General features: G+C 47.1%; 1 protein-coding gene across 1 annotated transcript; it reads right to left on the reverse strand.

The window, feature by feature from the left end:
- Positions 1 to 13,522: 13,522 nt before the first annotated feature.
- Positions 13,523 to 38,704, reverse strand: LOC135904342 (silk gland factor 1-like). The gene is made up of 2 exons (XM_065434978.1): positions 37,307 to 38,704; positions 13,523 to 17,054 (listed from the first exon to the last, which is right to left on the reverse strand). Exons 1-2 carry the CDS (start codon positions 38,393 to 38,395, stop codon positions 16,830 to 16,832), a joined length of 1,314 nt encoding a protein of 437 aa, XP_065291050.1. The 5' UTR covers positions 38,396 to 38,704; the 3' UTR covers positions 13,523 to 16,829.
- Between the last annotated feature and the right edge of the window lie 33,385 nt (positions 38,705 to 72,089).

Consider the following 72,089-nt stretch of genomic DNA (forward strand, 5'->3'; position numbering starts at 1 on the left):
TGTCGCTTGCTTTGTGTTCTGTCCGTTAACTGGCTGTATCCTAATGAAATCTATCTATTTATTTATTCAGAATCTTCACAGGCTCCAGTGGGACTACTACGTGAGGAGTGGGGGGAGATGTATACAATATATAGTCACAAGAAGAAGCATGATAGAACTAGACGGTAAGAAAACCTGTACAGACATAAGCGAGATATCAAAACATGGTGAAATTGTACAATAGTTAGCGAAGGCAATAACGTAGCACGCATTTAATAAAACCTGCGCAGACGCACGTAACAATGAAGTAATAATCAATAAAACAGTTGTTGCTTAACGAAGGTTCCAGACAAATAAAGTAAGCCGACTCCCGCGCGTGCTCACATGAGCACGCATGCACAACGTGTCTGTATGCATCGTTAAATAGTTGCTGGTCAACGTTTGTCCGGCTGTCTCGACTATTTTCCGGCTTCTGCTTACATTGTGCCAAGTAGGATCACTCAAGTTGCTATTTTATGTCTACTGCCGGACAAAGGCCTCTCCCGGCGATCTCCAGTGATCCTCTGTTATTATTTTTATACATTTGCAATTTTAAGTTAAGTTCTTAGTATGTTTGTTGAGTAATGCATAGTGTGTTTCTTTTACTTTAAGCGATTTTTAAAGGCTCTGATTAATTATATCTTTTCTTTCTGCATACTGTTATCTCGGTTGGTGCTTTTCTTTGTTTTTAGCTATGGTTTTGGGACACGGGCTCTTCAGTAGCCAAACTTCCCATACTCTCGAGTTAACAACAACAACAACAACACCTGTCTGTGTCAGCTGACTGCGCGCGTCTCACGCATGCCAATTGATTAATTTTATCTAATTTAGCCTATAGTTGAATTGTATATGGATGTCGTACATTATGTGTTGACTTTTTCTTATTTTCCACATTTTTTTTTTTTTTTGCGCATCGTCACTGACTGGCATGACACCGCTCGTTCGTTGTCGCCGGCATCGGCCACCCGACGGGTGACAAACAGGATCGAATGAAAGAAAGAAGAAACTTACAAGCCTAGTAAACCTAAACACCGATTTTCTCAAAGACAAATTCGAAACAAGAACTATCTTGCAGAGGCCTGTCATAAGAAGCCAAGCGTAAGGCAAAGAAAAATAAAAGAAAATGAATATATACAAAAAGAAAAAGAAGAGCTTCCATGGTAGGGGTGTTTTAATAATTAAATTTCTGAATCAAGAATATTCGAGAAAAGTGATCTTTGAGTATCGAATGAAATGCCGAATACTTCCTCATTTTTAGAAAACGCAAAGTACCAAATTTCTATGGAGTCTACATTGCTTACAAAAATGAAGCCTATTTATCAAAGGGAAAATCAGACATCCACCCGCTCGTAGCAATTGCTACAAAGGAAACCCACACGGGTTCCTCGAAAGAAAAGCCTCGCAGCTGAAGAAAAACCCTACGAGTTTCCGCAGAACTATTACATCATGAAGCCTATTTATATGTTTGATGACAGGAGCTCCTAAATAAGAAATGTCGTTCTCTCATCGCCACTTCTGTAGCATAATGATTCGGAACAGTGCTCACTCCTATCGACTTCTATCGTTCGAGATTCCGATAACTTATACTAGAACGGAAACGATTTTACCACTGGAATACAAAATCGAGTAGAAATCGAATAGCAAGCACTATTGAAGGTGCATTGGAAATTTCGAATGTTCTCACTCCCCTCCTTCAAAGGGAAGGAAGGGGTCAGCGTGGGAGGCCAGTCACTCGACGCGCCGAGAGGCGTGATGCAGGGCAATGCACAGCGAAGCGTAGCAGCGAGGCGATAAGAGCGAGCGAGTGACGGTAAAAGGAAAAGGCGATTGCGGAGGGAACGAAAGGAGAAAATGCCGCGCAGCTGATAAGGCCTCGATCCTGCACGGTGACAGCTGGCCTGTCGCGGTCAGTCAGACATCAACGCGAGAAGCACGCAGAGCGACGGCATTTAGCTGTCCAGATCAGCAGGATGTTCAGACCCTGGTGCAGGGGCCGGCTACCCTATAGCCGGAAGCTCTATGGTCGCACTAAAGGCGCTGTGATTCAACCAGGTTGCAGCTGTGCTGGCCGGCAATCATCGCACCTCTGTTCTTGCCATCATAATTCGCCATGCCTCTTTCGTTCCGTTCATCTCCAGTCCACAGTGTCAGGCTAGAGAGTGCATAAGCTCAAGCCGGCATCCCTGCCTTTCTACGAATAAAGTTTATCCTTTTTCCTAGTCGCAATCACACTTGTCGCAGCCGCTATTACAGGGCACAGCAGTGAAAGAAAGAACAATGAGTCAAATAATGTTTTTTTTTTTTTTTTAAGGGCCAAAACCGCCATCTGATTGAGGCACGCCGTTGTGAGGTACTCCGGATTAATTTTACCACCTGGGGTTCTTTATCATACACCCAATGCCCGGTACACGGGCGTTTTTGCATCTCGCTCTCATAGAAATGCGGCCGCCTACAGCAGTGGACAGCAACGCCCAAGCCGAAGAAAACCGAAGCCGGACGAGGAAGAAGGCGCGCTTGGAAAAAAAAAATATATTCTGATCCTACTCCTTTGGGAATCCATGCAAGCGAACTTTTCTGTTGTGCTGTTTGCTTTTATTGACGATAATTAGTGGTGATGAAGGCGGCGAATGTTTAATTTCTTCAGCGTTCAGTCCCATACGACAGTGGTGACTTGATTTTAAACGTTACCTTGCGTGCACCACTGCCGTTTATTTGCGTACCATACACAGAGCACACAGGGAGACATGTTTGCCTGAAGCATTGTTGTGCACCGCTGTTCATAACCCATAAGAGGGCTAAGCATTATCATTACCTCACATGGCACATCGCATCGTGGCAGAAGTGTTGGCGATATTATGGGTCTGGGCGTGCGAAAAGCACAATCTGATTATGAGGCACGCTTAGTGTTTGCCAGTGTGAGTGACTTTTGGGGAAAGTATGTAGAGATAAGTGCAGTGCCTTAGCTCACTCTCAGACGAGGGGACCTCAACAGCGCTACTCCGGATTCATTTTGACACCCTGGCGTTCTTTAACGTGCGCCCAAAGCAACGTGCATGAGCGTTTTTGTATTTCGCTCCCGTCGAAATGCGGCGGCTGCGGTGGGAATCGAACCCGCGACGTCCAGCAACGCTATAGCGGCAGCGCTACCGCGGCGGAAGCATATGTGTTGATTTAACGCGCGACCGCTTTTGTTGTGTCGCCTAGACCCTACGGTGTTTTAACTCGGCTTTGCGTCTGCACCAGTTGTCCACTTGACAAATTTGCATGGTGTTTAGTTTTTCAGAAATAGCAGAAGTGCACTGTACCTACCTTCAGTTTGCCCGCAACCGCTGTCGTGTCTTTAGTATATATAGCGACCGTTTCCTTACCTTCTCACGCCGCATTATTCCTGCCCCACCCTTCCTCACTGTATGGGGACTGCGAGGAAAGAGTGACAAGGTTCACTATAGTTTCGCGATTGCGCCTGTTCTACACATCCTCTGCTTCTTCTCCCTGCCCCATCTCAACAAATATACGTATCTACCTCACCTTAGGACTTGCACGATAGTTGAAGCAGTGTCCTTCAGTACTCTGCATGAAAAGTATTGAAGCACCCTGGTAGAAACGTAAGCGCTGCAGTTTCTGCAATGCTTTTGGTGTCACAGATAGTTACTGTTGTCACGAGGCTAATGTGACGACGCCCACGGAGCTCCAGAGGGCATTGTGCACATGCGACGCGATGGAAAGGTCCAAGCGTGTTTTTTGGGCCGCCCTCCCTCTCTGTTACGCTCCTTCCATGTATATCCACGCTCTGAACCACCCCCGTCGTGGCGTGCATCAGTGGAAAAGTCGAAGGAAGAAGGCAAAGAAAGCTTCGCTTAAAGAAAAAAGAAAATGAAGACATCGTTCGATTGTCAGGCGTGAAAGACGACTGCCGAGACTTACTACTACGGTGCTTTAGCAGGCTTTCTACTTGTGCCCCGCTGTTTATTTTCCGCGCATGGTTGGTCTTCTCCACCTCGCAGGGATTGCACGCGTTACGACGCGGCCATTGTTGTTCGCTCGGGTCGTTGCTATCGCAGCTAACCGACCGAGTGCATTTGCAAGCTTCGTATATGCTTTGTATTATATGCGCCCGCCTGTGCGATGTTACGAGAATGCACGCAAGCGTGAAGAGAGTGACGACGTCCTCAGCTCCGCCGTCTGCGCCGCTTTCGAGCGAGCCGAATCGAACGGCGAAAGACGCGCCACGGCGTATTCGTCCCAGTGCCTTATACGAGCTGCGTTTCTTGTATAGTGCTGCGACCTTCGTGACCCCTTCCCTCGTAAGGCGACGGCAAATAAAGGTCACTGCAGTTCGTTTTAGTTTCGGCCCATTTGCGCGGAAATCCTGGGCAGCGTGGTGAACGTCCTAAGCTCGGTTTCTCGCGGCGCTGCCGTCGATCCAACCCGCTTGCGGGAACAGTCCAAATCAGATGAAATTGGGGGCTTTGAGTCTCAGAAACCGCACCATTTGGTTAACAGGGTTGAAAACTGGAGCAGTTGGTACGTGATTGAAACGTAAAAGCCAGCGATAAACTTGGTTTTGCATAAACGGTTTTGCATTTCACATAATCTCAGAAGAATAGCAGCGAAATCGGGGGTGGACGTGGTTTTCTCTGCCCCTGAGCGTCTACAGAAGCTATGCAAATAGGTTAATAGAGAGATCACCAAAAGGCATGCATGTTCTACTCAACATTGCAAACAATTTGTAACCTGCACCCATTGCGTTGTCTATGCCATTCCACTTTCATGTAGAAGGACGTATGTTAGTCAAACCGGCAGATGCATCAATGAGGGATTAAAAGAGCATCGATATAACGCCACTAGGGTAATCTCGGGTCATTTGGGTATTCACTGCCGAAACTGCTCCTGCAAGCCCATGTTTGAAAGTACTTCCATTCTGTATATGGCTCATACCAGGATGACGAGGGAGATTGTGGAGGCCTACGAGAGTGCAAAATTAGAGGAAAAGTGCGTAAGCGAACCTTCGGTGTCGCTATCTGAAAAGGAGCTACGATTCCTCGGTTTATCTTTGTGACCATTGCAGAACATGTTTTCATTATGCCTTGCAAACGTCTACGGTTCATCGACATGCACCACTGAATGTTCTTTTTCGCTGTCACGTTTGTTTCCGCTCGCACGGTATATAGTTATCGATGCGTGCGAAAATAAAATCTGTTGTTGAAAGTGAAGCACTGTGTCTGTGTATCTGTTTCTTTCTACGTCCTCGTTCAGTCGCGCTTCTACACTCTACCAGCGATAAACACAACGAACACTAGCAAAAAGCCCAGACGGGACAAGAGTGGGTTATAAGGGGCGCCATATGTAGTTGGGGAATTTCGGACCAATTTCAACCAGCTGTGGTTGTTTACCATGAACATAAATGTAGATATACACGAGCGATTTCATTTTTTTTTAAATCTCGCCCCTGTAGGAATGCGGAAGGTGCGTCCGGGAGTCGAGCCCAACGCAACACAACGCCATAGCCACTGAGCCGCCGCGGTTGGATGCAAGAAACGTCAAACAAAACAGGTCTGCAACCCTTGGGCGTGTACTGCTTATATGTTTACGCATCCACTTTGCAGCATTTCGATGGACATTTGCCACGCTAACATCCGTTATACGATTTTGACCTCTGTCAGGAGCTACGCGATCCTTCGACATAGACGTGCGTGTACATCCTACCAGGAGAGCGTCAAAGCACGCGGATTTTTGCAATCTACCGGAATCGCAGAACGTCCTTCAATTACTATCTGTCTTTCTTTCTCTCTCCTCTTTCATTCTTTCTAACCCCCTTTTGCCCAAACCGGACAATGACATCTGTCCCCATTAATTAAGCTCATTAGGCTTCGTATATATACTCACTGTGCATCTTTAGTTTTTTTCATGCACTAGCGCAAGCATGGCATACGCACAACAAGCATGGCTTCATATTATGGAAGCCGATCCATGTGATGTCACTTTTATACCCAATTTAAACAATAAAGCTTTTTAAAAAATTGGTGGTCCCTTCATACGTAAAAAAAAAAGGGGGGGATATTGGTTGTTTATTCGTTCTCCGAGCTTGCTGTGCACGGAGGTTTATGACAGATGTATTAACTCGTGACGGACTAAACAATAATGAAAACGAACTTGTTATGCAGATTACATTCGTAATATGAATACTCTTTTCTTTCGAATTTCCCGTCATATATTTTCCACGTTGCAAGAAAGCGACGGCAGTAGAAGAAATGAGATTGTGAAAGCGGGAGGAGTTGGGGAGTACATTCTAAACAAAGGCTTCAGCACTTCGGGCTTATCTTGTCCTCAAACAACATTCGGCATCGATATTGCACGCCTTAATTTGCTCTTAATTAACGCTCGCGCCCTGTACTTGCCGAGGTGCCCCATTCAGGCCATTGTCAAATTTCGCCATACGGCCAAATTCGCCATCTTGTTCCGTATGATTGGTCCATAGAGTTGCTACGGCGTCTCTGATTGGCTCAAAATGCCAGCATTGCGTAACGTGACAACATGGAGAACTTTGACAGGGTCGCGTTCACGACGTCCCGAACGGCATGCGCCTGTGAACGTGAAGCAACATTCTAGACAGAAAAGCATCCAGCGAACCGTTTTAGAAAAAGGAAACGCAAGCAAGACGGGCAATGATTATTGCCGGTGGACGCGATAATCCACAAAGTTTGTTGACCTTACTAAAAGTGAGAAGTAGCCGCGTATTTCCTTCCCCCCACTTCTCTATCTCATATTTCTATTCCTTTTTTCCCGCGTCCGCCAGCGTATATATACGGAAGCCAACCAGACGCATTTCTGGTTATAATCCCTGCCTTCTCTCTTTCTTTCCTCCTCCTTCTAGGTGTCGATGAGTGGTATATACCCTCAGCCTCTTTTCTGCGTCACCCCCGCTTTTTCCCCTCCCAAAATATCTTCCCGCTACGAGCAAAACAGAGTGATTCATGAGTCACTGGGCTCTTGACTCACAATCGCACTCCCTATCGGGAAACGAAGGAGCTCAGTTATCTCGAGAGCGACACACGTGCAGGTTAAAATCTGCTATCGTGTCAAGATATCCGTACAATTAATTCTGAGAATTTAATAATCCCTTTTCACGGTGCTTTAGATAAATCGGAACTGCATATATAAAGCTTTCGCGAAATGGCGATGAGTCTTTGCTGGATCTTGGTGCCGGGCTCTGTGCTGCATACCGCGTCTCCGACTTCACTGTTCGGCTGGATTTCGCCTCACCTATAGGGCCTCCAACGCCGTAAGTACACCTCTCGCTTGTTACAAACTCGCGCGGTTCAAAACCAAGGCGTCGCAGTTTTTCTCTCGTCTTACGGTGACCAACGTGCGCGCCTGGCCAAACTCAAATGCGCCGTCTCGGGCGTGTTTCTAAACATAAGTTGGAAAGCATACATCGCGTGAGTTTCCGTGCATGGTGTCTTCTCAGCGTAAGTTTTGGGGGAAAATGCGCTTTTAAATCGCATGCTGTATGTAAGCTAAGGGAAAAAAGCTCTTTAAGGAACAACGAACCAGTAGTTTAAAAGAAACCAAGCAAATCCGCAGTACTCTTGCTGGGACAGCCTTTGTACCTTTGCGATATATTTGCGTGTTCGGCCTGTGATGACCCTGTGATGATTTTGTGATGGCCGTTGTGAACATCATTAGTGAACCTACACCACTGCGGCTGTGCACAAACTTGGGTCGCTCATTTCGGTTTTCACCAACGCATTTCACTATCACCCGAATTAACTCCAACTAGGAAAGCATCAACAACTATTGCTGCAGTATATATATATACTGAGACCTTTCTGGTGTCAACGAGTTGAGATGGCTTCATCGCATGGTTGTAAGGTAGCTGGTATGCGTCGATTCAAACGCGCAGAGGGAAAAGGATGCGTCCGTGTGGAGACCGTTAACGACACGAAGGAAATAATTAAAAAAACAAAGCTTCTCTTCTCGTAACTGAGCTTGAGACATTGTGCCGAAACAAAGTCTAAGGACTCGCACAGATGTTACGCATATGAGCTTCAAAACAAGACAGAGGTTCAGATTAACTTAATAGGTACTGACGCTGGCTGGTTGGTAACCAATAATCATTACCACAATGCTGCCCAGTAGAAGTGGAACTACATTTTCACTATGGGCCTGAATTAAGGCTACAAATGCGCGCTAATTATGGCCGTCGGGACCTTGGCTGCTCTCAATTCCTTGTGAATCTGCGATGACGTCAGAAATGCCCACCCCTATCGATCTGCAGTCTCCCCTTAGGCGGCCAGCGATGGATTAATTAAACCCTCATTTGATATCAGTGTACCATCGAACTCCATATTTCACAGGATGTAGTTTGATGTCACTGACGACAACCCTTTCTTTTTCTTAGCTAAGAGCATGCTTTGTAATTAAACAATACCCGCCACTACAGCTCAGTGGCTATATGACGTCGAGCTGCAAGCACGAGGTCGGGGGCTCGATTCCAGCTGCGGCGGCCGCATTACGGTGGGGGTACATTGCTAAAACGCTCATGTACCGTGTATTGGGGGTAGGTTGAAGAACCTCAGATGGTCAGAGCCAAACCGGAGTCCTCCACAACGGCATCCCTCATATAGTCGGTTGTGCAGCTTCAGGGGATTAAACCCCACAATTTAATTCAATTCCATGTGATCTTCATACAGTTGGGTGCTCGTTTGTTCAACGGTAACAGAAAGTGAACGTGACAGAGAACATACTCCAGCTAGACGAAGACTGTCACTACGTGCTAATCTGGCCGGCTATCATCAAACTTCCTATCTCTATTTCATCCTTTTTCTTCCATTTCATCCTTTTCCTATCTCTATCTCTCAGATGTACACGGGCGGTGAGTCATCGCATTGCAGCCAGTTGCTACGCCCTACAATATCCGCGACTTGGCCCAGCAATCGCGGTGATTTCAGACGCTCTAGCAAGTCCGGAAACGCGAAGATGCGTTGTCACATAGATTAGATTGTCCGCGTTTCGATTTGTGGCAATGGCACGTACACCCGGCACACTAGATTTTTAAAAAAATTAAGACTAAAAAAGAAAGACAGAGAGACGGATGAAACTTATAAATTAAGCAAAATAAACGTCAAAGGTAACCGAGCGAAAGAACCCATCAGCGCCTTATCTTACAGACATCCAAACACTACAGCTCATACAGAATCATGTACGTTGAGCAAGGGGCCGTTCAAATCTAATAGCGCTTTGATAAATCTTGTTGTTGGATGTAGTAGCAACGACGTTTAATTGAATTATATTATTTGCATTAAAGAGCACGGCGGCCGCATTTCGATGGGGGCGAAATGCGAAAACACCCGTGTACTTAGATTTAGGTGCACGTTAAAGAACCCCAGGTAGGTCGAAATTTCCGGGGTCCTCTACTACGGCGTGCCTCATAATCAGAAAGTGGTTTTGGCACGTAAAACCCCATAATTTAATTTAAAATTTTTTGAATTAAAGAGAGCCATCCAGCTAAGAAAAGCAGCAATGTCTTAAAACGAGGTAAGCTATTGGCCAGTTTACAACTGCATCGGCGGCTTTGGTTTGTCGAAGCAGTGGTACAGAGCACAAATACGCTAACAAGAAAAAAAAAAAGAGGAAGAGATAGAACAGAAGCATTCGTGGAAGTTATGGAACGAAATCACTACCACATCGAAAAAAACGGCGAAGCGCATCCGCAAGCTACCCAACCATTCCACTCCCTCAGAAGAAGGTATTGTTTATCACGCCAAGCTCCTGTTCCGTCTTTCTTTTTCTTTCTTTTGTTACTGTTGTTGTTGATCGGATGCACTACTTAATATATACTACTCTTCAAAGAATAATCGTTTGGTTGTTACACTCGCAGACAACTTTCTGTGGCACTGAATGGAAAGCTACGGGCGCGGTATGGCTGCACATGTGTTACCGCACCAAGTAGTCCGGCAGCGTTAAACAGTGCTTTTGGTTGCTCGGAACAAACGCTGAATAGACACAAGCTTCCACGTTAGTCGGTTTCACCTTTGCTCAGACGCGGAAGGGAAATTCCGCAAAATAAGTAAACTTTTACACTAATTGGTGTGTTATGTCTTATTTAACTGTTGCTGATAAGGTATTCACGTGTTCTCCTCGCCAGACTAAACTAACGTGGATTAAAACGCGAACTATTTTCAGAAGTGCTCTCACTTGTGCGCAATTTGCCTCTGTGGCTTTCCCTTCAGAGCCACAGAAAGTCGTCCACCAGTATAGTCTGTCCTCTACCCTACGTCATCTTCTTTATAGCACTGGTTCTGCTCAAGGCACGACATTCATCCCGTCACAGCCTCCGAAAAGCCTCGAGCGCGCGCTTACGACATCGTGCAGTGCCCAAAGAGAATTTTTTTTAAAAAAAGAAGAAAAGAAAGAAAACGTACGTACCCGCATTCGTTTCTCGGTGCTCGACGTTTCCCCTCCGGCAGATGAGTCCCCGAGTGGAACCGCTAATCCCGCTCTTCAACCCGTATTCACGGTGGCGTTCGCCGCACGTGTCTGAGTTATACTAGAAAAACTGACGCATCTTGCGATATTACTCTTAAGTCTAAAGTGCACTTGGGATTTACCCTCACCTCCCCCCCCCCCCTTGGGGGTGGGTGGGGGGTACGCTGCAGCAACTGTTTTCATTTCAAAGCGAATCATTCATAGCAAGCTCTCCCGGAATTCGTGGACCGTGGCTGCTGCTGCTGTATTGCCCAATCGCTCCCACAGATGGAACAGCAGTTGCAACACGAATTGGCTTATTTATATAGCCCTATCTGAACTACCCCTACAGATGTGCGGGCGGTCTGCTCTGTTCTCTGTAGAATTAGGCAATGAAACGATAAACGGTACCTATAAGTAACCCCCCTGCTACAACTAAACGTCTCCGAATACGTCGTTCCTTTATTAATCCGACGCTTTCTATGCTTTCGCTCGCGGGGTTTGGCGCTATAGTGTTGTAGAATAGTTTGGCACGTCAGATCATTAATAAGATCATTATATTATAATAATAATAATAATAATAATAATAATAATAATAATAATAATAATAATAATAATAATAAGATCATTAATAATAATAATCATTAAGCAAACAACGCCGATCTCGGAGGCAGTGCGCTATTGGAATGGGCCCCATAGCAACGTAGTTCGATCCCCTACGCAACGCAATCGGCGGTCGCGTGGTGGGGGCTTCCCCGTATTGCCGTCTTGCCGGAGCAGACACATAATCGCCAAGCTACAAAATGCGTTGCAGAATATAATAATCAGTTGCATGGAATTTAATTATTCGCTTCATGAAATCTTTCTTTGTTCTTGCGCACGAAGTCCCTGCCCCGTGAAAAACGAGCGTTAATATTAAAACTGGCGAAACCACCGATTACGGTTGGCTACATCAGCAATAGATACTAGAAGAAACTTGATCACCGTTCATTCAGCACGGTAAGGAAACTGCAGAAGTACAGAAGTGCAGGTCTGTTGGTGAAGCATTGTCCATCTGATATCTATGCGATAGCGGGCATGTCAACGACAATGACGGAAATTTACCACGCGAAAAAGAGAGATGAAAAGGTTCGATGGATACCTGCTCTGTTTATTATGCCTACTTGTTTGTCCTGCTTCTTGGAGTTATATTATCCTTGATAATGGATGTATTCAAGCTTCTAGCCTTCATATATAAGTTGACGTTATAGCGTTCAACACAGCGTAATCGAACAGCACAGCGACGAACGCCTATGTTAATTACTATTTATTTTTATTTTTGCTATTATGTGGAACGGAGTAGTGGACATCCGTATAACGTTACTAAATCAATGTATGTTCACCTCGATAAAAGGAAACCGGGAAAATTGATTACCGTTATTTCAACAAGGCAACGCCATCGCTGCTCTTTCTTGCCTGCAGATAGGTTTAGGTTGTACCGCACAACACACAGACCGTATGTCAGGTGGATCTACATCAACCAGCCAACGGCGCATGCGCGGCGCCGCTGTTCGTGCAATGCACGAAAATCAAAGAAACAGTGCCCGTGTCAGTACGGAGGGATTGAATATACGTCTTTATATACAAGCACACAAGTGTACACGTTCAAAACAGCGGTCTGCGGACTTTTGTATACAAACATATGCGCCGTAAATGCATCGGCCACACACACAAGCACGTACGCTTCCTTCACGCGGGCTCGTGAGTCCGTCAGATACGACGCAGCGATCCTCGGAGAATCTTCCGCACTCCTTCACACACGCACACGTACACACACTCTCTCGCGCGGTCCTTATTAATCTCCCGCGTAAAAGACGCAGCTGCGCCTGCGGTGACCACACAGAAACGCGCGCTTGACAACGCGCCATTCCGGCGAAACGTATTGTGCATTGTCTCTTCCACGAGTTCCTTTTCTCCGTTAAATATAAATTATATCTTCTATTTACAAGTCTATCACGTTCTTCACAGTTACACACGCACAGACACACGAAAGAAGCACAGGCGGGGCCGATTACGAGTTCGTTGCGCGACGAAAAAGTGTCCGCTGCACACGCACAACTGCGGCACGTCTCTCGCCAACTCGCGCACTCGGTTTCTGCCACACGCCGCTAGGGTGCGGCGCAGTACGCAAGCGTCTGTGACGTCGTCGGTTGGTCCTGGCGCTCCTGGCAACGTTCCAAGCAGCCGACGCGCTACGTCGCACCAGCACGAGAAAGCGATGCTGCGCTTTGGCGAGTCCGGTTCGGAGACGCTGAACGAGAACGAAATGCCGACTCGTAGGAAGGCTCCCATTAAATATGTATATCAGATGCGAAGAAGACCACGTGGATCGTGTCAATGATAAAATAGAGCAATGGTGCGCCCGCGCATGCGCGCCCTTGTGCAATACGTCACGCTCTCGCGCTCTCTCGCGCTCCGCGCGATATGTTGTGGTTGTCACGGTCTCGTGCGTAATGCATAGGCGGCGCATGGGATTCTCCAGATTTTTTTTTGTCTCCCACTCAGTCACTACGCAGGATAATGATTGTAAGGAGACAGACGTCATCGGTGACGTCATGGTTGAAACAAAACAGGATTAGTCAATTTATCTCTGACGTGATTCCCTGCTGACTTTTCGGTGGTCGGATATATTTTGGATTTCGTTGGATGGCGGAGTGGCCGTGTTCGTATATGCAAGAAGTGACGAATGGCAATCAGCGAAGTCACAGGAGAGGATAGCGGAGAGGAATCTTGATGAGTCGAAAGGAAAGCCTGATTACGATGGCTGCTTGCACGAGTCGGTACTGCACTGAGGAACCACATGAACGTTTGTACTTTGCGTCTGGCGCTGACTTCTTTTTTTCGTTCGCCACCTTCTAAGAGCTCCAACTGAACTTGCCGCCTTCAACCTCGAGAAAAATTGCGCTATGATATTGGGGCACCCGTCCTTTCTCCGTGATGACCCGGTTCGACACGGTACTCGATAGATGCCAAGCAAGCATCCAGTTTTTTTTGTGTGTGTGTGTGTATGTTTATTTTTTGTCTGGATTCCGTTGCGTAAGATGTAAAAGCATTGCGCATGAATAAATTCAACTTGAAACCTCCAAGTAATACCGAGAGCAGTGGTTGAAGGATTAATTCTTTTTCATCCATACAGTACTGAGAATTAATGTCTATTGGTAATGCTCTTGGTTCTCAATTTGGAGTTAATTTCAAAACTGACGATTTACACTCATCACCCGCAGTGGCCGTACTCTGGTACACCGAACTCGTGCCCAATGCCCCAGAGGACCATACCCATCTGATAAGGAACAACAAATGCACAAACTCGTTGTTGCATCACCTGCATCACCGAGGGCTGCATGCGTTTACTAGTTCTTTTCTTTAATCACGCACGCCTTGCGGCATATCTCCTGAATAATTAAATAAAGGGTTGCTTCCTTGCTTCTTGTAACTTTCAGAGTGATCAATACGATGATGATGTTAGCGCTCTCACACCAAGCTCGCGGCCGGTCACTCCAATGATACACAGATCCATCAAGTGGTCAGTCTGTCACATCCCACTGTGTTTCCCAACTCCGTGTGTTGGATTCGTCGGGCCAGCAAACCAGGGAGATAATAGCGTAGTGTATAATGGGAGTGTATTCACTCTTTCACGTCCACGGGTCTTCTTGGATGTTTTGCTTCCATTCTTATTTAACGTTTTCCTCAACCGCGAATCCTCCAAAGGCACGAACAAGAGCGACAGCAAGTATTCACAGCTTCCACTGCAGCAGCGTCTTGCAGGCATCATTACGTTCTTTTTCTTTGATAATATTTCTATACATGTAAACTGTTTCATTTTCTTATTATTATTTGGTGACGTCACCATCCGTGCCTGACTCAGAAGGTAAGCAGTCTTTTTTTTTTTCTCCCCCGAACTAAGCTGAGGAACTCGCAGAGTCTGTACAGCCACAGTTGTGATTTGTAGGGCTGTTCCCATAGCGTTTAGGCAAACGACTGAGTAAGAAAAATAGGAGTACGGACGAAATAAAAAAAATGTGTATATAAAAGAAGCACTTGTAAACTCCTCGTTCACGCAGAACGGGGCAGGTTCTTGGCGGTAACTATCTCGAAAAAACGAGCAATAAGCGCTTACCCTCTACTACACTTTCACTATTTTTATTCTCAGCATCAAAATTCCATCAATAGTAGATATTTCAAAGCACCGGAATCTGTTTCCTTCTTCCTTCTTTTTTCTTTGATACTTTTTTTTGTCGCTTTCAATTTTTTGATAGCTTTTTTGTATTTTTCTGTCTTTCTTTTTTCGTGTAAAATTTTTCACCGCCAATCACATGGGCAGTTTTGTGTATATGAATATGTGTATATGAACATTTAAATCAACATTCCTGTCATTCCCATTCTTATTAAATTATCTCTCTCCCGGGCAGTGATCAGGTTAAGCTAGCTCAGAATAACATAAATAGCTTGTTTTCGCGCGACCTGTACGTACCGTACCATGCAGTCGCTCGCCGCGACGGACGCACAGGGACTGGCCACTTAATTATCTTTAGTGTCTCTTTAAAGACAACTTACGAAGTTGCATCCCGCGACATAACGACAGACGTGGAAGTGCCCGCCGGTTCACGATGTCGCAGGAGCGGCTGCGAGAGCGGGCACTTCGTCAACATGCCCTCGTGCGAGACACGATCGCTCAGGGCCAGCCTAAACATTATCGTTTCCATGGTTACCCACGGCGTATGCCTATAGCCAGACTTTGTCGTTATATTGCATACGGTGAGCTGCACGTAGCAGTGCAAGGACAGAGGCGTTTAAAGCACGGGCGATGTCCGCTTGACGCGCCGGACAGATGGAAAGCCATCGGGCTTACGGGGTCCCTCTAATAACCTCCGATTTCGAATCGATTTCTTTCGCGTATCAAGATAACGAGGATTACTGCAGAGATACGGCGTCACCGGAGCGTGAAGTTTTTGCCGTAAATTCTGCCTTACTTCCACAGCGCAAAAAAATACAAATAAAGAACGAACGATTTTCCTGAAATCGTCAGGATACGAAGCGATGCCACACGGCGCCTTATGTCATTGAGCAACGTTGTCGGCAGAGCGAGCGACGCGAAGTCGTCAGCTTAAACTAACGAAGGCTATCCAAGGTCCCTGTTGGTTCTCCAACTATCAAGAAATTGAGCCTACGATGTCCCGTGCTGAGCACACTTATCAAACACTCCTTCCAATGCATCGCCAGCGCTTAAGCCCTCACGTCTCTCGAACATAGCTCAAGCGGGACAAGATCAGTTTCGCTGGAATAGGCAATCAATCAAAGCTGCACACAATTCACAGTCACAAAAAGAGACGTGCACTGCCAACAGACTCTGCGAGTATCAACAGCGACACATGCACGCGCCAGACACGCTTGCTTGCGTTTGAAGCAAGGCTGAGAATATTTGCTTCATTATTTTCTTCGCATCGCATGCTGGGTTGTCACGAGCCACCGTAAGCTGGAACTCTCCTCAACCACTCGGCTCGGCGGTCAGCCAAACGGCATTTCTCCTATCGTGACGTTGGCCATGAACGAAGCAGTCAGAGCACAGCACGAGCAAAAAGTGAACTCGATGACGTAATCATGACGATGGCGCCCCTCGTGCACCGATGGTGGGACCAAGGGTTGCCGAGGCGTCGCCTGAGAAGTTCACGCCAGCAACACGTTATCCACGTCGAGAACGAACGAGAAACCCTCCTGGAGGCGATGACTTTTCCACAAGGGGTCGAACTCCAATCTTACGCACGTTGGCATATCGTGCCAGATGTGCCCGTTTGCAAGAGTCGCAACCGTCGATCACCAGAAGCGCTTCGGTATTTTTCACTGCGATGCTCTGAGACTCCAGAAGCGTCGCGTTCCGTTCCAGAAGGAAGCAGTCGCATGTCAACCTTCAGCCGATGGTAAACGCAAGCTCGCGGCGACAACAGAGGAAGCAACGCGATGTCTTTCGTGGCTACGTGCGCGAGCCGACAGGAAGCGCTGCGGTCTCTGAACAGACGGCCCCGACCGCGTGCCTGGGGTTCTTCTCTGCGGATCTCCGGTTGTTCGTCGGGCCGACTTGTTTCTCAGCAGGCCATGGCGGCGTACGCGAGTGGTGGTCAGGACGGTTCATACTATCCCCGGGATGCGCCGGCCTTGAACAGCATGCGCCACGTCGCCGGTGTCCAACGATCCTGCGGGTGCCGAGTCTGCCGGGACCGTGGCGAGAAGGAGGAGCACGTCCCCCTCGCGGGAAACAAGAGCTACACGGCGTGCGGGAGTCCTCTTCAGAAGTCCCGCAGCTCCTCGTCTCAGAGGCTGGGCGTGGCCGACTGGTACATGGAGTAGAGCGACGGGTGGTAGTACCCCGCCGACGAGTCGTTGGGCAGAGCCGTGTGGCCCGCGAGCGGCGGCGAGAGGTTGTAGCCGCCGTACTGGGACATCTCGTACAGCTTCAGGTCGGCCTTGCTCTCGTTCGCCGCGATGATGCTGTTGATCGAGAACGGGTGGCTCGACGGGTTGTAGTGCGGGTCCACCTGCGCCACAGCAAAACACAGAGGAAAAGCGCTGATGATTTATTTATTTATTTATTTATTTATTTATTTATTTATTTATTTATTTATTTATTTATTTATTGATCGATACATTCATTCTTTCTTTCTTTCTGTTTAGAGAGAGCGTGATTGAAACGAAGTAGAGAAGCCAGGGAGGCCAACCAGAAGAGCGCATGGTTGGCTTCCCTACGCTGGGGGAAGGGAAAAGGGGAAGAAAGGAGCGGTGAGTGTGCGCACGTGCGTGGGCGTCACTACGTGGTCTAAGGCGCTCTCATACGCCACGTTTTAAAGAAAGCAGAAAGCTGCCTTCACTACCAAGGGCTGATGTTTGGTGAGGACAGTGTTCCTCTAGCGTCTGTACGGACAGTGGGCAATCATCTCGTCACCACAATGCATTGGACATCGACTGCATTTGCATATCAAATAGACGACAGGGGCACAACATGCGCTCTATGCTCTCCTCGCAGCAGCAGACATCACATGCAGCACTGTCAGCCAAGTGGGTCTAATAAACGAACTCGAAAGAGTACAAAGAAGGGTTGCACGGTTCGTTTTGCCCAAGTATTCCTCCGCCGACTCTGTAACAGAGATGTTAAAACTGCTTCAACTACCACGTACCTCTAACCCAGCGGCGCCTAGTGGCAACACTAAAATTCCTATTTTTGCTTTCCAAACACCATTTTAACATCGAATTTGCAGATTACTTAGCTCCCCCCAAAAAGCGAATTATCAGGATAGAGCATCACACAATGTTCGTTAAGCCGCAGCTACATATCGACGCATATGCATATTCATTTCTCCCTCGAACTATCAGAGACTAAAACGCCCTGCCTGTCATAATCCGTTATGCAGTGCACCTCAGCTGAAACCTTCCAAATATGCACAATAATGTCAATACGAAACTGAAAATTTGTTTGCTTCTATTCTTGCATATATATATATATATATATATATATATATATATATATATATATATATATATATATATATATATATATATATATATATATATATATATATATATATATATATATATATGTATATATATATATATTATATTACTTTCTTTAATCAACTAGTACATACACCGCACATCGTCTGTTTCATGAATTCGAGTGTTTTTAAAATTACATTATGGGGTTTTTACGCGCCAAAACCACCTTCTGATTATGAGGCACGCCGTAGTGGAGGACTCCCGAAATTTAGACCACCTGGGGTTCTTTAACATGCACCTAAATCTAAGTACACGGGTATTTTCACATTTCGCCCCCATCGAAATGCGGCCGCCGGGGCCGGGGTTCGATCCCGCGACCTCATGCTCAGCAGCCCAACACCATAGCCACTGAGCAACCACGTTGGTTTCGAGTGTTTTTCATTAATTAAAAGAGTGATTGGCAAAGTGTTATGTTACTATGAAAATAATTAGTTTATCTGTTTTGTATCAACATCATGTTATTGACGTAATATTGAAATGAATTTCCGGGGTGTTATACTGCGGTAGAAATTCTGTCTGTTTTCTATGACTGACACTTAATCGATGTAATTTGCTGTCGTAACACCCAGTTTGTACGTTTGACAGCTTATTATTGTTGTAACACCCAGTTTTGTATTTGTGATGCCTGAAATCCCACTCTGTAGCGACCTTACGGCCAACAGTATCGTAAATAAAATAAATTCCAATTGATGCTGAATGAGCTCTCGTGAAGGCAACTCCTAAGCACAACGGCCAGAGAAGAGATATGCCACGCGTCGGTGGTGCACTCCTAATTTCCCAGAGCAACACTGGGACAATGAGATGCACCGTATCGGAGTGCTCCAGGCGAATGGCCAGGAATGGAAGGACTTGCAAGACCAGTTCCCAAATCTGCCCCTGTGGCAGGGCACATTAAAAATGAGGTATTGAAAACTATTCGCGGCATTGCGTACTAAAGATCCACTGGAGCATTCTGGTGAAATTCCAGTAGCGTGCCACAACAAGCGTAGGTACCCATGACATCTGATTTTTTTTATTTAACACAGCGTTTAAGAGACTGACGGGAGGTGTCGTCCAATTTGCATTTGCAAATGTCCTGGGAACATTCGTGCTTTGTGGCACGCTACAGGAATCTCACCAGAATGTTCCAGTGGATTTCTAGTACGCAACACCGCGGGTCATTTTCGATGTCTATAACTGTGGTCTTGAGATGCAATTTCTTTTCTTTTCGTTTCTATTCAATCATGACCGCCGCCGAAAGAAAGCGCGGCGTACGCATGACAACCCGGGGTTCGTTAACGTGCAGCTAAATCCAAGAACGCAACAAATGAATGAGCAACATCGGGAGGCAACCTATACAACAATGAAATGCAGTAACGAACATGGCGCACTGGCCGCTTCGGGATAACAGATATACTGGAAACTTAGATATACTTGATTTACGAACCAAGCAAGGTGACCGCAGAATCTGAGGCTGGGAATGCTACAGGAAACGCGAGTACAGTCACAGAGAGGTGTGGCAAGTTGCACGTGATCGGCGTTGACCATACATTGCGCGACTCGATCCATGGCCTCCAAGATACCACTCGATTTCAGCGGCCTAGCTCGGTCACAGCCTTTCTTGCCCGTTTAGACTTCAACGACGCACCTTTTACTCAATGCTCCCCTTGGGGCCTGTAAGGTACTTTGAAATAAATAAATAAATAAATAAATTGTCCGCTTGGCTGAGCGTGCAACTTAAAACATGCAGGAAAGAAAAGGGCTAAAAAAATTCGGGGATAAGTCATCTACGATGGCGATACGAGTATGCGTAAGCCGAAACGCGTCATGCAAGAGGCGTGTACATGCAGCCGGGATCCTCTCTCGCGATTTGATCTGCACATGCTGCGCCACCTAGCGGCGCGGCTGCGAATTCCGCGCATTCCCAGTGACCCAAGCCGGTGTCAAAGAAGTTCATTGAAGAGGGGCGCATGCACAGTGGCCCCTAGTGCACCAGCATTAGCTTCGAGATCGACCCACATTTTCAGACTGCACTATCTTCGGGAACGGCCCATATTTTTTGTTTTCGTTAGATAGCCGGGAAGAAACTGGTCTGACAATGCCAAAAATGCTATTCGCATTAAACACCGCGACGTCAGGCAACTATAGGCTCGGCAATGGAACCTCATCTCGGACCACTCCACCGTCTTATCGGGCCCAATCTGCGCCTTGGCTCATAGGAAGTATAGGCGCTCCAAGGTTTTCCGGCCTTCCAAAAAGGCATTCACTGTTTCTCGTCACTTACTCTATTTTCCCCGTATACTCTTTGGCAGTAAGGTATGCGGCCGGCCTAGTTAGTGTTGATCCATGACGTTTAACAGCGCGAACTTGGGCAAAGGACGGCGAAAGAGACAGGCGTAGACAGTGCTTGTCTACGTCTGTCTTTTTCGCAGTCCTTTGTCTAAGTTCGCGCTGTTAAACGTCATACCCGTTGGTGACCGCTTGCCTATCACATGGTGAGGGCCTATTTCCCGTGAGCCTTTCCTTTATATTTCTCGTGGTTAGGTTTTGAAACTGTCACGCGACGCTCCCTCCTAGTCTCTTTCCTTCCTTCAAGAGCTAAATAAAGACCTTGCATGTAGCGCGATTTTCACTCGGCGATACAACGATTTCCCTCGCTCCAACACCGTCGTGCGCCTTCCGTTCACTGCATGTGGCCTGCTCCTGCAGAGTGCCTCAATACCACGTCGCTATCTGGTTGCGACAAGTTGGTCACGCGACAGCAACCGCTGTCGAAATAAGGGCTTCCCTGCCGAAGTCTATTTTACCACGTATTGTCGTATACCAGCATCTCTTTCCGGATCCTAAATTTTCAACGCTTTTAACCCTTTCTAGTCATTTTCTTTAATCAACTGAGCACATTACATTACGTGCATCTATACAACAAGAATCAGGGGAAAAGAAACAATATCCCGCTGGAGATTTTCGCTATGAATCGTAGTTTTTTCTCATGAACTTCCAAATGCTCAATGTGTTGTAAGCAGCTTGAGATTCTTCAGAAATTTTAATTCACAATAGTAACGGTGTGAAATATGGCCACAGAGTATTTGAAGATCATTTTCGTGCCACTCAAGGCAGAAGTTGAAAAAAGGGGGTACCAGCAAAACACCGAAAACGCGCACACAAGGAAAAGGCGTTAGACACGGACGGACGCTGGACTTTCATCTGTACTTTATTGGAATTCACATAGCCGCACATCACCTGCGACGCATGCGCATCTTCAGCTCCTCCTACGACACGTGCATAGATAACACCTCGAAGATACATTACCGCGCGAAAACAGCCGACGCATGCGCAAATTTTACTCCTCCCGAGACGAATATTCAGTCAATTTAGGCCAATTCCAATAAAATACAGTTGAAAGTCCAGCGTCCGTCTGTATCTAACGTCCTTTCCTTGTGTGCGCGTCTTTTGCGTTTCGCTGAAACCCCCTTTTTCAAGTTCATCATGCACCAACTGGCCCAATTAAGAGCTTACACCAATGCACCTCAAGGCAGAATATTGTGATTCCTGCAGTATAGTCATTGGATAAAGAGGCCTTAAGACCACAAAACATTGTACTCGAAGCTATATCTTAATAATCTAACAAAGTACAAAGGTTTGACTGGTTTCTGTGTTGTTTTATTGTAAGGATACAGGCGTAAATATACTTCGCAGTCAGGGGGTAACCTTGGGCGTCGCTCTGTTGGCAATTGCGTCGTCATCGACGCGATTGCCGTCATCGACGCATCTGAAATCTTTCAACAAAATTCACTGCGCGACACCCGAAGCTGCAGAGTGATTTTTTTTCCTGACCGTTGTCAGTTCCAATCGCCTGGATAGCGTTGAGGAGTCTAGACATTCCTATAGAAGCCTACAGACGTGCTCGAGCATTTCTGCGCGTCAATGAGTGTTGGAAAAGTGTCAACGAGCGAGCATCCACAGGCGAAAGAGAACGTGCGCTGCCTCAAGTCATGCCAATCCAAGCCATTCACATGGCGAGCCGCCCGTCGGTTACCATGACGATCGATCCACACTGGTGGCTGGGCCTCCGCGATAATAAGTACAGCATGAGAGCCAAACAATGAAACGTTCCTTCAGCCTCCGAGAGACGCGCAACGTTGGAAATTTGTTGCCGAAATAAGATTGAAGGGAAATGAAAGTCTACGCCACCACTAGCTTCCCGTGATTAGGGGCAGAAATCGCTACGCGTTCAGCGTGAAACCGGCAGGCTGTGCGTCGTCATGTCGAGCCATCACGTTGTTTCCGTTTCATTCTGATACGGGAAGTCTGTGGGTGACTTACAGTAATAACCTGAAGCTTCTATGCTGGAACAACAAATTGAAGCACGTTCACTTATGTTTCTCTCAAAAAATACTGCTATAATCTTGTTTTCCGTAGAAACCCAGCGACTTCTATAGGGGATATAGAGCATGCGTCGGCATAAAATAGCAAATACCAGCAGCAACGCGTTAAATGTAACATGCTCATAACGAAATTAGTCGTCAACGCAGCGAGATTACCGTACTTGTTACAGATTCCAAACGAAAATTCGCGCATAAACTCACCGTGAGCTTGAGCCAGCCGGACCGCTTAGAATATGGGGTTTTAAAAAATGAAAAGAAAACCGTATATACTCTTGACTGTCATTTTCTATTTCCTACTCAAAGTGCAATTATATAATCGCTCCGCGGGGCTTCTGCGCTAGCGGGGTGTTTGTTTTTCGTGCGTCGCTATCGTTGCAGAGCCGTAGCAGGTACAACTGTCGCCGACGCGAAATGTAAGACAGTTTTCGACAAAAACTGCTAGAATTCACCTGGAGGACACTGTCTGTGGGAGAGGCGAGTGCGACAGTTCTACCGTCACGGGAATGGATGGTATACATGGAGGTGGAAGAACACAAATTTGCCTAAACTTAGTCCATCTGGCTCCAAACGGCTTTGTGACTTCGCATATTGAGCGTTCGAAAAAAAATATTGCGTTATGAACACAACCACTCGCAATGTTTACTTCGTTCGTTTAGAAAAATGTCACTGCTTGACAAATTAATGGGATAAAGCGTAATAAGTGGCGCCAGAAGAACCACAAGCGCAAAGATTGGACAAATCCATGTATACCCATTATTCCCATGGTGGCTAACTAATTCTTTTGTTTATTAGATTATGAAGTATCACGTGCGAGAACCACGATCAATTTGTCGAGGTACGCCGCAGTGGGGGACTGCGGATTAATTTTGACCTCCTGGGATCCTTTAACGTGCGCCTGAATTTAAGCACACTAACGGACAAGCACAAGTGCACGACCGACTAACAAGATTTGCATGCAGGCTCGTTGGTGATGGCGAAGCGGAACGCTCTAGAATTCAAAATTTTCCCAGCGCTGTTAGCCCATCACGGTACGCAATGACGCTCAAACGTTGATCTCTCGGCCGATGTTCAGCGCGGTTCTGCGGCGAAGTGGCGCATGCGCAGATGACCTAAAACGTATCGCGTGGTACCGTATCCTTTACCACGCAAACCTAAAGCTCTCTGTATATTACTACGCTTTACACGCCCAGCATCTCCACTTCGTTGAACTGTTCCTGCTCCAATGGGTCCTCGAATAAATCTTTAAAAGAATGATGGGGCTTTGCGTGTCAAAACCACGATCAGATTATGAGGCACACCGTAGTGGGGGACTCCAGATTAATTTTGACCACCTGGAGTTCTTTGACGTGCACCTAAATCCAAGTGCCACCGGCGTTTTTGCATTTCGCTTCCATCAGAATGCTGCCACCGTGGCCGCTTGAATAAATCTTCGCCGACCAAATAGAAAAAAATAAATGGTTACATGCTTTAAAAATTTCACGTTTAAAAAGTATGTCTTAACATTAAGGAAATTTAGTGAGAAGGCACAGGCTGTTGAAGAACTGTTTTATCACATCTATCAACAAATCTTTATGAAACCTTTGTTTTAAAGAAGCTAAGGAAGGCTTAACAACAATGGATGTTATGAGAAATAGCATGCAGGAAGCTATAGGATAAGCAACTTCGAGATATTGCTGTTAGCTTGATAACCTGTACTTTCTTTTTGAACCATTTTCACAGCGTTCTGCGCCCGCGGCTGTTTTCTTTGTGGGCACGTCCTTCAAACTTGTATGCAATACGGACCTTTTATGGTGTGATCATTTCTGCGTGTAGCTTTTGGGGACTCTGTTTTCACCTCTCCTGTAACGTCATATTTAAGAAGAAAATTGTTAAAATCCTTTATTTTGACACGGTCTGTTAAAAGCCTAATAATTAAACTTCTCATTATTCTTTGTTTCAGACACTTCGAAGTCAACTTCGAACTGACTTTGTGACCACTGAAGATATAATGCGAGGTCTTGTAAAGCCTGGAAATACAGGGGACGAAGGATCCATAAAACACGTTCCTGGGCTAGTTGGTGCATGACTAATTACCAGAATTGTGGCACAGCAAAAGACGAGAGACGACAGAAGCAACATAGGCAGGGTAAGGGCAAGCACCGTCCCTCAAAGGACAAGCGCTGTCCGTCGCCGCCCTTATCTGCGCTCTACAATAGCTCGCATCGTGGAATTCTCGTTCTTACAAGCTGAATATATATCCTGTCACGCACCTATTTCGTCATTTCTAAGTTATGGTAACATTTAGGGCACTGTTCTAAATTTTTCAGAATGCCGATATTTGTTCATATTGCCTCTTCGGATTCTCCACTTGGCCAACTTTGTCATGTACAGGAGGAGGAGGAGGAGGAAGAAACTTTATTCAGGTCCTGTACAAGGTGTTACCACCTGCCTGGCTATAGTCCCATGTTGGGACCGAGAGGTCAAGCCTCGTAGCCCTATTGCGGGCGTACTGGGCAGCCAGGATTTGAGGGATACGATAGATCGAATCCCGGCCACGGCGGCCGCATTTCGATGGGGGCGAAATGCGAAAACACCCGTGTACTTAGATTTAGGTGCACGTTAAAGAACCCCAGGTGGTCAAAATTTCCGGAGTCCTTCACTACGGCGTGCCTCATAATCAGAAAGTGGTTTCAGCACGTAAAACCCCAAATATTATTATTATTATTGAGGGATACGATCGTGGGATTTGACGTAATCCTTTTGCGGAAACCCGCAAGGTTACTCGTTACTAAGAGCGGTACTAGGCGACTGGTCTTCCATTCTTGAGGAACGTCTCCAGACTGTCAGGACTCATTGAAGATGTGCCGCAATGCGCGTCGCGCCTGTTCACGGAGGTGGCACAATATACGGTGAGATATACCAGCTGGGCCAGGTGATGACGACGGACTACATGGGGCAAGTGCCGCGTCGAGCTCTTGAGCGGTGAACGGCAGATCCATGCACGGAATCCCATGTGTTCGGAACGTAGGTAAAAGCAAGTTAACTTGTGCCCGTTGACTGGCCTTCAATCATAGCACAAGAATCTTCCGATACGTCGAGCTAAGTCTTGCCGGCGTTGGAAGAGCCCCAGGACCTTGAACGGGAAGCGTTGTTCTGAAACGGAACGTAGGCCTCTCACAGTTCTCCATATATGAGACAATAGTTTGCGGAGGCCAAGGCACTTACAATATTTTCTCCATCGCTTAGATTCTATTTTATACATACGACGTTGTATTTTCTTTCGAGTGCGACGGACCGTCCTTAGATAATGAATGGATGAATGGACTTGGTGCGTCGGTATCTTTGTTCGGCGCGACGGCAAATCGCGCGAAGTCGCTCCAGCTCCAGGTCGAATTGCGAGCTTCAGTGAGCACATGAACGTGCGCATAGCAGTCTATAGCTTCTCGCAGTTCAGAAGAGAGACCTTTCTGACAAGCCTCCTCCAGTAGGTCTTTAAACACAGTCCAATCTATTCTTCGTAGTATGTTAGCCGGATGAGTGTTAGACACCCCATTGATTTTAAGGTAAGTGGGGATGTGGTCTCTCCCATGCGTCTCAATGTCCCAAAACCGCTTAAGGCGCGTGGCAAAGCGGCAATATACAAAGGCCAAATCCAAGCAGCTGCTGTTCACTGCACCCCGTAGAAATGGACTGGTGTCGTTCAGCAGCAAGAGGTCATGATTGGAATAAAGCGAGTATTTGTCCCACTGCGTTAACTCTTGAGCTTCCCCAAATAATGTTATGGGCGTTAATGTCCCCTGCGACAATTCAATTGGACCAGGATATGCCTTTATTATGTCTTCTAGTCTTCTGATGTCAAACGGGCGTGATGACAAACGGGCGTGCAAAAGCGAACTTTCTATTTTTCACGATTAGGCAGACATACTGATTGTCTTCTTGAGGTTGCACAGGCTGGAGGACGTAAATAATCTCACGGCGAATGAAGACAACAACCTTGCTACTTTCGTTGTTGCTTGAGGACGTAATTGACTCGTAGCCGGATAATCTGATTGGATGGGATAATTTTGGTTCACAGATAATGATGATTGGAAATCGGTTAACATGCACCAACTGGCGAAAATCAGCAATGCGAGATCTTAGACATCTGGCGTTCCAGTAAATAATGGATGCATCTCTGATCTCCTTACGAAATGACTGGTGATTGTTAGCCATGGTTCACTCGTGGGTTGCTAGGACTGGGCTCAGTAAGTCCAGCACTTGTAAGTCCAGAGCGGATGCAGTTTCGATGCTGTTCGGCATTACCCTGATGACATTGATTGGGGAATGTAGCATCGGAATGACTCGGTGGAGGCATCAAGCGTGTAGACTCCTTGGAAGGATGGGTGCTCAGCAGCACTGGCCAGTCTCCTACAGAGGAAGACTTTTCTGTTTGAAGCCACTTTGGGATCTCGGGTCTACTTGCACTAGAAGCTAATGTCGTTGGCACCACCTCTGCATGAACTGCACCTTGCGTTGTACGCTTCCGTCGATGATTACGTCGACGCCAGATCTTTTCAGAAGATTCACTATGAGATGAGCTGTCCCTAACCATTTGCTTCGGGCTAGCAACTTCTTTTTTGATACGTGGGCAACCTTTAGATGTGGCTTCATAAGATTCATCACAGTTACCGCACCTAATATTTGTTGTGCGGCAGTCGTCGGCAGTTTGCGACTTCGCGCATCGGGGACACACCGTAGATATTGCACAAACACCCTTGACATGTCCGATTCTGAAACACTTGTGGCATTGAAGCGACTTGGGGACAAACGGTCGAACTACGTGTCGAAAGTGACCGACTTTGACATGCGAGGGGTGGTGTCCCCCTTGAACACTAACTTCGCGCAGTGGCTGTTTCCAAGGCGGCATACGTGCGTTATGACCGCGCCTTCATACGCCGGTTTGATAATAATAGACAGGTCCGAGTTCGCAATTGCCAGGTCATTGTCGTAGATGACGCCGGCAGTACAAGTGCCTTCCATTGGTATAGCTGGGCGCACTTTGATGTTCCCCAATTCTGTAATCTGTCGGAGCTTGTCTAGCGCATTTTCACGGTTTTTGTCGACATCCAAGACATTCTTCCGCGTGTTTAGTCGCACCTCCTTAATTTCATTTGGTGTTACTCGGTCATGAAAAACGGAGAGAGCTTGCCTGTTTAATCGTCGAAGGCTGATGGAAGAGCCTACAGGTGTGAAGAGGATGGTGTGCGGCGAGCGCTCACGCTTTGTCTGCAGGGTTGATGTATACTCCTAGGTGATGACGTCTTGAGGAACTTCCTTTTCACATTTCGGCTCCCCACTGTTGTGATCGGCCGTTCACCCCGCGACAACCTCCGGTCACGGATAACGCGATTATGGGAAACGGGCTGATGGCCTCGTCAATATCGTTCTTAAATGGGATGTTGTGCGGACACCACTGGAGTACCTCGGTCAGGAGAAGTTTGGGCAATTAGCAAGGATATGGTCCTTCACCTATCGGCCGCCCAAATTGGCCCGTCCACGCCGGAGATGCGGTCAGTGCAAGGATACGGTCCTTCACCTGTCACCCGCTCAAATTGGCACGTCCACGCCAGATACGCCATCAGTGCGAGGATACGGTCCTTCAACTGTCAGCCGCCCAAAAGTGGCACGTCCGTGCCGGAGACGCAGTCAGTGTGCTGACCCCCATCCCCTGTTTGTGCCCAGTGATGTGCGTGTGTTTCCGACAAAGTTTCCTTCCGAGGAAAAGGGCAACAGACCTCCGGATTGGTGGGACCTGAGGTCATCGTTCTCCTGACGCCGCATTGGGGGAGGCGACTGAACAGCGACCACGCAGGGGATAAAAAGAGCGACGGACGGCGGGAGTGATCGGCCGCTGCAACTTCTTGAACTTTTTCTGTACTACTTTGAATTTTCTGGTAAATATGTAGTATAACCTTGTGTGTAACACGTCCTGGATATCGGGCCCAGACCCGCGTGCCCTGACTCCCCCACCAGGAAAGTACATTAAACATCTTCGGATCTCCGAGTCGCAACACCACCGACACAAAGCTGTCATCCGACGAGTTATCACCTGAGACCCAGTAAATCTAAGTGTCTTCGCTGGTGCTGGAACAAGTACCTCGCTTCCTTGAAGAGCTTATCGAAGTAGGCCTCTGACCTGCCGGGTTGGCAAGCGCCGCGTCCATGGCCACGAGAGCAGAAGCCTCAGTGGAGTCTTCAGCCCTGGTGGACCAGGTGGCATGTGTCAATGAAGAGCTCGCTGTCATTGTCCTCTGGCCGTTCGTGCCTGTGTGAAGCTCCGCGTCCACAGCCGCAAGGCAGGACGCATAAAGCGCCGGAGAAATCGTGTAAAATTGGACGAAATATAGCTAGACGAGAGAGATGGGTTCCAGCAAAGAGCCACTTCGTACTACATAAGGGGCAGGTTTAATCAATACACTGCAAACACATTTGTTATAATACAAATACATTAGCAATCTCGGACAGATAAGTACATTTAAATGTAAACATAGTAGTACAGTGAACGCAGACCTTAAATCAAAAAAGAAACACAGTCAATAGTACATATTAATGAAATGAAAGCATGTTAATGTACTCTAAACACATATGTTCAAGTGGAAAAATAAGTAATGACGGTATTTATATGAATAACGCTTTGTAACTGTCGGCAGTAACAAATGTGGGGAAGGTAGTTCCAGTCCCTGCTGCTCGGAAGAAAAATGAAGTGTGGGTACATGGACGGGCAATCTGGACGAGATGACTCAAGCGTTCAGGTATATTTGCGAAAGCGACGCGATATAAAGCAAACGGTGCAGGGAACAAGAACAGATAAAACAACTGTGAAACGACGATGGGCTACAGCAATGTGACGACGGAAAGCGACGGATGGACTGCGTGGTTAGGTACGTAATGCGGACATAGTATACGAATGTAATGACTTGATGAACCTTACAGAGCGATACTAAATGGCTTCAAGTTCTCTATTAAGGTATAATTGGTGAAACTCTCACATGACAGGTGGTTTATGGCTATCTTTATTCAAGGGGACTTCCTTACTAAATTCTTAGCAAATTACCTTCCGCCCTTTTCATGTAGATATGCAAAATTTTCCCCACAAATAACCCGCCGTTTGACAGAAAGCGTCTGTGTCGCTCATTTACATGTCTAGCGCTGTTCTTCGGAACGATGTTCAACCAACTATTATAGCCTAAGTTCGCAGTCTTGTACATTACGTTATCTCCTTTTTCTTTTAATGTTCTAAAAAAATTCATTTTCCTTCCACGGACGGTACTAAATTTCTCTTATGGTTACATCCGACTTCTTGACCAGTACTAGCATTGTGTGTTATAGTCATATTTAAAGGGAAACCGAACCAGACTAGTGTGCAGTGTGAGAACATCCTGTGACTTTGTCGTATCAGTCATGCCGAACTGTAGCTATCAGCTGACGTGTCTTAACACTCAAGATGCTGTATCAGAGTCCCAAAGACAATAAAAAATAATTAGGACCAGCTCTTCGGCGTGATTCGCTCCGACCGCGATGTCAGCACATGAGGCCCGCATACCATCTTCCTTTTCAAAAAAAAAAGATACAGATGTCTTTTTAAAAGAGCCCGTGGCAGATAATGCGATTGTGCCACCACGGAGGTTTTGAGAGCCAGAGGCTCCCTGCCATGTCAACCATGCCGATGGGCATTCCTTGAACAAGAAAATACAATCTGCATAATCTGAAGTCATTTGCAACTGCCTAAATGCATTCGTTTTGCGAACATTTGTATTGTTTGAATACTTATATTTTTCTGTGCGCGAAATTTAGAAGTTATGATCCTGTGTTCTTTTTTTCTTCTAATCGTTGTTTTGTTATGAACATTATGATTCCAACTGTTATGTCAGGGAGCAGGAGTAGCTGACGCCACATATGTAATCACCAACCTCTCCATACAGTTGTTATTAAATAACCTAACCAACGAAAGATGATAAGTAATTTTCAACAATTCCATCGCACACCTGTCTCAACTGTGACAATGAACGCTGTCAGCAGTCGAGGCAGGTCGACTTAGTATGGACATCCCGAGACGTAAGCCTGCAGCCTCGGTGATTTGCGTCACCTGCACGTTCTGCGCAATACATTCGCGGTTTGGTGCATGCATCAACTCAATAAGGAAAATAAAATAAAGATAAGACCTCACTGCATGCACGAAACGCCAATGTACTTACATATAGCACTTTTTAGAGGTAGACATCTCCAGACTGGCGCTATGTCCAACCATACGAAACAGATGATGAATGTAGGCAATGGAGCCGCGAGTGTCGCTGGACAACACCCCCAGGGCCAATCTTGAATGCATGCACAACATATCTAAATAACCAATATCGAGCTCCTCGATTCCTGCTAACCTCACTAAACGTTGGTCACTATTTACTGTAATGGGTTCACTTTACCAAGTGTACCTGTAGTAAGTGAACACTCCCTCCCCTCTCCCTAGCGGTATGAGCGATCGGCCGTTAGCGTTAAAATATAAGATGATGTACCAGGTGTGCATCGATTACTAAATGGCTTGAAGAGAGAGAGAGAGAAAGAGAAAGAGGGGGGAGGCAGGGAGGTTAACCAGATATTCGTCGCCGGTTTGCAACTGTAGCATACTATCTAATCTAATTAGTTGAAAGTTAATCACGGTAAAATCTTGCCATAGAGCAGCTCCAGGACAAGCTGCTAATAGCGGTTACCCGTTTGATCCCTATATTAGCACAGTTGAGAAAACACACCCATGATGTCAGCACGAATGCTGAGAGCGGTTACCCGTTTGATCTCTGAATCAGCACAGTTGAGAAAACACACCCATGATGTCAGCACGAAGAAACTATCGACTAAAGAAGAAGTTAAGCTGAATGACTGGATCATCGCAGAGCCAGCGCATAGAAATACTACAAAAATAAACTACACCAATCTTATTTACACCATACCACAACCATATAAGTTATAATTTTGTTCTCTGCATTTGTCCAGAGAGAGAGCAAATGATGAATGAAAGGCAGGGAAGTTAAGCAGGACTGAGCCCGGCTGGCTAACCTACACTGGGGAAAGGAAAAAGGGGAAGGAAAGATTAAAAGAAGAAGAGAAAGTCCACTGGGAATATCCAGCGGTCACTCAGTCCGGATCACAGACGGTGACTCAATCCGGTAGCTTTCAAATGTAGCAGCAGCGATTTTGTGGCCTTTTGCAGCTGCGCTATGCGAGGCCATGGTCTCAAGATCTTGTTCGAGGTTAACGGTGTTCTGTCTAACTGATTTAGAGCTGTGCAGAGGTCATTTCTTTCATTTTCAAAAAATGGGCAGTAGCACAGTAGATATTCTATTGGTCCGGACAAAACTGAATTGGCCTGAGAGACGAAACCAGTAGGGGTGGACATTCAATGAACATTTGCTTTGGAACTCGCGAATCAAACGAGCTGTAGCAATAGTCTAACAAAAACGGTTGGAGTACCACGTGGCCGTGGACATGTACAGCTTTCAGCCCAAGAAATTTATTTTTCCTTACGAAGGTGTACAACATATCAATTGAATACAAATAAAATTTATCCCCAAGAAAGCTCTCCGACATGGTGCGTGCGATTCATGGGATGCACACCGACGCAAGCTGATTATTACGTACAGCGTATTTTACTATTTTATCAATTATGTGACGAAAGACACCAAATTAGGGTAAAACTCAATAACATGGAAATCTTGTCATTGTGTAACCAACGTGAGGCCTCCAGAAACTAAATGTAGCCTTCGCGAGAATACACCACGTGGTCGATTCCTCTCTGCGGGGAACAAGTACAACACTGTTCGAATATCGAATTAGCAATGAAATTGCAACGCATCGACTTCATAATAAATTGATTTCTTTAGATATGGACATGGTACTTCTGTGCTAGGCAAGTTTATTTAATCTTATTCGTTCTCAGTACCGTATTAGTCATGTTCTTTCTTTTTTACATTAATTTATTGTTGACCGCTGAGATGTCGGAATTTATTGTTTGCATCTTTTTTCATTCAGAAGCAGTAGTGTTCTAGGAAAAAAAATGTTGTTGTCAACATTGCCTTTTTATGAAAATATGTCGTCCTGTTCGAAGCCGATTAAGGTTTGTATTGTATTTGTACATGGTATGTGCTCTTGCGCAAAAACAAAATCGTTTCTATCACCGTTGCCTTTTGCATCAACGGAGAAATTTAGGTTAGGGGACGCAAGCTGCTTGCGTACGCAAGAACTAGGGGACACGGTACTGCGCATGCGCAGACCCCTACGTCTGGGTCTGCAGACGCGCAGTACTGTCGCCCCTATAGTTCTTGCGCACGCAAGCCGCTTGCGTCCCCTAACCTAAAACCCTCCATTGTTTATTTTACTCTGAGACGCTCGTTGCGTATGCCGCGCTTTTTCGCAGTTAATTTATATTCGTAAGCATGATTCATCGTCTGCCAACATATTCCTGTAAGGGAGTATGGTCAAGCTGCCTTTCGTCTCTGCTCACCACATTTTCTGTTCCTTCTATTTTTTTTTTTTCGTGTGAAATACGTAAACAAAAAGAATTACAATGCATTGAGTATCCCACATTACGCGCACTGAATCATATCGACGTCAAACACTGCAGCGTTCGTCTGCTTACAGTTCACAAGAGCAGACGATCAACTTGGCAGCTGGTTTGTATGACGAAATACCGAGGAAACTCGGCCCCTTGGGTGACACAACCCTCCCGTAATGTAGTTTCGGCATTACCGTCGCAACGCAGAATGTATATATATACATTCGTGCACAGACTGCAGACAGAAGACATGTAATGCTAAGAAAATATTGACCAACACGACTGTCAACAGAGATTAACGGCGCAAGCTCCCAAGCAAGTGCGTGGGACAATATTGATGCTATTGCGCAATGACCATATATATATTCGCGACGCTTACATTTACACCACAGGTGAGCTAAATGAATAAAATAACAAAAGAAGGCATAAAGGAATGCTGGCGGCGTGCAAACGTCTACATAGCGTGATGCTTTTCAGGCGCTATTTGCGGACATGGCAAAGAAAGTTTGCCAGAGATATCACTGCGACGCCTTCGATAGATGTGTTTGGCGTCGATATACGGAAAAGGTCAAGTACACAGTATATTTGCTTTATGGATGACGTTGCATACGTTCGCGCTGAGGGTCTTTTCATGAAAAGAAGAGGACAAAAGAAAGGGAAAAAGACATTTGGATGGAGCGAGAAAAGAACTCAAGCACACACACATAGAAACGCGCGCGCATTCATATATATATATATGTTTTCTATGCACTCAACTACTGCTTTCAGGTTTCCTAATGTATAGCACGTCGTCGCACGCATTTCCCTTCGATCCGCAAAAAACATTCTTCAGGAGGGCAAGAAAATTTCGCTTTGTTACAGGGTAAATTGTGATGTCTTTAAAGCCCGTATAAATATTTACGCAAAGCTGCAACATTCTCACACGGCAGTACGAATGGCGGGATGACGAAATTTACGACCCCGTGTTAATTTGAGTTGGTTATCATTTCTTCGTAAAATGATACGCGGAATAATAGTTTCACTAATGAAAACAGCATCATGGTAAATGAAAGTATATTTTTTTTTCACCCGACAGAAAACATACCTGATCAGGTTTATTATGCTTAATTGCAAAAATAAATTACACGGGGTTCAATGAATGTGATCTAATGTGCCAAAGCCATACGCTGACAAGCGCGTTGAGGTTAACGGCCTATATATACGAAACACACTTACATTATAGCACAACCCAGACACATCATGAGTGGCTTATACAATATGTCAGTGAAGACACAATACAGTTCTCTCTTGCATTCCCAATGGAAATCAGCTACACGTCGCTAAATCTTAAGCTAACTACTTCAGCGAGAAATAGCGGAAGTAAACGAATCATTACGAACGCCATTATACCTGCCTGAAGCTGATACGGAAGTCACTGTCGGGGTATACGTGCTTGCTATCGCCAATCCACGCATTCAGTTGTCCCCGTCGAACGGTCGGCAGTTCGTCGTTGCAGATCGCGCCCACTTAGCTCGCCATATGTGCGCTAAGTAATCGAAAACAGAAGGGTTTTTGCCCTAACCCTTTCGCAATTCCGGGCTTGCTACGCGAGGGCGAATTAAACCAGACGATGCATCAAGATGACGGCCGTACATAGGGACCCAATGGTAATACGATTATTTCGCCAGTCACGACTACTTAATAACCTCGTTACGTTTCCCAACTCTGCGGCGGATATGCCCGCAGTGAGTGCGACGTTTTACGCACGATATAAACGCGAATGACCCATTACTCATGATGACGTTGCTCTAACGCAGCCCCATAACGAACCCTGCGACTTTTCGCCGCGCGCTGTGAAATGCTCTGAACCGTCTTGCGTCGCGACAGTCAGGGGATGGGACTATACGCGTATTTCAAAGGCAATGTGCAAATGTTTGAGAAACGCCGCGCCTCAGCCAGTGCCCTCCTCCTCGACGCCTGCGTACTCAGGGTAGCAAACTGGACAGTGTATCGATAATTCACCCGCCTTTCCGTCTTTCTCTGTATTCATGTTTCTGTCGGAGCTTAGTTGTGCGACACTATCCTTGTGGAGGCCCACCTGCACTTTGGACGCGTCGAATATGCGCCGTTCTATTATTTGTAAAAGCTTCAGGGCCCTTAACGAGATTTGGTTAATCATTTTAGTGTGTGAATGGACCATTTGTATTATTTGTGGCCATTGGGCATGTCATATTCCTCACCCAACACTATGAAGTAGCATGCCTCACCATTTGTCATACACATCCAGCTTTCATTACAGTGAGAATCTATCTATCTATCTATCTATCTATCTATCTATCTATCTATCTATCTATCTATCTATCTATCTATCTATCTATCTATCTATCTATCTATCTATCTATCTATCTATCTATCTATCTATCTATCTATCTATCTATCGATCTATCTATCTATCTATCTATCTATCTATCTATCTATCTATCTATCTATCTATCTATCTATCTATCTATCTATCTATCTATCTATCTATCTATCTATCTATCTATCTATCTATCTATCTATCTATCTGCTTCTGCTACCTTCTTGTCATTTGTGAGGCAGGCGCACCCTACATGTTCTGTTGCCTCTTGGGCCGTATTGCATTTACAGTCAAGCGCCTCTTCAACGAACGCCTCTACAACGAAATGACCTGTATAACGAATGAGTAATTATGACTCAGTTCTGTTGTGCGCTGTGTGGCCCATGACGTTTACAACGATGCAACCCGTATAACGAATGATTTCGGAGGACCAAAGCACTTCGTTTTAAAGACTTTCGACGGTGTTTCATTTGTGGCGTTGAGCCTGCTGAGCACCAGTTCGCAGGTTCGACTACCGGCCGCAATCTGATGAGGGCAGAAACAAAAAATAAATGCCCTGATGAACTTAGATTTATTTTACTATATAAATTTAGGTGCACGTTAAGAAACCAAGTGATCGAAAGAAATGCGGAGCTCAATACTATGTACATCGTCTCTTCTACCCATGTGTTATAAACAAGGATGTGTGTTAGTTTTGGACGTTAAACACGATATTTTATTTTGATTTGGTTTATTTACGTTCCCGTAAAGAAGACTTCAGAGCATGTATGTGCGACGTCAGCTAACCCTTTGTGGTGATTTTTTTCGTGATGCCAGAGTTGACGGTGTTGCCGTCTTCTGAAACGATTCACGAACTTCAAAGCCAGAAATTGCCACGAGACTGTGCGTACATAGATTAGCACTATACGTGCACGGACCAGATTTTGTTCTTTTCACGTTAAGAAATTATCCGAGAGGTTTTCTCAGCGACGATGATGACGACGTCAAAACAGCCTCGCAGGATGTGACGTATCACGGTTGTGCAGGCCCTTTCCCGTCTCCTTCACTGCTAGTGGGCTTAACTTACATGCTGGCATTGGTCGGTGCAAAGTGAGATGCCCTTGGTTTTATGTGCCCAGCATTCCCTCGAGCTACACTGAATTCCCAGCACTCGATAGCGAAGCTTATCATCGCATGGGTTATAGGGTGAACTCATGCTGTTGACTATCACCGCTGCGCAGGAGGCCATCGCCATGACGAAATTTGACGACCACTTTAGTTATGGGAAATACAAGAATGCATGCACCGGTGTGGCTCCACATCCTCGATGTGCCAGTATCTCAGCATACAAGTGGTTTATGCCTATATAAAGTCTATTCGGGTGCCTCTCACTATGTTTAAGACAATTTCGACGAGAACCTCTTGTTGGGCTAGTCGGTACACCGCCAAATAAGAATTTCCATCTTCATCCGGGAACCTTCCTTCACACTTGATATACTTTACATGCATCACAAGAACAAGGTTTATAGTTTCAGCCCCGCAGTTTGTTGTGCCAGGGAAAGAATGTCCCGGATCCAGCGCCTGCTGTGTTCAAGGAAGTCAAACTGAGGACCTTTAACTGAGCTAGGGCATGCCTAGAACAAAAAGGGATTCTTAGCTGGAATTCTACTTGTATACTATTCTCCCCACATTGGACTGATCTGTGCAGTAAGCCGAAATCGTAACGCAATCAAAACTACGGGTAACAGGTCGCACTTGTGTATATCCTGATGTATAGGTATAGAGCGATTACCACGGCTGACGCTGTGAAGCAAATCAATGGTGCGTGAGTCCGGTATTAGCGCCCTCGTGGCTGTATAGACGTATAGCCACGGATATTTTCGGTGTGGATCGATGCCCTAATGCTGTCGCGATAGCGTTTCTTTTGGTGCCAATTGTAGAGGTGTACACAGGTGCTGTCCCCGTAGTGACGGGGGCACAGACAGGGGTGAAACCCACCTTGAGCAAGGACTCGTGTAGCGCGTGGTGAGGGCCCATGGCCGGGGAACAACAGCTGGACGGGTCCTGGTGCGATCCGTAGCCCATGCCCAGCATGGCCGGATTCGAGGTGGGCGCCAGCGCATGATGCTGCTGCTGCTGTGAATGCTGCGACTGATGCTGCTGCTGCTGTTGCGAGTGCTGTTGCTGTTGCTGCTGCTGATGTTGCTGCTGCTGTTGTTGGTGATGCTGCGGAGGAGGTGGCTGCATCATGTGTCCCGGAGACTCGGCGGCCATCTTGGTCTTCGAGTTGTGGTGGTGACTGCCGCCCGTGGTGGCCTTCTGCGCCTGCCGCACGGCCTCTCGCTTCTCGCATTTGAAGCGCTTCTGGCGCCGCAGGTAACAGCCGTTCTCGAACATGTTGCCTGAGTCCGGATGCAGCGTCCAGAAGGAGCCCTTGCCCGGCTTGTCCGGCGTGCGCGGCACCTTGACGAAGCAGTCGTTGAAGCTGAGCGAGTGGCGTATGGAGTTCTGCCAGCGCTGCTGGTTCTGGCGGTAGTAGGGGAACAGGTCCATGATGAACTGGTAGATCTCGCTGAGCGTCAGCATCTTGCTCGGGCTATTCTGGATGGCCATGGTGATGAGCGAGATGTACGAGTAGGGCGGCTTGGCGTGCGTGTACGACCGCCGGTACGCCTTCGAGTCGGCACGGGCCCTCTGCAGGGCGCCGGGAGAGTCCGGGCCCGCACCGGAGGCCGGCGCGCTGCCCGGAACCGTGGCCGCCGGCAGGAAGTCGCGACCCAGGCCGCCGATGAGACCCGCCGACACCCCGTTCATGCCGGCCTGCCCCAGCGAGTTCATGGAGTTCATCGATCCCAGCGGTGCCACCGAGGGCGACATGCACGCCGAGCCCGACGTCATGGCGGGTCCGTTGCCGAACGACTGCGGCGCGTAGCCCGCGTGCATGCCGGCCATGCCCATGTTGTAGCCGCCTTGCAGCGGCTGCATGGCGGCCGCCGCGCCCGATCCGCCGTTGCTCATGGAGCCAGCGCAGCCGGACGACGCGTCCTGGTAGCCTTTGTGCTGGCCCAACATGCTCGTTGCCGTCATCGCAGTTGGCGCATCGCACGACGACTCCCGCCGCCGATGACCACACACCGCACCGTCGCCACAGCTCACAACAAACCCTGCCGCTCGCTCGCTGGGTATCGCGCGCGCGGCGCACTCTCGTTTTTGCCACACACACACGACGCGCACACAACCACGCGCGCTTCAACACCGGCCACCTGAGCAACACGCGCTACGCGGCACGTTCTTTGGTGGTCATGGAAGGAAGGGGGGGGGGGGGTTCCTCTTTTTTTCGAAGCGGGGCACCTTCGCACCCGCACCGCGCTGCGCCGCTGGGTAAATAAGGCGCCGAGGCTGGTGTATTCGAGACTGGGGCCGCCTCCGGCGATAGAAGTTCATCCTGACGCCACGCCCACCACCGAGGCGGATCTCCGCGGCGGCGTCACGAACCAGCCAGCCAATGGTGTCGTGTAAAGGACATCTCCTCCCCTGCGGAATGCTTTAAGCGACCTCTCTCCCGTCACTGCTCCCCTCCTCCGACGAGACGCCGTTATGTGCGCTTTGTGTTTCGTTCGAAAGACAGAGCGGCCGCTATCTCCCTCTCTTATTCTCACACACACCATCGAAGCAGCTCCTCCAGCGGCCGGTGCGGAAAAAGAGCTCTCTCGTCGCAGCGAAGCGCGCCGTCGCGACCGAGGCGGCAGAGGCCGGTTTTTCGTCCCGAAAGCCACGCTATGCTACGGGCTGCATTTCTCTTTATATTACGTCGTTTCTTCTTCTTCTCTTTTTTGCACCACGTCCGTTTCTTCCTTGTTTCTTTCTCTCTTCGTTTCTTCCCCAGTGCTTGTTTCTTCGTCTAGGTCCTCCAGCTTCGGCCGTTGCATTGCTGTCCACGTTTCCATCAACTCCCTTCTCCACATGTACCCCATTCCCTCCGTCGCGTCTTCTTCTTCCTTCTCCTCCTCTTCTCAGCAACAACCAAGCCGAGACGCTCGCCAGCCCATCCTCGCATCGAAAAACCACCGGCAGCAGCAGCAGCGGACGACAGACGAGGCTCTCTTTTGCTGGCTCGTCCTTATTTCTTTACTTCTTACACGCCTAGCTCTCCTGCGCAGACAGAGACGTCGAGAGGGCGCCGGGAGAGGCCTGCCTTCGCCCCACTTCCCTTCAGCGACCGCCCCAACCGAGCGTAGAGCAGTGTCGGTTACGTTTTCGGCAGCGTTAGAGGAGTCTCGAATGTTGATGCGATGACAGACGAGATTGAACGAAAGCGGGCTGCCCTCACCGGTGTTCTCCGGAAAGAGAGCAAGGCAAGAAAGATATAGTTCAGCGCGTTGGTGGGTGGACGAAGAAGCGGTCTACTCTGCCTACTATCCGAGCCGAGGAAATCGCGCAAAGGGAGAGAATGGCAAGAGGGAGCAGGATTGCAGAGCGACAGGAAGATTCCCAAGAGAACGCGAAACACGTTATCGTATCGTCGAGCGGTGCAGGGTCCGCGGAAACTATCGAGTTCGGGCCAGCGGTTTTACACGAGTTCGCATGCTGGTTAACATGCGTTAACTGAGTTCCTTCGTGGTGAATAAAAGCCGGTGATGCACAGTCTGCTATGACGATAAGTAACCAAACACTGCAAGAGGCCTAAGATGGAGTGTGTGTTTGCGTTTCACGTGTATGGAAGACTTATTCTGACATTTGTGTCTGCCACTGTTTGAAGAAGCCACGGCGGTGTTATATGATGTGTTTCTCTTCTCCCTTCGCACAGCAATTCGTCCATCTTGTCTCCTCGTTGCTGTTGTAAAACTGAAAGCGAGTATTCTTATGACTCCGTTTGTCGATCGTGCTCTATATGCAACCTTCACGACAACGAAAACATGTTTCACTACACCACCGGCAAACTATCTTGAGTTGAATTCTGGAGCTTTCCGTGCCATAACTACGATTTGATTATGAGGCACGCCGAAGTGAGGGACTCCGGATTAAGTTTGGCCACCAAGGGATCCTTAATGAGCCTCCAATGCACGGGTCACAGGTGTTTTTGCATTTCGCCCCCATCGAAATGCGGTCGCTGCGGCCGGGATTCGATCCCGTGACCTCGTGATTAGCAGCGCAACACCATACACTCTAAGAACAGAAAGAGTTCCGGGATCTCTCTTTGAGGTAGTATCTTGCTTGTCCATATTTAACTCCTTTTCCGAAGCAGATCTACGCTTCTTGAGAGAGAGCAGAATAACTCCCCCCGGCAGAATTTTAGTACTCCACCGCAAGTGAGTGCTAGTACTCTCTCTCCACACAAGAGTAACAGTACTCCCCCAAACAGTGTTTGCACTCCTCCATACCGAGTGCGCTTCCACTCCTATTAACAGAGATATTGCAATACTTTAGAACAACGTACTAGCACTCTTCCCAATAGTGCGAAAGCCGTCACGATGTAGCGTATAGTGGTCACGTTAGAAGGGATTTGCAATACTTACATGTCGGGAATAGATGATTCCTTCATATTCTGACGTATATGTGTCTGCCGCTTTTCGAAGAAGCCACGGCAGTGCATGCGTTTCTCTTCTCACTTAGCACAGCGATTCATCCATCTTGTCCCCTCGTTTCTCGCGTAAAACTAAAAGCGAGCCTTTTTATGACACCATTTGTCGATCGTGCCATCTTTCGGCCCCGACTCCGTGCAACTTTCACGACACTGAATATATTATGTTTCCCTACACGACCATCAAACTGTGTTGAATTGAATTCTGAGATTTTACGTGCCAAAATCACGATTCGATTATGAGGCACGCCGTAGTGGGGGACTCCGTATTAATTTTGACCACTAGGTGATCTTTAACGTGACGTTTCTGCATTTCGTCCTCTTCGAAATGCAGCAATACATACATATATATATATATATATATATATATATATATATATATATATATATATATATATATATATATATATATATGTATATATATATATATATATGTTTGTGTGTGTGTGTGTGTGTCCATAATTACTTTATTCAGCGCAAAACAACGGACACGAGAAAGACGACAGGACAAGGCGCTACTCTCAACTGACATCCTGTTATTGCGTCACTCTTTTAAAAACAGAAGAATCGAGCAGAACATGCACAGTGAGCACCATGTGCAGGAACCACCAACATCCGATCACGAGATCACGATCATGCGACAGATATGACATGAGTGCGATCTTGTGATCGGATGTTGGAGCTGCACACGGTGCTCACTGCGCATGTTTTTCTCGATTCTTGTGTCTTTAAAGGAGTGACGCAATAAAATGATGTTAGTTGAGAGTATAGCGTCTCATCCTGTCGTCTTTCTTGTGTCCGTTGTTTTGCGCTGAACAATGTAATTATGGACTCGCACCAACCAGCCCGCCAACGCACTGGCTGAGTAACTGTCATTTACACAACTGGCACCTTGCGCAGTACTGCACTGATTTAATGCGGCAGGGACGCGGAAAGGGGCAGTATCAGAGTGGCAAGAGAGAAACCGCGCACGCGCGTTTCAAGCCCTTTCCTCACTCCCTTTCTCACTCACTTCTCCTTTCGTTGCGACGAGATATAGGGCTGTATATTATAGGAATTTCTATAGATGTCCACTTATTCCACGTTGCGGCGTTGTATGCATATATAAGGAGAGCTGTAAACATATACCTCCTCCTACCGAGCCCTTTGTTACAGCAGAGTCCCCCCCCCCCCCCCCCCCCCCACGACGCAGCGATGCGCAGTCGACTCGGTGCACGCGTGCCTCCTTACGCCCGCTGCTGCGGGAAACAAGAGCAAAAGGCAATGCTAGCCTTCAAGTTTCGATTCGACCGGCCTTGCAGTGTGTATGGCGGGGGGAACGGTTTATCGTGTATACCGTGCACTGCCGTAAGACAACGCGCGCGACGGTCAACTTCTCGATGCGCAGTCGTCGGGACGGTCTATATACAGAAAGTCAGCGGCGCGCTCGATGCAGCAGGGTGGCGCGGAGAATTGCCAACAGGAGACGAAGAATCCTTTGCCGCGTCAAAGCTGCGTCTGTCGCGCGCGTCGAAGATGCGTCTGTCGCGTCGAAGCTGCGCCTGTCGTGTCGAATTTGCGCTGGCCCTGTAAAATCTTTAGTGCCGCGATACAGGGCTTCGCCGACGAACTGTAACGCGGACGGAGGCTCATTGTGCAATGAGACTAAATAAATTTAGCAGTTCTATGCTAACTGATAAAATATGCTAACATAATAAAAGTAACGGTGCTTAGAACCAGACACAAGCAGACAAAGCCTGGCCGTGACGTCTGTATTAATGGACGAGTGCCGTTGTACCTGACCATTGAAACCTATTTTTTTCTGTGTTAACGCGACAGCGTTAAGGAGCTCGTGTCGCAGAAAAGCCGGTGTTGTCGGCGTCGGTGTCGTCGGCGTTGGCCGTGAGCGATAAATCCTAGCAAGCACTTCATGAATAAAAAACAACTTGCAAGAAGGTTTGGGTGGGAATCGAACCAGGGTCTCCGGAGTGTGAGACGGAGACGCTACCACTGAGCCACGAGCTTTTTTTTCTTTATTTCGTCGTTACAGAAATGACATGCGAATACATTGTTAAAAAGAGAATCAGCTTAGCTTATGCTGACTCTCTGAAATTAAAATCGCTTGAATTTAGCCAACTCATCGAACAGCGGCAACCAATCGGGCGGTTCTTTCTGGGCTTTGTACACTACACGCATGTAGACGACACTTTCAATGAAGTTTTCTCGCACAGAATGGGCATTAACATCAGCATGACATACCGACATTCTTGTGGACCATATACTATGGAGGCTCAGCAGCATAATAAGGTCATATGGAATATCGTTATTGCCTGCGTCTAAGTATCTGATACCACGTGGGGTTATTGGTAATGCTTTCTTTAATGTTCGTTGTAAGATGTCCCAATGAAAAAAGGGATCCCAACAATCAATGAAGACGTGATCGACAGTCTCTGGTTTTTTACACATTATACAATCGGTGGTCCACGGCACATATATTCTCTTGTCGGCCAGCCAAGTCTTTACAGGCAAGGTATTTGTGTGGAGTTTGAAGAAGAATGATTTTACCGATGGTTTCACAGGCATTCTTTTGACCCTTTTGAGGACATCATCGCCTGAACCTCCATAGTATGCTAACCTATACATTGGAACTGGCATTAATGAGTCTATCATATCATGGTACAATTTCTTTCTTTTGACGGAACTTATATATTCTAGCGAGAATCGAACACTAAGCATACGGAAAGATAACACTACTTCCTGAAGAAAACCTTTCACTGGAGGGGATTCAACATTCGAACACGAAACAAGGAAGTCAGGTAACAGATTACCTAATCGCACTTGTGTCATGGTGCGCAAAAATGGATCACTGTGGTTCCGCAAGAACATAAACCGCGATACAATCTGGCGTACAAATAGGTGTGACAGTCCAAGACCACCACTGCGAACTGATCTGAACAGATTAGAGCGGCTGCAGCGTTCCCAAGTTGAGTTGAAACACTCAACTTGGGAACACTCGATGCAGTTTCTGTACATTCACTCGCGACATGAATAGCGCTTGTAGTATGTACCATATTTTCGCAACCAGAAAAATGTTGCACACACCACTGAGCCACGAGTTCGAAGCCACGAGTTCGATGCTTCAAAGCGGTACAAAAGCGCCTTTAGTGAATGCGGTGTTGCCTTAGAAACGAGCTGTTTCTAAGGCTAAGTAGGGCGTGCGTCGCTTGCTCAGGCGCACATTTCATTGCCGCGCCGAACGCTGCGTTGCTCGACGCTCACCGCGTCCGATGCGGGGCGCGTAGTCGCTGCGCCGTAGCCCATTATCTTACAGCCCTTGGCGGGTCGACGGGAACGCTGTCGCGTTCTACTCTTGAAGGCGAAGCTTAAGCGTCCTCCAATTTTTGAAGTTTTTATTGCTTTTCATATAAGTACACATGCATTTTTTTCAGTACGTGTGGTTTGTCTCATTCGTTCACCATTTGTCTTCATTGTGCGGTCTTCTTCAGGCGATCAGCCTTGCCGCTCGACTAGAAAGGCCTCCTTCCTCCTCCCTTCTCTTTCTTTTTTTATTGAAGTGAATGTTAGGGGCTTGCCCTCCTCCTTCCCCCGTGCAGTACTGTTGAGGTGTCCCCACTGCGAGAGACAGTTACGGCGCTGCACTTTTCTCTTAAATTTCCTTCCTTTAAAAGTCACATATATATACTAGTTCATTGTGCAAGCGTCTCAACGCATTGTTATTTCTATTGATTTTCTTCGACATTTTATCGTTTTCTTCAATTGCTCCCTGTTCTTTGACAGTGCACTGCGCATCTATGCGCACGTTACATACCAATTGTCTTTCACGGCCACTGTGTATACATTGTTCATCGATTGAAGTGCATCGACGTTAAAAGCTCGACCGTGCGCTTGTTTCATTTGCTTACTGCCCCTCTGTCTAGTCACTTGACCGCCAAACGTTGCAGACAGGAAAGCCGGCGAAGAAAATTCCCAACATTTCCAACATCATCAACCCAATCAATCAATCGGTCTACAGACGACGTGCCCATACAACAGACAACAACATGCCAGACGACAGACATTTTCAACAGAAAATTGCGTACACCTCGTGAGCCTTTGTCCTGTTCAAAACCGGCGTTTCTTTCGTCACCCGATTAAAGCAGCAATTTTCTGCAAAGGAAGTAAAAAATACTGCCTGAGCTGCAGGCTCGCAACTGCGCCTGTTTCCAAAATTTCCCTCGCTTCTTTGTCTAACTGTGCTACATCGCTGTCTTCAAGAACACCGCACCGCCCCATCGACATTTCTTCCTGTAATCTGTATACGCTAAATGGTTAGAAATTATATTTTAAAAAAGCAAGAGGGAAAAGAAGGTTCCTTTCCATCGGTTTCGTCACAGTGACAATTTACGCTTTTTCAAAATATGCTAGCGAATGAGGTGTATACAGATACGCGAACGCATTGTATGCGTATACAGTGACGCTCCGTGCGGAATATCGAAAGGCGTTCCACGGACGCCGACATAAACGGGCGCACGGTGCCGAGGAAGGAAAAAGTGGAGAAGGAAAGGCAGGGACGTTAACCGGTTTGCTACCCTACACATGGGAGCGACATGGGGGGATGGAAGATGGGGAGAAGAGAGAGAGAGAGCACATAACAGCACACACACATCGTCAGTTACAGTACGCCACTCTTGCGCGGTACGTGCCATCACTGTCATAGCCGCTTGTCCAAGCCCGTCTCTTTCAAAAACCGAAGTAGTCCCCTTCGTCGCCTTCAGCTGCGATGTCTTCTGTCGGCGATATGTGAAAATAGTTGCAAATGACAATGGTCTATTGTCAAGGTGCGCTAGAACGGACGCCAAATAACAGCGTGCCGCTCCTCACGCACGCGGTCGACACCGACCCAACAAAGGCCGCGACGATATCTAAATGGAGCAGCGCGAGCAACGGCGCTGCGATCAGCTGAGGGTATAGAGGGAACGAAAGGAAACAGCGAGTCACCTGTACAAAACCACAAGGCTGCAGGTATCGTCGGTACCATCGGTTTTAGGTACATAATAGCAACGTGCGTACTCGTCAAAATATACAGGACAGCGCCACGTGTTGCTTTAATCGGATAAACGCTGTAGTTTGAATTGAGGTTCGGCCTTTCATGCTGAAGCGACACGTGTGTAGTGGGCGTCAATTTTCCTTTCACGGAAGAGCTGTCAATACGAGTTACGCAACCATTTCTGTCTGGCGACGTGGTCTATATATACCAAACGTGAAAGCAGCCGCAACATTGTGTCAGAACCCCGAATTGTCTTCGAAACGCGATGATCAATGACAATAAAGCCCGTTCGCCGCGTTATTTTGGCCAGGGGTTTGCGTGTCATATGCGGCATGTGGCGATGACAGCTGCATGCCGCTATCGAGTTACTCTGTATGGCTCCCACAGGGAGCCATATACACAGCAACTGCGCATGCCGCGGCTGCCGCCATGGTGCTGCAATGCAGAACGCCCAGCCACGAGCCAGTTGCGCACGGACGCAGCAGGAGCTGCATTCGAGCGAGGCTGTTCGGTGTAGACGCACGTGTTTTTTTTTTTAATTAAAAAATTATGAGGTTTTACGTGCGAAAACCACTTTATTATTATGAGGCACCCCGTAGTGGAGGACTCCGGAAATTTTGACCGCCTGGGGTTTTTTAACGTGCACCTAAGTTTAAGTACACGGGTGTTTTCGCATTTCGCCTCCATTGAAATGCGGCCGCCGTGGCCGGGATTCGATTCCGCGACCTCGTGCTCAGCAGCCTAACACCATAGCCACTGAGCAACCACGGCGGGTCTTGTGTTTAGACCCCCTACTAGCCATTGACTATGGTTCTAAACATATTGCGCGTAGGAGGAGGACGTTCTGGGCTGTAGGCCTGCGACGTCCTTCTCTTCCCGTTTTCCGCACAAAGAAAAATAAAAACACACGAATGAATTAAATGTGAAGCGATCACAAGTGGAGGCTACGGTAATTTAATATTTGCTCTAACAAAAGAACAAAACCGAAGCAGTCAGCCCTGAAGACTCTGCCGGACTACTTGGCGCGGTAACACATGTGCGTAAGCCCCGCCCCTGAAGATTTCGCGTCATTGTCACGGGGTATTTCTGCCGAATGCGTTTCGCCAATGCCAAATACACCTTCCACATGCATGCTGAGACACGCATGTTTTTCACGGGTGTGGTCTGTCGGGGTATACGCCCCCTCGCGGTGCCCTTATCAGCCTCCCTGCGTCGCGCCAGTGCTACGTCAGCACCCACGTCACAGCACGCGTCCAGGCACGCGCTGCGCGAGCAGAACGCGTGCGACATGTATAAACAGCCGCACAAAGGGCGTTGCGTGCAAACGATCACAGACGTGGTCAACTAACTCACGTGCATGTGAAAGACCCGCAGACCAGCATCAAGTTGCAAGATTTCGCGTTTTGACAAGAGTATCGCCGCGGCTTGACAGCGCTTCCTGGGCAGATAAAGCGCTGCAGTTATTTGGCGTAATCTCCAACACTAGGACAATGGAAAAATGAAGCAAATGAGATAAACAGGGTATGGCCGATAGCACTAATTTTTGGCATGAACGTTTTGTGTTCGCTTTAAATGATTTTTCGCGTTTTAGTATAAGGAAGCTTTGCCTCTAGAGCTCCTTTGTAAACATATACCTGAAGGGAGAAATCATTTTGTTCGACAGACAATGCACTGACCTGTTGCCTGCGAATGAAAAAAGTATCCGCTATCTCTAGGAAGTATATCTCTAATTTATGTCATCAATTCTTTCTATTTTTAAAAGCTTCCTGAAAATGGCGAACACCAAAAAGTATTTAGTTTACAACTCTATGACTCCGCAATAAAAACGATATCCCAATTCCGTAAACTACATCTATTGAGATATCTAAAGCGGACAAACAAGATTGATTTATTGATACACTATGCTACCATATAATATGGGTAAAGCTTTTGAAAAATCCTCATATGTAATCTAACAATTTCACGTAAGCTATAGATTACGTGAAATCGTACAAGTGTGATTTGTAAGCTTATATATAAGCTTACATATCACACTTGTGCGATTTAGATGCGCTAACGGATGCAATTAACAGGACCGTGATATCCTTTTTTGGTGCAGAGCTACAGATTTGTAAACGTTATGGTCAATGTTTTTATGGTTACCAATTTTATGGAATAGCTGTAGAAGAACTTATAACCTTACTTCAAAATTATGCTTTTTATAGTCACTGAAATTTAACTATCGCTCAACCGCAACGTATTTCATTTAAACCTGTCCATCAGCGTCTCGTAAAAGCATTTCTGTCTTCTGAAAGTACAGGGTGTCCCAGCTAACTTTAGACAAGCTGCTCAACGAAACAGAAAAAAAAATTGAAAGGACTCCGTGCAAGATATATACAATTATAAGACCTCCGGTGTTCGGTCGTCAGAGTCACACAAATTTCCTCTGCTATACGTGCCACGCAGGATACCTGGCGTATTGCACTAACAATAGATTGGTGCCGCTTGAAGTGCAAGCTTTGACCGGATCTGTCGTGGCTTCAGTTGGCCGTGCGAAGAGGATATGTCAGATTTGGTATTTGGTAGTCGGAAGTGTGGAGGCAAATCGCGTTTTTTTTATCTTTTGACGCCAACTGGACTGATATATATATATATATATATATATATATATATATATATATATATATATATATATACACACATATATATATATACGGAATGAATTGGCGTTCCGGTTACTTCTTAAGAAACCGCTGTTTTACTCACTGAAGCACAAAAGTAATTGGAACACCAATGCATTTCGACGGACACAGTGAAAATTAATACCTCGGAACTGGTGCTGTCCAGAGAATTCGTTCCAAGTGGATACGCCGTGCGAATGCAGCGGCCATAATTTGTAGATTGGAATATGTGGCGTAAAGTAAGTAATTAAAAAGTTAATTAGCGTAATCACGTTATTAATTGGACATTTTGATTTCTCGTAGAAGTAATGGCCGCCTCACTTAGTAATCTAGATCAAGCTCTAGAATTGTGCTATCTGCCATAGGCAACCTTTAAAGAAATACTGGTGCGGCTGAAAAAAAAAGAAAAAGAAAACTTCAGCGAGTGCTGCTCAGACAACCGAGTATTTGTGCAAGCTGGATCATCTGCCGAAGGGGACCAGCAGGGATGCTGCAATGCCCGCCCACCTTCATGTTCTAGGAAATGTTAACCTGGCCGAAGGAATTTCCAGCACATTGAAAGAACGCCCGAAGTTTTCTGTTCCGCCGGGTCTCCGGGTCCACGAAATGCTGGCCCTGAACAGGAGCGTGGCAAATTGTGCTGAGTGGGAAGATCGCGAAAGGTACCTTTTGGACGGTGTGGACAGCCTTTCGAAAAACCTCCAGCAAGTGCAGCTTCGTCGTAAAGATCCGACTAGGAACGTGGTCACGTATGTCAGAAAAAATAGCCTTCTGCTTTTGCAAGCCGACAAGGAGGGTGGCTTCGTCATCCTGTCGGCAAAAGCATTTAGTGAAAAAGAAGCGCAAGCACTAGACAAGAACTTTGTAATAGCAAAGACAAAAGTAGGTAACCTGAAGGCCAAGGTTATTTTGCCGTGCAATGAACTGGAACTTCTACAACTCTCCAAGACCATCAGCGTCTCCAAGCAAGCCGCGCTGTCGGTTTTTTTCCGTGTGAAAACACATAAGCCGGACACGGTCATTTAGACGTATTGTCAGTGAGCGGGAATCATGGAAGTAACACACATGTAAATATTTATTTAAGCACCTTAATGCACTTGAGGTGAACGATTCGTTCGCCGTTAAGAACTCAGCTGATGTTATGCATGGTTTCTGACATACAGAGCTTTCACGGCGGCGGCAATGCCTTTTCATGTTGACGTCGAAGATTTATTTTGTTCTGTACCACACGCAGGGCTGTTTTTAGTTGTAAGAACCTGCATTGAACAGAACGGGCTCCTCGCCTTTCAGAGGGACGCAGGTATTACTCTTGATATTTTTATGACCTTATTAGAAATTTATCTGTCCTCGACGTTCCTCTCTTACAATAATCAGCTTTATATTCAGCGAAAACGGATCTGCATTGGCTCGTGTGGAGCGCCAGATCTGTGCCACATGTTTTTAGCTTGATTTGACAGATAATTGGCTCAGGTCCTTGACGATGCAAAGATGTTGAAGTATAATTTTGGTATGTTGACGTCTTTTTAATGATCTTAAAAGCTAACCCTTCTGTGACCACCACTAACTCAGTGAATGAAATTTTAACATTATTCATAGAGCATGCCAAATGGGCTTTCTTTAACGTGTGAGCGTACCTCTAATGGCAAGTTGCAGTTTTTAGACCTGAGCCCGACATTCTGGGAGCAGAACACATGTTGGGCTCCTCACGTTCACGCAAGGAGCTTTTACCATTCGACGCGGCTCGTTCCAAACTTGTTAAGAGGGTGTTGCGGCTAGGGTGGCGTTCAGGGCATGGAATCCACCAAGCTCATAGACTACTACGTTACGTTGTAGAAAATGAAGGAAAGAGGGTATAGTAGCTTAGTTACACGGCTCCAGTGCGGAAGCCCACTCCATGAAGAAGTAAGTTAAACGTGTCAGTTCACATCAGGACCTTCTGTCCTCACTCTAGAACGGTCTCTGCTTTTAATACCGTCGTCTTCCCTAGGCGAGTCGACCCTGCAGGGAATCTGAAAACTGTCCAGCAGCAAATCACAATAGTCGGCTCCGTGGCGATACGACGCCCACGTTCGTAATAACCCGCAGTAACTCCGCCTCCGAAGAGACTGGTTTAGAATCTGTGGCAAGAAATCAGCCGGCGACACTATATTTCGTTCGGCGACACATCGGCCACACAGGCTGGTACCTAAGTGACAGAGTTAGACGGAACAATAACTTGCGATAAAAAACAAACTTTCGGCACATATGTCTGTGCATTGCGATTCCTGCATGTGTGAGCCGAGGTTTTGTGTGGTTTGCATTCTCGGTAAGAGTGTACGAATGCCGTGGCGCGTGAGATAATGGAAGCATACTACATTTAAAAGCAGGGACATGTGTATCAGTGATACGTCTGTGGTTCTGCGTGGCAGCGAATACGAATTTGTTCTATCTTTACTAGTTGGAAAGTTTCTGGAAATTCCGTTATCTGGCGTAATTTGATGAGCGTTTGAAACGATGTGGTTTGTGCATGTTCGGAAAGGCTGTGTACATTACGCTGCTCTTCTGTGAACAAAAGTTAGTTGCGAACGATGCTTTCAAGTCTTCCTTCCGTGGTTGTAGCGCGTCTATTTTACGCCAGTTATCATGTGGCAACTGTAGCCCAGCAGCAAGTTTTACTAGAATACCGCTATATTTACTGCAAGCTCCCCTTACATAAACTCAACGCAGCTTCCGCGGGGCCTGTAAGGCATCACACAAATAAGCAAGTGCTTTACTTTCAGTTGTCAACACCGCGATACTTTGTTGCCCGTATTCTGTTGCCTGGCGCATGCACGCGCGAACTTGTTTACCGGCAACATGGGCCACACCATTGCCAGGCGGAGAACAAGAGATTAAAGGGCCGGGCGAGAGATACGGCGCGCGGGGGGTCGAAGGACATTTCCTCTCGGCTCGACTCTCTACGCGTGTGGGAAGCGACGTCGAAGGCACGCCGCGTTGTATATCAGTGCCGTTATCTGCATATGCATGTACCATGCGCACCCGTCTTATCAGCTGCGTCGCGGAACAACGCAGGGGAGGCGACCGCGAAGCCAGCTTTTCCCGCGGGCGAGCGAGCCCTCATGCCAGAGCCGCTGGCGAGTGCACGCCACCCCCCCCCCCCCACACACACACACACACCCAGGAATAGAGCAACCAGCCGGTATTGAACTGTACAGCGCCATAGACTTCCCTAATAAAATTGCTAGCGGGAACTGAGGCGCTGAGGCAGTTCAGACACTACGGGACTGATAACATAGCACGTGGTTTTGTCTGGCATTCGCGCTTGTGTCTTCAAACGTTCCCCTTGCGGCCTTATTTACTGCGCTCTCGATATGCATTCATTGGCCCAAATTTCGAACCAGCAGTACTAGTTTGCGGAAGGCAATAATACTCTATTACTAAGACTCTTACTATTGTCATATATGACATATGACAATAGTAAACTATTCGTGATATAATGTTCGTGCTTTGCAGGTATTTCCTTTGTTTTTTAATCATTAGTATCGTCGTGAAAACGACTCGATGCACAAGGCGGAGCAACCGGAGACTGGCTGTCCTTTGTTCTCCTCGCTGCGCTCTCTCTGTAAACTTGCTCCTCAACATTGCTTAGGCGATCTTTGTCGTCGCCAGCTTTGGGGCGCCACTACATCATTATCTTACACTTTTCTGAATGTTCTTACCCTTCTCTAAAACGAGAGAGAATAGAAAGAAAAAAACGTAGGGATCACTGTAATATATATATATATATATATATATATATATATATATATATATATATATATATATATATATATATATATATATATATATATATATATATATATATATATATATATATATACGCGTAAGGTCACCAAGAAGCAATGTTGCCGTATGGCATGGCCAGTACTCAGCTGTTCACAAAATACAAAGCCTTACAACACTTATGTTCTTAATCACGCAGACCCATACCTCCTCGCTGAAACGTGGGAGGCTGCGATCTCCAAGCCGGACCTGGTCTACCAGCGCGAACTCGTCGCCCGGGCCCAGAGGGGGATCCAAGCCAGAGGGTTCCTGGAATAAGGGACCGTCCCACCTCGACTGACAAGTCACTGCTTCGAATAAAGGTCTCTCTCTCTCTCTCTCTCTCTCTCTCTCTCTCTCTCGCTATTTTTTCATAAGTCGCTCTCATTGTTTTATTTTTCCGAGCTTTGCATCGTTGTTTCATAGTTAGCTTCACACATTGTTCAAGTGCTTTCCTCCTCATTTTTTTTTTATTGAACTTGAGTTCTTGCAGTGTCTAAAATATATAACTTTCGTAATTGTCCTTTTGCATCTAATGTGTTTGTTTTCTCGTATTATGTCCGCTTCTTCTCGCAGTTATTGATGTTCTCACGAGGCAGCCGGTTTGTTTCGTGTCAACGGTGGCAACATTCCTGCGGGGGCGGAATGCAACAATGCTCGAGCACCGTGTTTTTGGGTGCGCGTTAATGAAACCCAGGCGGTCAAAGTTATTGCGGAGCCCCGTATGGGCGTACCTCATAGTCCGTGCGCTGTACAGCTTCGGGACGTCAAACCGCACGATTTGAATGTAATTTTTTTTTTCTCTCGTGCTTAGAGCCTCGTTTGGACGAAGTATTTTAACCCAGGCAGACGGGGACAAGAGGAAGACGCTGACACCGAGGTGCCCATCGCGGTGTCAATGCCTTCTTCGTGTCTGCAAAAATACTTTCCAAGTGCGTTCACCAACATGCCCGACCAACAATTACTCTAGCGCTTTGCTTTTATCGATGATGTCGGGATATAGCAAGCGCTTTAGCAGCCAATATTGCGCTTTTATCGCGCTCCACATAACAACAAAACAATTTTCTCTCAACAGTCCCGAGTGCATCCTGACCAAAGGATTCACTCGAATAAAGTTTCGAACAAAGGTACGATTAATGAATACTCTCGTGCTAACAACACATATTACTTTTCCTTCTTCCCTCGAGCCATAAGAGAATGGAACGGCCTAGATAAATCTATAACTGCGCGGGATTCCTTGAAAAAGTTCGCTGAGCTCGCAGCCTCGTCAGTCTTGTCAACAATCCAGACCTGATGATCATGTTCAGACTGTATTGATGTTGTGTTGTTGCCCACTCGGTGTGTAACTGGCGTATTACTGTACTGTACTGTATACTGTTTGTATCGTTGCCCGCTTGAAATGTAACTGGCGTATTACTGTACTGTACTGTATACTGTATTCCTGTATCTTGCTGATAAATCCACTCCTGTAACAGTCCCAGTGGGACTAACAGTATGTTAAATAAAAAAAAGACGAAATAAAAAAAATAAAAGATGCAACACGCACAACGCGTGTCACGCCCCCGTCGTATACGCATGCCGGAAAGCCGGGCAGGCCGCCGACACGGAAACCCAGTTTTACGCTCAAAGTCAACACACAATAAGGCCGCGTAAAGGATACGTGCGTTTCGTGAAACAAGCTGCGCGACATTGAGCTACCTAAAAAGAAAAAATGAGGCGTTAGCGCTGGGCAGACAATAAAATGTCCCGTGGGAGCTTTTCATTTGCTTACTTTGCTTACCTTTCAGCAATGTACAACCGTCAAAGCGGTTCCGGAACACTTCCGGCGCGCGCCGTTAGCCGCACCGTTCACTTCCGGTCCGAGCCGTGAGCCCCGGCGGAGCTGAGGTCGGTGTTCCGGCGCGCGGTTCTGGTTCCGGCTCAGCGAAGAGCGGACGTGCACGGAGTCCCCCCCCCCCCCCCCCCGTCTTTCACACAGGCAAGTGAAGTGACGTCACCAACCTACGTCATCGCTTCGCTCCGGAACAGTCGGCTGCAAGGAAGGTGTGGCTGTCAAAAACTGCGTAAGGTGCTTCACTGATAATTGATAATCGCAAATAACAAATCGATAATCTTTATCGACCAAGCCTCATAGTAGCGGCGAACATCAGAATTCATTCATTCATTCTATCAAAGCATTTGCTCTTAATTTACAGAGTATTTATTTATTTATTTATTTATTTATTTATTTATTTATTTATTTATAGATACTGCGATCTGAAATCAGAGAATAGCAGGGTGGGTATACATAGAAATATACAAGCATGTAAACACATACAAAATTCATCACATATGCAGGCATTTTCAGACATTGGTGAAAAATAAAGAGTGTCCTCACTTACAGAGTGAATTTGTGTGTGCATTTATGCGTGTTTGTATAAAGGGCCCGTTTATACTATACGGTCTTTTTATTATAGATTATGGTTATATTAATTAATATTATTTTGTGTCCTTCTTTCCCTCCCCTTTCCTCCTACGTATGTCTTGAAGGAGGCCTTAGTGTAAATAAATGAAAAAAAAAAAGGACGGAAGAGGATGAGTTTGAAAGCCACGATTTGCGGGTTGAGAGCTCCTCAGCCCCTTGTGCACTGACAGCAGAGCACGAGCATTGCACGTAAAGCCAGAGAAAAAGAGCTGAGCGTAATTATATGACATGCATACAGATAGCACTTAATTGTACGCATTTCTTAAATAGCGTGAGTGCGGAATTATAGAAAATAAATAGAATCATAATGGTAAGTCAGCTTGGCATAACCACGTAAACAAAGGTAAATACACGTAGGAAATCACAGAGAGACCATACACTGTAAAACGGGATGAAATTCAAAGAATGTGAGATCCGTTAATTATGTTGATTCCGCGTTTGTGGAAAGAGTTGAGTGGTCTTGTAAGAATGTTAGAAATCCCCCGAGGAATGTACACTCGTACGAGACTGAGGAACTCTATTGTATTCAAAAATTTGCACTCTAACTCGCGTGATTTCAGTAGATAGGCACTACGATCATGATAAAGGATTTGTTTTATACATAATTTCTTTAAATTATTGACACTAAGAAGTATCTTTTAAATATTTGTGTACAAGGATATGGTGGTACACACAGATAACGCCGGCTACATACGCATTTTCTCTTCATTCACACGTATGAGCAAAACGTCATAAATGTTTCAAACTAAAAATAGAGAGAAGAATAAGCGAGAAAAGTTCTAAAGTTCACCTACACACACACACGCAATATATTTGCACAAGGACAACTGGGCCCGCATTCGCAAAGAGCTCTTTTGACGACAGGCCCCTTTCAGATCAGTCAGTCTTGGAATGCCGACATGAATTGTCGTCGCAGCGAAGGTCGGTCAAGGCTTTGTTGACCTTTTTACGTGACAGTGGCCTATTAGAACGACTATAATGACCCCATTCCGTCCCTCTTCATATTTTTTTTCTCACGCTTTTATTTTTGTCACGCTCTTCTTTCCGTCTCTACTTCCCCTTTCCCTTCTCCTAGGGTAGCAAACCGGAGGTTTTGATTCTGCTTAACCTCCCTACCTTTCTCTCATTTGCATCTCTCTCTCTTTCTCTCTCTCTCTACCCTAGTATTGTTCGTAAGAGGAAATTCCAGTCAATCCAGATAGTGGACGCATTTTTAGCGAAGGCGGCTGGAAAATGCCACAAATACCTTACGAATAAAACGCTTCGTTAATTCGGCCCGTTTGTCCTCAGGTATATTTTGTTCGCCCACTATTGGCCACTACGAGGGCTGAATTCAGAAAGCTTTTCGTTCGCTGCCTTCGCCAATATAAGGTCCGGAAACAAGATTATCTGGAATTCGCTCTTTCGAACAATTCTAGCGTACAAGAGCACTTTGAGAATACGGGCCCATGTCTCGATCTTCCTGCGAACTTTTTTTCTTGGTTGCATTAATTCCTCATCGCGCTATCGCTGCGCGTGGATGCACCTTTGTTGCTCAGTCACGAAGCACGAGTCATGTAGGCTCACTTCGCCATCGCCTCGGTGAAACGCACCACCGCGATCGCCGAGACTCGAGCCAAACCACCGGCGGTCGGCATCCTATATATATAGCACAGTCCAGCTGAGCACTTCCCCCGCGTTGCTGCAAGTTTGCCAAGCACTTCAATGCAAAAGGAAAAATACCACAGAACGCGCTCTCTACGTATTCTGTGTGTTTATTTACGTGGTATGTTTTTATTTATCTGTCTATTTATTATTTATTTTTTTCAGGAGGACGCGCGAGAGGTGGAGGAGAATCCCGTTGGCTTCCGACGCCTCACAAAAGGCCCGGGAACGCAAACAACGCGTCGACCGGCGAGTCCGCTAGACGTTCGGGACACACAGTCGCTGTGGACGGCGCGCGTGCACGGTAAGAAACGAAAGGGGGAGAGAGAGCAAAGTGGCTCCCTCTGCAGGTGGGGAAAAGCTTTTTCTTCCTTTCGCTTTCAACTGAGAACACGACAGCGTTCGCCCCAATACAGCGGTCGCCGCTCTCTCCGTCGCCGGATTTGCCACGCCATTTCTTCGACACCTGCACGCGGAAGCCCTCGGATTCACGCAGAGTAACGCCCGCGCACGGGGCCCCCGGGCGCACAAGGTACCCTGGCATAAAGAAAGCGAGCGAGAAAGGGGAAGAGAAAGAATACACGTACATGTGACCTCCGAGATCGCGCGGATCTCGGAGGTCAGTCCACCGTTCGATTTCGGAAGTCTGCAGCGTTAAGTTTTCTCTCGGGGAACTCTGGCACTGCGGTCTTTCAGCTTAATGATGGTTACAGTATAGATGGATTTACATGATCGTGTTTTTGGCTTCAAACGTCCATGTGGCGTTATTTATTACGCTTTACGTTTCTAAATTTCCAGGCACACATACTTTTATAGACGCACGAAGCAAGGCGATCAGTCTCTGCACATGTGTAATCATAGCGAGTTGCATTTATAACGCAGCATTTTGTTGAAAGTGTTCAGCTTGGAAAGTCCAAAGCCGTATTTGAGACCAAAAGGACGAACTTTAGGAGAATCCCCTCGTATCAACACACGCATCAGCATACGCATACACGCCGGCTCACCGCCGAACTCGCGGCTGCCATATAGCTGCAGATCCCTCTGTATTGATTCTCCGCCGGAACCTAATGATCTATAACAAAGCAATTTTCAGCTATTCGTTACCAAAACCCGAGCAAGGCGTTGTTCAAAACAAGCCCAGCGTTCACGATTCATACGTATATACCGAGACCAAATCGCCCTTAACTTTCGACCCCCACCTGACCTTTCGTCTGTCCAAACTCGAAGTTTTTCCGCTTCCCGTCCTCAAGCGCAATCATCTGGAGTCACGTAGTCTGACGAAGTTGAGGATCCAACTAAATCTCGCCTGGTCGGGAAATACCACGAAGAAAACAAAACAGACGCTCTAAAACTCTCTAACGCTTTCTGTTTCGGGCCGCCGACACGGGCGCCTTGTTCACGTTGAAGGCTTCAAAACGGGATGGTCGACGAGGTTGGTGATTCGGCTGAGCGCACGGCTTACGATGCGGGAGCGTGCAGATAATGTTGATATTTCCACCGTTACTATTAAAAAAGAAGAAACGTGCAGTTGCCTGGATATCTAAGTAGCGACTGGAGATAAATGCGGTGATTGAAATTACGCGTGTTCTTGCGGTGTGTTCTTGGCGTGTGATGCTTTAAAATTTGTTAAGCGAGGAACGTTCTCTCCGTGCACTTGCCTGTTTAGACATTATCCAAGCCTAACAACAACTGATTAATTAATTAATTAGTCAGTTAGTTTTAACGGTTCAAAACGACACTGACTATATGAGGGGCGCCGTATTAGAGAGCTGTGGAAAAATTTTGACCATGTTAGTGCACGAGCGTATTTTGTTCTTTAGTCTCATTGCGATGCGGCCCCTGTGGTCGGGAATCTAGCTCAGCTGCATGCCGAGCGCTTCCTGCTCAGCAATTGCTACACAGCCACTGGGTGTTGTGCCATTACCACAAGCCCGGATCCCGAATCTGCAAGATGCAGAATCTATCCTGCGAGCGCCATAACTCTCCCTTCACAAGTCAAGATGCTGCGCCTTCGTGCGGGAGAAGCCTCGGCGGAGCAGCGTGTTTTGACGTGTCCGCGTGTGCCCGACGGCCCGGCGCCGCACCTCCCTTGCCTGGAGGTCACCGCGCGCGCGAACTTTGAACCGGGTGGCCAGCGCGGTCGCTGGTTGGACCCCTCGGACGACCGTCGTGTGCTGACTTTGTATTGGGCCGGTTGAGTGACAATGGGCCTCGGGGATTATAAAAGCAGAGACACGCCGCTCGAAAACAGGATCTGCCGACCCCACCTGGAGAGAGGGTCGCTCCCGACTGGGGTGAGATGTGTCACGCGTTTTCGCCGGACGCCGTCGTGCGAGAACAGTCGCGTTTGTGTGAGCTCTCGGCCCCAGTGCCGATCCGTTTATGTCCTGTATGATAACCTGTATATAATGTATAAAGTCCCTTTTGTTATTCTCATCGACGCCAGGCTCGGAGTCTTCGCTACCAACGCTCTGTCACGAAACGGGTGAAGAGCGCTACGGGACCACAAAGCCGTAATCGTGGTGCAGCGGTGCAAGTTCGTAACACTGGTGGCACCGGTTGTGAATTCCATAACACTGGATGGCAGCTACGGGATTGACCGGCATCAGCTACCTCGGCGCGGTGAGTGCCTGAAGTTTACCTCAAACACCAGACTTTCTCTGACACAGGTTATAGTAGCTCAGGGATTGACTTGGTGTTGCATTGTGATAACCTTGTGTGTTTCAAGCCTAGTAAGAGTGTTTTGAAAACCAGGGGATGCTGAGGGGGTAAACAGGGCAGTGTGTGATATACTTGCATATGTCTTACTAGTAGTGTTATAGTAGCGTACGGCAGGTATATTCAAAAAGGGTAAACAGCAGGAGGACAGTGTGAACGATGGAGAAGTACAAGGTGAAGGAACTTCTCGAAATTTGTGAGGAGTTGGGCATTGAGTTGGGCTCAACCAAAAGAAAGAATGCGATCCTTGAGGTCATGAGGACTGGGGACGTAACGGCTGAGGAGGCCGCTGAGGCCTGGGCGGATATCAATGAACGACGGGAAAGGGAGGAAAGGAGAGAACAGGAACGTCGCGAAGAGGAGGAAAGGAGAGAACAGCAACGTCGCGAGGAGGAAAAGGAGGAAAGGAGAGAGATTCGTGAGCACGAGCTTAAAATGAAAGAGTTGGAGACCCGAAATAGCTCGCCAGCGCCTAGTCTCACTTCTAATGTTCCCAGAATACGCGATCAACTTCCACCCTTTGTCGTCGGAGAGGATATGGCCAAATACCTCGTGAAATTTGAGCACGTGTGTGAACGGAATAGCATTGAGCGATCCCTTTGGGCACAGAATCTGTTAGCGTTGCTTCCTGGGGAGGCATCAGACGTAATAACTTGCTTATCGAAAGAGGCGTTTGAGAGCTACAGTGATGTGAAGGAAGCGCTACTGCGGAAGTACAAATTGTCGCCCGAAGCTTTCCGGCAGAGGTTCCGGTATGCAAAAAAGGGTAAGGAGTCGAATGTTGACTTCGCGTTTCGTCTAAAAGCCGACTTGGTGGAATGGCTGAAGGGCGAAGAGGTTTACGACGACCGCGACAAAATTGTCGAATGCATCGCGTTGGAGCAGTTCTACCGTTGCATTGATGAGGATGTCCGGCTCTGGCTGCAAGATAGGCTAAAGGAGGTTAAGCTAAACAAGGCAGCAGAGTTAGCGGAAGAGTATTACACCCGCCGCAGCTTGCACAGCAAGGCAGTGCGCATAGAAAAAGCAGATAGAAGAGATGGGTTTTACGGGAAGCCCGACGAACGGAAGGAAATCACGCGTCGCGAGTTTCGGGACGACGAGTCCCTTCCCAAAGAAACTGTAAGGGATGGACAGAATGCATCTCAGAATGATGACGATGGTCCGAAACAGCGAAACGAAATGACGCGTTCTTTTGAAAAACGGAGACCGTTAACCTGCTACAATTGCAAAAAGCAAGGGCACATCGCTGCAAGCTGCCCAGAGAGAATTGCTTTTGCAACGGTACAGGAAACTCACAAAAACATACGTCTATTGGAGCCCTATGTGCAGGAAATTAAGGTAAACGGCAAGAAGTGCCGAGCACTGCGGGACTCTGCAGCAACTATGGACGTTGTTCACCCGTCTTTCGTCTCCTCGAGGGATTTTACGGGAGAGTGCGTTAGGATACGGCAAGTGGCCGAGAAGGAGAGTGTCTGTTTACCGATCGCAACGGTTAGCATTGAAGGAGAATTTGGGAAACTTAACACCGAAGCCGCTGTGTCAGCCGCCCTCCCGGAGCAATTTTCCTACCTCTTCTCAAATAGCTCGGAGCAGCTGCTGAGGGATCAGGGCAAATCATTCTTTGCCGACGTGGCGTACATGGCCCCCACGCGATCCAAAGCGCGCCCGCTGTCGAGGGAACTTGACTTAGCGTCGGTGAGCGAAAGGCGGTGCGGCACACGGACCGATCACGGTAAGGGCCGATTTACGCTCGAGCCGCCCATCGCCGCAAGCCGCACCGCACGCTTGCGGTCGCGCGAAAAATTGCACGTATCCAGCAGTTGTGCACAAATTACCATTTACACTGTGTTCACAGTGTATACCTTACACATTGCAAACCGAAATTTGTGCATAAGTGTTTGATACGTGCAATATTTCGCGCGACCGCAAGCGTGCGGTGCGGCTTGCGGCGATGGGCGGCTCGAGCGTAAATCGGCCCTAACTTGAGTGGCGAGCAGTCACGGGAGAGGCAGAGCTCGGAGGCTGGCCTAGACGAGCGGGTCCTGGAAGTGAGTGGGAGTGACGCGTGCAGTGCTAGCCGCGATATAGACTCGACGCCGCAATTAGGCGACGCGGGCTCCACACTCGCTCCGGTTTCCGCCAGCCGGCAGGAGCAGGCTGCAGTTGAAAGAGAAACTCGGATTCGCGAGCAACAGCAAGATTGTTCACTAGCCGATCTGAGGAAGAACGTCAAACGGGGAGTGAAAAAAAAGAGGGTTTCATTTGGCAAGGAATCTGGCTTATCGTACCGCCGCTACACGGATAAGCAGGGTCGCAAATATAAGCAGCCTCAGATTCCGCGAAAATATCGCCGGGAAAAATGAATGACCTCATTTGCTTCCTCAGAAGTATGTTTTCGGTCCAAGCGATTTCAAGGGGACCATTCTATTTGTCATTATTATTGCTGATTAATAGTTGTTTCTATTTTGTTGTGTTGAAGATTTGAAAACTGATTGTTTAAGCCTTGTGTGCTAGATCGTACACCTGCCTCTTGTTGCAGCGGGAGAAAAAAAGGGGAAAACAATTTAGTCAGGTTGATTTGAATTATGGCCTTGTCTGGTGTTTGACGGGAGACAGAGGGCACTTGTTCGTGTTGGGTGTTGCCTTTTGCCGGTCGGTTTTGCAAGCTGCAGAACGACCAAGCGGGACCAGTGGCGAGAAGCAAGGTCTTAGGAACGACCCGAGCGGAGCTGGTCAAGGTGCCTTGGCGACGACGTGGTGAGCAGAGCTCCTGTCTTGGCGAGTCGGACCTGGGCACGTGAGGTTACCTGGCGTCCCGACACTGGACGTGAACTTGGACGAGCCTGACGAACGTGCGCGCCTGGCATCCGAGCCACGTGGAGGCAGCTCGTCTTCCCGGCGCCTTATCTGAGGGCGGGGATGCTGTTGTGCCATTACCACAAGCCCGGATCCCGAATCTGCAAGATGCAGAATCTATCCTGCGAGCGCCATAACTCTCCCTTCACAAGTCAAGATGCTGCGCCTTCGTGCGGGAGAAGCCTCGGCGGAGCAGCGTGTTTTGACGTGTCCGCGTGTGCCCGACGGCCCGGCGCCGCACCTCCCTTGCCTGGAGGTCACCGCGCGCGCGAACTTTGAACCGGGTGGCCAGCGCGGTCGCTGGTTGGACCCCTCGGACGACCGTCGTGTGCTGACTTTGTATTGGGCCGGTTGAGTGACAATGGGCCTCGGGGATTATAAAAGCAGAGACACGCCGCTCGAAAACAGGATCTGCCGACCCCACCGGGAGAGAGTATCGCTCCCGACTGGGGTGAGATGTGAAACGCGTTTTCGCCGGACGTCGTCGTGCGAGAACAGTCGCGTTTGTTGTGAGCACTCGGCCCCAGTGCCGACCCGTTCATGTCCTGTATGATAACCTGTATATAATGTATAAAGTCCCTTTTGTTATTCTCATCGACGCCAGGCTCGGAGTCTTCGCTACCAACGCTCTGTCACGAAACGGGTGACGAGCGCTACGGGACCACAAAGCCGTTATCGTGGTGCAGCGGTTGAAGTTCGTAACACTGGCGGCACCGGTTGGATGTCGTAACACTGGTGGCACCGGTCGGAAGTTCGTAACACTGGTGGCACCGGTTGGAAGTTCGTAACATGGGGCACCAGGGTGCGTGGAACGTCATTCGCCTGTGTTCGTCGGAAATGTATTCTGCTGTTGAACAATCTTGTTACAAGTGCTTTGTTATCGCGCACTCGGGGTAAATGCATCGCAACGTACGTGCGGTGCGACTAAAGCTATACTAAAGCTATATTTATATGGATATTTATATTAAATTTATATTTTTATTGGTGACAATAAAATGATTATTACATTCTCTAAAAAAAACTAAACTGTCTTTGAACATGCCCTTAGCTACGAGGTTACAAGGTTCCAGTGTTAAAGAAGTTCTAACCTTCCATAACGTTCTCGACGTTTATGTATACTCCCCATGTTTATATCGGCATTCTATGCGGTATAACACATTTGCACGCATATTGCACAAGAAAGTACACATATTCACTTTACCTTTCACAAGTCCGCGCTCCCAAACACTTTCCCTTTAAGCCATATTTACGCGAATGCGATATGTGGCACGCTGTGCGTGTGAAGTTATTTTGAAGGGAGACGGAAGAGATAAGTGCAGTGCCGTAACTGTCTCTCACAGGAGGACACCTCAACCGCACTGCACGGGGGAAAGGCGAATCGCGTTGATGCGTATCGCATACACGTGACCGACCGTACAATGTGCTACAAGAAGGTAAATCGCCTTAACGCTTCACGAGAAAGTATGGATAGACAGAAGCGGTGTGAGGTCGTCTCACGCACCTCTGGCGCATCTCATCGAGGAAGAGGGTAGAAAAGCGAGACGGACGATGGCGCGCATTCTTCTCCACTCATCGGCGAAACGCGCTCGCCGGTGGCACGTTCCGGCTTGCTCCCACGAAGTGGGACGAGCCACATGTAAGCGCCGTCGCGTGTACTGTTGTTGCCGTGACCCGATACGGCACTGTCGCTGCATTCGTGTAAACGTGGCTTTATTTAGACTGCACCACGGGCTCGTTACTCTGGGACTGGCCCAATCGTGAGTCACGGCGGTCGTCGCGTCATCGAGCCGATCGTTATTTACGTTTCCGTACTTATTTAACAATGCTAGCCCAGATATCAAGCCTCAAGCAGGAGTGAGCATACACAATTATCTTTGGTAAAACAGAAATGTAACGTACAGTATCACAATGACATATAGTGAACATTAAAGAAATTAATAACACTGCATTAGTTGCAGTCACGTGCTTCATTATACATCCGATAACAATCGATAAAGGAAAACACACGCACATGGTTACGATTGAATACTCCTCAACGAACTTATATAGAAATAGCTAGTCTGTTCGACATTCCAATTCTGCAGTACCGATAGATGATTCCTGTCACGGATTGTTAGGGGGGAAAATGAGTTTTGGAAATGTATCGGTGCGATTTATGAAGCCTACAGCTTTCCTAGAATGACGTGAACACGTAACGCGTTTACAGGCTCGTTCAACACGCAGCGCTTTATCGATACCAACTTCATCATGATCAGTCTTTTCCCGTTTTCTTCCCGAGTAATATTTTTTTTTAAGTTCCGCTTTTCGTAAGAGAAGTGATGGTTACGTCATTGTCACGAGTAGCGTGCACCTGAGTGCGAGCCAATGAGGAAACGCTCTCACGAAATGCAAGTTGTGGATAAGGACTGGGATTATTACGGCGAAAATACAATAAGAAGGAAAAAATATGGACTGGAAACGAGAATATAACGGTAGGGAAAGAACAATGCGAAAATTAGGCTGCCAATCAAGCTAACAATTAGGCTACTATCGAAAGACTTATGATAAAATGACGTTCGCTAATAAATAAACAAACTGTTCATAAATAAAAACTAAATAAATGAATAAATCACAAACTTTATTTTTGCCGCAATCAATACAACGTTACGGTGAAAATAGGTCGCCAGAGACAAAAGCTGCGCCGGCACAGCTTGGCTATCAGCTCTAGCCGCCCGTACAGCTGTAATGACACGACTATTTGCATTGCAACTAAGTTATACAAACACCTAAGCAGCTACATTACAAATATGCGATAGCGTTATACACATAGGTGGTTACAAAAATAACTTTTAGGTATGCACATAACAATGCACAACTGCACACACGAGCTGTTGTAGGAGCAATTATACGAACGAATCATATAGGTTGTTGTTAATTAAAGCATATAGCTCATTCAGAGTAGTTACCAATGCACATTCATAACTGGTGCCCGAAAAAGGTATCAGACTCCCGGAAAGAGACGTTGCTTCAGTATAATGTACGGCCGTAGACCTTTGGAACGCAAGAGACAACAAAAAAACGACATTTTCGAGTGCTATATATATACTAGAATAACTTTATTCAAGTGTGGCATGGAACACTCTGTTCATACATGCCAGCAGCTTGGGGGAAAGAAAATGAAAAAGAAAGCAAGTAACATTCTGTGCCTCCTGTGCTGCTAAAGCTTTTTGAGCGGTAGTAAGCTGGTGAAAATTGGAGCGGCGTTACGAATTCAAAGCGTTACGCCGGAAATTATCACTCATTGCCCCTTATTCCTGCTGCGTACAGGCTCTACGATATTACAGGGCATAACTGTCTTATTAAACGAAATATATATGTTCGAAGACTTTATGCACCGAGAGCAACTGCTGAGAGCGCTGGCGATTATACAGATAGCTTTGTTATTTCATTTTATTTTTATACCATGCAGACTTTTTTTGTAAAAGGGCTATTAGAGTAGCTAACGTGACGTTTTTCGCATATTAGTTCATCGGCGAGGCGGATATACTTTATCGCTAATAACGTGAGTATCAGAAGACATTTTTTATTAGAACCTTTGAAAAAGTTGTCTATATGGAAAAATTAGGGGCGGCCACATTTTCGAGCACTGTTATATCCATAATTTTTTTTAATCGCGCCTAATTCGATATATCATCGAATTTCAATCCTCATTGCGAGCAATATCGAAACCGAGCTAGCGCCACGGCTACGTCGGACGGAAACTCCCCGTGACGAAGTGCGTGACGCAGTGTCAATTATGACCTGTCGCAGGCAAATACTGATACAGCACGTCGCGGCAGATGCTTGCCAGGCGAAACGATCCGTATCTGCACCAGCCGCGATTGGCCGCGACATTCAGCAGGAAACAACTTTATCGCAAATTTCAGGCAGAAAGGCATGAGAAGCGCCTCGGTTGAGGCGAGCTGCAGAGCCCAGCTGGGGTGGTATTCTGTAAGGGTCCACCTAGTGGACTGTCCATTTCGACCACTGCTGATTGGATGCAGCTGTACGAGAGAGGAGGAGACGAGTGGCCCTAGCCAATCAGCAGCGGTCGAAATGGACAGTCCACTAGGTGGGCTCTTACAGAATACTCCACCCCCCCCCCTCCCCCCAGGTCGTGAGGCTTTGGATGGTCTTGTCTTTTGTCCGCAAGAGGGCGTTTCAAACTTCGTCGCGCTTTCCGTCAGGGGGCGTTTCCGCCTGATAGGATGGCGGTGCAATTTCCAAGATTAAACAATAATGAGGATGCATAAAATTTTACTGCCTCTAAAACTGCCATTTTAAGAACTGTGGCCAATTAAGGTTCAAGTAAAAAGATAAAATAATTTTTTAAAATTCGTCTTCTGGCGCTCAAGTTACGAGGGCGAATCAGAAAGTATTTGCCTTTATCTTTTATTAGCCAAAATAAGGTACATACAGATAATTACAAATATACGACTACTCTACGTACCTTACACTATTTTTCCACACAGTCCCCACACCAATTCAGACATCTGTTGCATCGCAGCACTAAATTTGGGATGCCCCTGTTGTCGTCAGTTAGCGACGCACGCGGCCTCCCTGAACGCTCATTGTCATGCAAGTCTTTACGGCCTTTCGCGAACTTGAGACGCCACCACTTCACTCTTCTCAAAGCGAGACACCTTTTCCCATGCGTGGGCTGCATGTCCCTGTGGATTTCGATGGGCGTTTGTCCCTTGCTCCATAGAAAATGAATCACACTTCGTTGCTCGTACGCCGTCGACGTGTGCACGCACAACCGCCGTCTTCAACGACTGACAGCAGCGCCGTGCCGCGGAGCTACCGCATTTACAGTCGTAATATGGCTAAAAACTACCCTATTGTAAAACCCAGTATCCAGTGCCATGCCAGTTTATGGGCCCAGTGCCGCGCGCTGGATGTTGACGCGCTGCAGGAAGGCGCGGCATACCGGGAGGCGCTGGGTACTGGTGCGAAAAGTAGCTCTAGAGCGTAAAATACGAGGTGCCTGACCACCGTATATATTTTTTGAATACGGGAAGCGACAGAGAGCGTTTTAGTGTGATAAAAAAATAAAAAGGAAGAAATAAAAAGGTTTCCACTAGGATTCGATCGTCTCACCTACAGACCCCAGGCCCGGCACTTCACCACTGTGCCACGACGGACTGTTTTTCTTTATTACATGGAAAACAAAAGGGAAGGTATATTACAGAGCGAACACAACTACACGCTTAAAACTCGGGCAAGCAGACACATTCGTCCAACAAGATCATCCAGTCTGGCGGAGGTTCCTGCGCAGTGTACACACTTCTCACATAAGCGGCACTTTCGCGAAAGAAGGATCTCGTAGATCGCGGGCTTTCGACATGGCGATCACACAGTCTACATCTCCATAAGTTCTACAAACCAAGTACTATGATCATGTCATGGGAGAGAGAGAGAAAACATTTATTTGTCATCAGATTGGGCGACTTCCTCGCAGGGTGGAGCCCTTAGTTCAGGGCCCCATTGGCCCGCGCCACTCCGCATGCCCGCCGGATCAGCCGTCGCTGCTCTTGCGGGTCTGAGCTGGTCAGCGCAGTCTCCCAGGAGGAAGGGGAAGATGAAGGAATAGGGGAGTAGCCCGGAGGGTGTGGGCACTTGTGGATAATTTGCCATATCAAGATCCAGGCGCAGCTTTAGTTTCACGGAGGCTTGCCTCGCACAGACCTGGTAGGTGCGCTATCGCCCTGCAACTAAGGCTTACGCCTGTATCAGAAAGCAAAATTGTTGTCGGTATTCAGTAGTATGCTTGGAAGTGCCACAACACCGATTTTCGTTTGCGATTGGTATTTTAACTTCGAAAAAAAGCCCTAAATGAACCGCCGACCCGGGACGCTGCATGGGTTGTTCGCATACTGCCGATTTCGATAGCCGTTTCTTGTTCTTCGCGCAAGGGGTATGCTAGGTTTTCGTCGTTCAATGATGCATTTGAATCGACACGTCTGTCTAGTCACGTATGTTCGTAGAGTGGGCTACAGCTGGCAGCCTTCGGTGACAGCACATATGCGTATGTTTATAACGCGTCACATCGGCGCCCATCACTTCTTATGCTGACACTGTAGACACAAAAAAATGGTTTATTTAAGAACACCGACGCGAAAGATGAGATATGGAGTGATTTGTCCTTGTTAGACTTGTTTCCTGAGCCCAGACGGGCCCGACAGCGTGTATAGACGGACTCGGCGGATACGCTATGTCTAAGCTTCGATGGAAGGAACCGATCTCGGCGCGGGGACATGGCGAATGCTAAAATGTGTGTATTTGAGCCTTTTAGAGCCTTTCATGTATTACTTTTTAGTATACTAGGGAAAGTGGGAGCACACGAATCACCTCAGCTTTGTTATCGGTGCGTCAATAGGGAGTTTTAGAATAGGGGCCCCAAACGTTTTGGGGCCCCAAAGAAATAGCGTCGAAGCCACTGCGCATGCGCGAGACGCAAAGTGCGTTTGGGTTTTGCGTTGGGAACGCTATTTCACCGATTTAGCGGGAGCTCAAATAGCGTTCCCAAAAACTTTGCGTCAACAAACATGGCGGCACCCATCGAAGCGACGGCTCACCTAGCACCAAACTGGGTTCGATTCGCGGTAACGCGTGAAGTTCGCAAGCTACGGGAAGTGACTGCAGTTATCGCTTTCTCTCAACTAGCGTATGTTATGAAGATTGATTCATTAGACGCCGCTGATTCCAAATTAGAGTGTGGATTTTATGGCTCGTAGGCCTAACACGGCTAAGCTTGGCCGGTGAAGGCACGTAAAGTTGGTTTTGTTGCTCAAAACTAAGCACAACTAATTGTTTGCTGCTTGAAGAATAACCTCTAAATTGTAATTAAACGCGAATACACGCAAGTCAAAATTACTATTCATATCATAAAATGGAATATTTTATTCAATTATTTTTAATAGTTTTTTTTTTAGACGCCGTAGTGGCGCTGTCAGCGCAAGACGCTATCCGCAAACGCAAAGCCCTATTCTAAAGCTCTTCACTCCTGCGTGCCCCAACGCTAACACCCGCAAAGCTCTTTGGGGCCCCAAAATATTGGGGCCCCTATTCTAAAACTCCCTAATATCAATCAGCGGCAGGCTATTCGAACTCGGGGTTCGTTCGAACGGGTCTGAACGACTTCTGGGTTTCGTGTTCCCTCCACAACACTGGGACAACGGCGACAACTCGCAGTGATTGGTTAAGCACAAACTACTAAAAAACGAGGCGTCCTCTGCGTTTGCGTGGTTTCGTTCAAGACTGCAGCCATCCGCCCAGTCAAAAAGGAAAAGGCAAAAAAACGAAAGTGACCTTCAGTGTCAAATAGGCATGCAAACAGGGCAGCTCACGCACCTTTATTTCAAGCTGCGACACGAAACATATTTCTACGACCCCAAAGTATAGCGTTATTTAAGACAAGAGACTATAGTATCAAGCGATAAAATTGTGTAAATCATCTAATACTCAGCTGCGCCTATCCTTCTTGCGTACTGAAACCAGTGCGGCACAAACGCAACCAGAGCGGTTTCCAGTGCGAGCCAGTGAACTGCAGCGAGAACCAGCGCGTGTACAGAAAAAACCGGTGCGCCCCAACGTCTTGGCAGTGAAACCCGAGTCTCGTCCAGTGTGACCCAGCTCTTATCCAGCGTTCTCACTGGTGTCCCAGTGAGCCCCAGCGAACGCCTGCGTCCCCGGTGCAATCCAGTGTCAAGAAAACGCGCTGGTTTCACACTGGAAGGCACTGGAAGACGCTGGTTTTTTCTATAGGGAGGGGCAAGGACTTTCTCATTCGCCCTCGTATTAGCCGCAAAGTATGTTCGCTTTGCTGAGAAACTTATCTGCAAGAACGCAATGTTGGCTACGCTTACAGCATTTTTATAAAATATATATATATATTGCATGAAAAACAACAACCCATATGTACAAAGTAAATTTAACTAGAAGGGTGGTGGTAAAGCATTCTACATGAGCAGAAGAGTAGAACAAAACGTCTTAGCGTAGCTACGTTCGGTTACGTTATGCTGATTCACACTGTCAATGACGAAGTTGGTCGCCCTTGTAATTCTTATATGCTTCTCTGTGGATAGTGCTTTTTCATGCTGCACTGTTTGCAGTTTTTCCCCGTCCCTATTTTTCAATGACGTGCATTTTCATGGTGAACTACTGAGTGATATTTTTTTTTTATTGACTACTGGCTAGAGCCAGGTGGCAGCTGTGAGCACACCAACTTCACAGCGCCTACGCTAAGCAGTTAAAACACGCTGTCGGGTCGCAGAGCACAGCTACATACCACCGAGTACAGGGCGTAAGATGCGGCACCAACTCGGCCACCACAACAGAGCGGGCCCGGGCCCGGCCGACCGCTTTGGGCAAGCGCCTCAGAAAATTACCCCGAAGAAGGGTGGTCGCTTTTATCCGAGCACACTTTACCCGCTCACTCCGTACCGTGTTCCACATAGCTTCCGGGAAATCTTCACCCCCTCCCGCCCCCTTTCCCCACCTTCCTGGTCGTTCGCCGTTCTTCTCTTCAAAGCTTCACGAAAAGGGCGAAGCGCTAATCCGCCTATGCACGTGCAAACCCAAGGTCAGCCAAGGAGGCACAGGTGGATGGACGTACAGCCAGTCTCTATGGGCCGGGGCCGAGCCGCTCATATGTAGCTGGACCGTTTGCAGCATTGTCGGCGATGGGCAAACACCGATGGCTACTGGAACGACCGGCCGCTGGTTTCGGTGAAAACCGCCCGATAGACACGTAGCACTTTCGCCCTTTTTATTTGCCTCATTTAGATAGTCTGGAAAGTGTCCATAAACTTCTTCTAGACCAGTTCGCCTTCTTATAGGCCTGTCCTTTTAGCTACATGATATCTATATGCACTCAAACTAAAGGCTTCAACAAGTGTATTCATTTATTTGGCCCCCCGCGGCCTCTTATTAGTTGATTGCTCACAGAGCCTGTAGGAAACAGTCGGTATAAGGGTTAAAAACTAAAAGCCCGCAAGCTGTCTACGGAATATCTAGAGCCATCGTATATAGTGCCCCCTCCTATACAGATTTTTTATGCTAGAGAAATCTGAAGAAACGTAACTAAACAAAGTAGGCGTGCTCAACTAGTGAAATTCACTAGAAAGGGGGCGACACAAGTGGAAGGAAGGCGACTACATGTGGTCACGTACCAAGTGTCACTAACCCAGCCGCGCACGAGGCCAAGAATCTGAAGGTTCGATTTCTACGTCGAATGCATTGACCGAAGACACGCTAACGCATGATGTGCCCTCTCTTTTTTTTTTTTTTTGCCATCCTGTACACGCTTCGTAGATTTCTCGCGTTTTCTAATTAGCACACTTTCGAAGGATGTTTGTGTTGCTGAGATCCTGAGAGCGCCCACAGTCCTTGCAGTGCAGTGACAGAACACATTGTGTTGTGAACATTGTGAATACATTGTGAACCCATATAGAACACATTGTGTGCTAGCTAGCCCACTTTAACACTATCTTTCGAATACGAATATTCAAGAAAAGTGAGCTTCGAACATCAAATCGAATAGCGAATATTTTCTTAATGTAAATGTCAAATGTATACTTACATTTGACATTTACATACTGAGTTCGTTTCGGAAGGAATATACACATAGAGGCTAACTTACGTTCATTTGACAATTGTAATGATGTTCACAAGTGGACGTATGGTCAACTGAATAGCTTGTAAATGAGGGACCACCGCTTTCAGCTATTTGGCGTACCAGGAAGACGACAGTGATGAGACAACGGAACAGAGAGAGAGAGAGAGAGAGAGGGGCAAAGGAATGACACAGAAGTTAACCGGAGGATATCTCCGGTTGGCTACCCTTTACCGGGGAAGGGGGAAATGGATGCGACCACGTCGTCAGACGCACGTAGGGTGTTGTGTTCGCTGAAACAGAGAAGTGTCATAGTACAAAATAACGCAGGTTGTTTTAAAGGAGAACAGGTATGGTGAGACTGGATAAATAATAATAATACGCCTCGCCGAAA

Source organism: Dermacentor albipictus, chromosome 7, assembly GCF_038994185.2.
Source record: "Dermacentor albipictus isolate Rhodes 1998 colony chromosome 7, USDA_Dalb.pri_finalv2, whole genome shotgun sequence".
Taxonomy (NCBI): domain Eukaryota; kingdom Metazoa; phylum Arthropoda; class Arachnida; order Ixodida; family Ixodidae; genus Dermacentor; species Dermacentor albipictus.

Excerpts from the sequence above, each read along its gene's own strand:
- LOC135904342 (XM_065434978.1), bottom strand. The coding sequence starts at position 38,395 with ATGACGGCAACGAGCATGTTGGGCCAGCACAAAGGCTACCAGGACGCG. Across the intron at positions 17,055-37,306 it reads TACACGAGTCCTTGCTCAAG|GTGGACCCGCACTACAACCC; the intron begins GTGGGTTTCACC and ends GCTGTGGCGCAG.